At 43.1% G+C, this 65,395-nt stretch overlaps 2 protein-coding genes and 1 long non-coding RNA gene across 3 annotated transcripts; 2 read left to right on the top strand and 1 right to left on the bottom strand.

The window, feature by feature from the left end:
- Positions 1–6,968: 6,968 nt before the first annotated feature.
- fgf6a (fibroblast growth factor 6a) lies at positions 6,969–10,685 on the top strand. Its single transcript, XM_068005347.1, has 3 exons — positions 6,969–7,936; positions 9,237–9,340; positions 10,509–10,685. Exons 1-3 carry the CDS (start codon positions 7,591–7,593, stop codon positions 10,683–10,685), a joined length of 627 nt encoding a protein of 208 aa, XP_067861448.1. The 5' UTR covers positions 6,969–7,590.
- Positions 10,686–28,650: 17,965 nt separating this feature from the next.
- On the bottom strand, positions 28,651–31,537 carry LOC137341842 (uncharacterized). Its single transcript, XR_010967133.1, has 3 exons — positions 31,461–31,537; positions 30,398–30,522; positions 28,651–28,766 (listed from the first exon to the last, which is right to left on the bottom strand). It is a non-coding gene; the product is annotated as an uncharacterized lncRNA (long non-coding RNA).
- Positions 30,035–33,873, top strand: LOC137341841 (fibroblast growth factor 19-like). The gene is made up of 3 exons (XM_068005346.1): positions 30,035–30,604; positions 31,393–31,496; positions 31,706–33,873. Exons 1-3 carry the CDS (start codon positions 30,271–30,273, stop codon positions 31,997–31,999), a joined length of 732 nt encoding a protein of 243 aa, XP_067861447.1. The 5' UTR covers positions 30,035–30,270; the 3' UTR covers positions 32,000–33,873.
- The last annotated feature ends 31,522 nt before the right edge of the window (positions 33,874–65,395 follow it).

Genomic DNA, 65,395 nt, shown 5'->3' with positions numbered 1-65,395 from the left:
TGGCATGGATTGAAAATTGGTTAACAGACATGAAACAGAGTAGGAATAAATGGGTCTTTTTCGGGGTGGCAGGCAGTGACTAGTGGGGTACCGCGGGGATCAGTGCTTGGACCCTGGCTATTCATAGATAGAGATAGAGCTATCCAAGTTTGCTGACGACACAAAACTAGGTGGGATCGTGAGTTGTGAGGAGGATGCAAAGAGGCTTCAAGGCGATTTAGACAAGTTGAGTGAGTGGGCAAATACATGGCAGATGCAGTATAATGTGGATAAATGTGAAGTTATCCAATTCAAAAGGAAAAACAGAAAGGCAGAGTATTATTTAAATGGTGATAGATTGGGGAATGTTGACGTATAAAGGGTCCTGGGTGTCCTTGTACACCAGTCACTGAAAGCAAACATGCAAGTGCAGCAAGCAGTTAGGAAGGCAAATGGTGTGTTGGCCTTCATTGCAAGAGGACTTGAGTACAGGAGCAAGGATGTCTTACTGCAGTTATACAGGGCCTTGGTGAGACCACACCTGGAGTATTGTGTGTAGTTTTGGTCTCTTACCTAAGAAAGGATATACTTACCGTAGAGAGAGTGCAGCGAAGGTTCACCAGACTGATCCCTGGGATGGCAGGACTGTCATATGAGGAGAGACTGGGTCGACTCGGCCTGTATTCACTCGAGTTTAGAAGAATGAAAGGGGATCTCGTTGAAACATATAAAATTCTGACAGGGCTAGACAGACTGGATGTAGGGAGGATGTTTCCCCTGGCTGGGGGGTCCAGAACGAGGGGTCACAGTCTCAGGATACGGGGTAGGACATTTAGGGTTGAGACGAGGAGAAATTTCTTCACTCAGAGGGTGGTGAATCTTTTGAATTCTCTACCACAGAAGGCTGTGGAGGCCAAGTCACTGAATATATTTAAGAAGGAGCTAGATAGATTTTTCTAGACACAAAAGACATCAAGGGGTATGGGGAGAGAGTGGGAATATGGTTCAGATAGAGGATCAGCCATGATCATATTGAATGGCAGAGCAGGCTCGAAGGGCTGAATGGCCTGCTCCTGCTCCTATTTTCTATGTTTCTGTCCCTTGATGTGGTCTAGTTTTCTTTTTCTGTAACTATCCTAGCACTGGGAGTTGGTGTAAAAGGGAGATTTCCTGGGCATTGGGATGGGTTCTGGTGCAAGTGGCAGTTGTACAGATAAAATGGGCTTCATCTAGCCCAAAATGGAACACTGTCCTCATAAAGAGGCTAAATTGAGCAATGGTGAAGGATTTAAACTATTAATGCAAGGTGACGTTCAACAGTTTAATCTAGCTATCTTGACAAGGGGGGAAAAGGTTAGTAACACAAGTAGGAAAAGTAGCAGAATTTGAGCAAAATATGATTTTAACAGAGGGGAGAAGACCAAAAGGCTGGGGAGCTAAGAAGGGGAGCAATATGATAATTGCAGAAGGTGATATGTTCCTATGAAGGCAAAATGTTAAGAGTTCTGGTGAGTAGGGTATTTATATGATTGTACCCAACCTAGTTACAATTGGTGTTGGTACTGTAGTAATTTTAATAAACAATCCTTGTATTTGTATAGCCCCTGATCGTATTGAAAAAGTTCAAAGCATAGTAATCTAGTGTGTATTTTATTTATATTTTGATTCTGGTTGGGTTTCTGCGACAAAAATAACAATTTCTTAAAGTTAACATTTGATATGGGATTAAATATATCAGTTGAGCTTTGTAATCCTGGGAAGAAGATCATAGAGACAGAGGAAAGCTTTTACAGGTCAGCAAATAAGGTGGTGATAACGGAGAAGTGATTACCCTGCCAACAGCTGAAAAGGAAGGGGTAAGTCCTCCCCCATCTTCCAGCTGTTGCCAGAACAATTAGACTGATGAAAATAATTAAGAATTCTAGTTACCTGGGAGTGAGGTGCAAGTCTATAATCTAATTGAATAGTTCAAATATTGAGTTTAATTCTCAGGATGCGAGTCTCTTCACAAAATTAGTTTAGCTTACTGTATGAAATTATTCAACTTACATAAATTGAATTTATTCATTTTTATGATATTTGGAATTAAATCCTTGCAAGTAAGGACTAATTCTGTTTTTGGTGTGGAATGATTTTAACAATGTTGATAACTTCTTAACTCAAATATTAATAATTTAAATCTAATATTGAGTATTATAGAATCATAGAAAGGTTACACCACGGAAGGAGGCCATTCGGCCCATTGAGTCCGCGGCGACTCTATGCAAGAGCAATCCAGCTAGTCCCACACCCTCGCCCTATCTCCATAGCCTTGCAAATGTTTTCCTTTCAGTACTTATCCAGTTCCCTTTTGAAGGCCATGATTGAATTGGCACCACCACCCCCTCAGGCAGTGTATTTAAGATCCTAACCTGATCCTAACCACTCGCTGTTTTTTTTAAAAAAGTTTTTCCTTATGTCAACTTTGGTTCTTTTGCCAATCACCTTAAATCTATGTCCTCTGGTTCTTGACCCTTCCGCCAATGGGAACAGTTTCTCTCTATCTACTCTGTCTAGAACCTTCATGATTTGGAATATCTCTATCAAATCTCCTCGCAACCTTCTCTGTTCCAAGAAGAACAACCCCAGCTTCTCCAGTTTATGCACGTAACTAAAGTCCCTCGTCACTGGAATCATTCCAGTAAATCTCTTCTGCACCCTCTCTAAGGCCTTCACATCTTTCCTAATATGCAGCGCCCAGAACTGGACACAATACTCCAGTTGTGGTCGAACCAGTGTTTTATAAAGGTTCATCATGACTTCCATACTTTTGTACTCTATACCTCTATTTATAAAGCCCAGGATCCTGTATGCTTTTTTAACCACTTTCTCAACCTGCCCTGCCACTTTCAATGATTTGTGCACATATACCCCCAGATCTCTCTGTTCCTATACCCCTTTTAGAGTTGTGCCCTCTAGTTTATATTGCCTTTCCTCATTGTTCCTACCGAAATGTATCACTTCGCATTTTACTGCGTTAAATTTCATCTGCCATGTGTCCGCCCATGCTACCAGCCTGTCTATATCCTCTTGAAGTCTATCACTATCCTCCTCACTACTACCTTTCCAAGTTTTGTGTCATCTGCAAATTTTGAAATTGTGCCCTCTTGCACCCAAGTCATTAATATATATCAAGAAAGGCAGTGGTCCCAGCACCGACCCCTGGGGAACACCACAGTACACCTCTCTCCAGTCCGAAAAACAACCATTCACCACTACTCTCTGTTTCCTGTCACTTAGCCAATTCTGTATCTACGTTGCTACAGCCCCCTTTATTCCATGGGCCTCAATCTTGATGATAAGCCTACCATGTGGCATTTTATCAAACACCTTTTGAAAGTCCATATACACCACATCAACTGTATTGCCCTCATCTACCCTCTCTGTAACCTCGTCAAAAAACTCTATCAGGTTAGTTAAACATGATTTGCCTTTATCAATGCCACTGGCTTTCCCTAATCAATCTACACTCATCCAAGTGACTGTTAATTCTGTCCTGATTATCGTTTCTAAAAGTTTCCCCACCACTGAGGTTAAACTGACTGGCCTATAGTTGCTGGGTTTATCCTTGCACCCTTTTTTGAATAAGGGTGTAACATTTGCAATTCTCCAGTCCTCTGGCACCACCCTTGTATCTACAGATGTTTGGAAGATTATCGCCAGTACCTCCGCAATTTCCACTCTTACTTCCCTCCGCAACCTAGGATGCATCCCATCCGGACCGGGTGACTTATCTACTATGAGTACAGCTAACCTTTCTAGTACATCTTCTTTACCAATTTTTTAGCCCATCCAGTATCTCAACTATATCTTCCTTTACTGAGACTCTGGCAGTATCTTCTTCCTTGGTAAAGACAGATGCAAAGTACTCATTTAGTACCTCGGCCATCCCCACTGCCTCAATGAGTAGATCTCCTTTATGGTCCCTAATCGTCCCCACCCCTCCTCTTACTACCTGTTTACTGTTTACATGTCTGTAGAAAACTTTTCATTCCCTTTTATGTTGGCTGCCAGTCTATTCTCATACTCTCTCTTTGCCCCTCTTATTTCCTTTTTCACTTACCGTTTGAATTTTCTATATTCTGCCTCGTTCTCACTTTTGTTACCAACCTGACATCTGTCATACGCCCCTTTTTTCCATTTCATCTTACTCACTATCTCTTTTGTCATCCAGGGAGCTCTGGTTTTAGATGCCCTACCTTTCTGCCTTGTGGGAATGTGCATAGACTGTACCCGAACCATCTCCTCAATGATTGGCCACAGTTAATATATATCATATCCCAGAGAACAGTAAAGTTCCAGTAGTATAGAACTATCACTGCAGGGTGGCCTTTTTTGGATAATCTATACTATTAGATTTCTGGAATAATTTGCTTTAGTTTGGGGTCAGTTTTTGTGTTGACTGTGACTGCCAGCATACTCCATATTATCAATGTGTGCTGACATTTGCATTGAAGGTTAAAGATTGTGGTTTCATTATTGCCAGTTTATCATAAGGAATTCTACAGCCAGTACTAATTCATTACAAAACAATAATCAACTCAGGAAATTAAAATAATATGGAATCAATATGAATGTTTATGAACTGGATTTTGTTTTAATGTAATATTCATACTTACTGATCCCTCCTTTATTTACTATTCTGGTTAAGAATGGGGTTGAAGGTTATATGAATAAAATAATACTCTATGGTATGTAATGGCTTCTCTACCTTTGTGTGCAAAGAAATGTAATTTGTTCTAAGTAAACAGCCATGGTTAAATAGTGAAGATGGACTAGATATTCTGAAATTAAAAAAAGAAATCTGGAACTATGCATCAGCTCAACCAACATCTGAAGAGGGAAAAGACAGGTGACCTGCGATCAGATCCTCTATCCTAGAATCTTGCTTTATCACCTTGGGGTCAGTTAGGGCTTTTGCAGAAATTTCCCTCAAGAAATTAAGTGTAGGTTCCATGATAGAGTTGGTTATGCGTGGACTATGGAAGGAGATTAAATGGGTGGGTAGAGTCCATGATGAAGTAGATTGTAATTTATTCTGTTGAAAGAGTGAGCTTGAGGTCCTTTTCTACCCTATTTTCCTATGTCCTTTATTCAAGTCCAATCAACAAGTATTAAACATTCCCAGCATTTTTTTTAATGGCATCCAGATCCACCCACCCTTCATTTTGAAGCTTTTATTAGGAAGTACAAGTGGTCACAACCTATTCTACCTCCTCCTATGTCAGGGGCAGTGGAGGTGGGGTGAAATTTCTCTTAAAAGGAACAATGGGAGAATGCTTGTTTTTCTCTGAAAGTAATGACCCACCAACAAAAAAAATAAAAGTGCTTTGAAATGTGGAAGTTCTGAGATTTTGTTAGTAGGTCATTTATTATGGAGAAAAATGTATTCTCTGTTTTATGCTAAAAGACAAATTTCATCAAGTGCTCCAGTTTCAACTGTTCTCATTCATTGAAATGAGGCATTTTCAGCTCAATTGAACCATTTACCAATTACAATTTTTTTTCTCTCGAAGCAAAAATCATGTGGTTTGGAAGCCCCATAATAATCAATAAAGGAGTTCTACGTCAATAAGGATAACCCCTGGTGTTGGTCAGAATTGTTTTGCTGGTCCCCGTTATTTTGTGATAATGACGTTGAATTGCTCTGTTTCATAGGCCAGGCTCTGTCTCCCCAGCCAGATGTTGAGAGTGGGCAACTTATGAAGGAGGGGGCAGGCAAGTAATCACCTGCCTTTCGTTGAGGACTGTTTTATTACATGCCAATTTTCATTGTAAAACCATAACCTGCAGATTGTGAAAGCAGTAAGTAGGATATGGTACAAGTTTACATTCCCACTCTCTATATTCCACTAGAACCTATAGCTAATTAGTCTTGGCCTTGGACAGAGTGATGGTAAAGGTGACAGCCAATATCTCCTGTCCCATGTGAGTTTAGTTGTGAGGTTTCCAATGGTGGTAATTAACACTAGTGACAATAAAAGTGGTAATACACAAATTAATCACTGAACCATGTGACACTCCCTAATTATCAAGCTGTGCCTATGTTGGCCCAGTCCTGTTTCACAAATGAAGATAGTTTCAAGTTAATGTAGGGGGGTGGGGAGGGGGAGTAGGGGATAATTTTGACTTTGGGTGATAGTGTAAAATGGGCGATATGGATTCAGCCGCCTGTTATACATATCTCCCATTAACAGGTGGCTGAATTGATATCGCCCGCTTTACACTATTGCCTAAAGACAAAATTACCCCCAATGTACTTTTAAAATAGAGCATGGTCAGAAATCACGACTGTATTGCAAGAACCTGTGTATCTCTAAAATTTACCAGTGGCCCATGGATAGTTAATGAGTATAAATAAAAGCAGAAAAACATTGTAGATGCTGGAAACACTCAGCAAGTCAGGCACAGCATCACCCTTGGTCAGATCTACATCGAAAATGTTAACTTCCTTGTTCTCTCTGCAGATGCTTACTGTTTCTAGCATTTTCTGTATGTTTTGGACAGTTGAAGGCTGTGGCTACTCTCAATGTATCGATATTGCATGAGGTCTATTGAAGAGATGTGCACTCAAACACTGGGACACTGTGTGTTGTTGGGATACACGACCAAGTGAAGTCTAACACAGAATCCCCAAAGCCTTTCCACCATCTATGAGGCACAAGTCAGGAGTGTGAAGGAATACCTCCACTTGCCTGGATGAGTGCAGCTCCAACAACACTAAAGAAGCTCGACACCATCCAGGACAAAGCAGCCTGCTTGATTAGCATCCCATTCACCATCCTAAACCTTCACTCCCTTCACCACCAGCACACCGTGGCTGCAGTGTGTACCATCTACAGGATGAACTGCAGTGACTCGCCAAGGCTTCTTCGACAGCACCTCCCAAACCCGCGACCTCTACCACCTCGAAGGACAGGACAGCAGGTACATGGGAATAACACCACCTGCACATTCCACCCCCCCCCCCAAGGCATACACCATCCTGACTTGGAAATATATCGCAGTACCTTCATTATCACGGAGTCAAAATCCCTACCTAACAGCACTGTGGGAGAACCTTCACCACACGGACTGCAGCGGTTCAAGAAGGTGACTCATCACCTTCTCAAGGACAATTAGGGATGGGCAATAAATGCTGGCCTTACCAGTGGCCCACGTTCCATGAACGAATAAAAAAAAGTTGCCCCAATTTTGCACTTTCCGTCTAAATTTAGGACACACCCAACTGGGGATCTGCCATGTCATCATCCCCAAACGACCAGTCCCTCACGTTTTACTTTATCCGTCTTTCCATTTTTTTCCTGCTGCTCCCGACACTGTCCGAGTGTAGTGAGAAGTCTGGCCGCTTACAATAAGTGTCAAGAGTTTCAACACTGGTCCAACCATGAGGACCCTGGTATCTTCTGTTCTTTCTCCGCCGCTCTCCCAAATCGCAGGCCTTTATTCCATGTCAGCAATACTAATCTGCCTTCCAAAAATAAGACCCTGCGCCCACACACAAGGCAGAAAAAGTCGAACGGCGGTATTTTTAGGGCCATCAATTGGAACCACGTGCCTATCTGGCGCCGTATGTCCAGAGCGCAAAGGCTATTCTTCACCATGTCTTGCAAGGCAGCTATCCATTTGAGGTTAGCTGCACTGGTTCTCCTGGCTCTTCAGCCTGGAACTGTATCCCTGTATCCGTATCCATTTACAGCCAAGACTAACAGCACCTCGGGAATAAACTGGGACACTTTGCTATCCAGGTCTGTGATTGGAATCTCAGGGTACAAATCAGAACTGATCTGGCACAGTCCTGACTATTTGCTGGGAATCAAAAGACTACGGAGGCTTTACTGCAATGTTGGCATCGGGTTTCACCTTCAGGTTCTGCCTGGCGGGAGGATAAACGGTGTACATACCGAAACTCAATACAGTGAGTTAACTCTGAAAAGTATTGAAGTTCATATAATTACGACAAGAAGTGTAAATGAATGTCCTTAAGAAACTTTAACACTGAATTATAGCACTTCAGTAGATTAATACTTGTGTTGTATTGCCTTAACGTGTTGTAGCTTAATATGTTGTGTTGTATTAGGTTAATGTATATAACACATTAACCTATTATAACACAATAAAACATTAAACACATTAACCTATAACACACTGACCTAATTAGGTAAATATGTGGTGTTAAATTAATGTGTTGTGCCTTGTATTAGGTTAATGTATTTTACACACACAAATTAATCTAGTGTGTGTTGTATTAAATTACTGTGTTGTATTAGGTAGATGTGTTTAATGTGTATTAGGTTAGTGTGTTGTGCGTTCTATTGTACTGGGGTTAATGTGTTGTAATATATGAATGTGTTTGATGTATTGTTTTATTAGGTTAATTAGTTGTATTAGATTAATTATTTAGTGTGTTATGTTCTATTAGGCTAATGTATTATTAGATTAATGGTTGTGTGTTGTAATAAATTAATGTGTTATTACATTAATGTGTTATCTGTTGTATTAGGTTAATATGTTAGGTTTGTTTGTTGTGTGTTGTATGAGGTTAATGCATTGTAATAGGTACTGTGATTATTGTGTTGTATTAAGACATATTTGGCATCTAATAATCGTCATACTGTCAATGTAAAATAAATAATAAATCCCTGTATGGTATCATTAGCTATTTAGGGTCATCACCTAGAAGGCGGTAAGTAATAAATGTTCTAGGGCATGGTGACAAACTGTAGCCTGTGGGTCACCTTGTGGCCTCTAAGCCCTAATAATTTAGACCTATTTCCACTCATTTTTGATTTGCTTGTTTGTCCTGTTTGAATTTTATGGGCCTAAAGATTTGGAAAGGACTCTTTTCAGTACTGTTACTTCATTGGTGAATAAATCCTAAATCAAACCACCAAGGTCTGTTGGTATTAGCAACTTGAGATATATGCAAATTAATGGGAATATGGGTTTAAATTTTGTATGTGGCTGTCGCGGCTCCATGGTAAACACCTATAAAGTCCACAAGACAAAAGTAGGGCACTCCTGCTTCAGGAGATGGGGCGGGGTGGGGGGGGGGAGATTCAGAACAACAATTTAAACTATTTGTCACCAGCAAATCAGATCTGCTGCTATTTGCATTTTGTAAAACCTGCTCAGAGTGTTACATTCCTGTTGGATATATCTGTGTGTGTGTGTGTATGTATGTATTAAGTTATATAATATATTTTTTGTTTCTTTAGGTCTGTTACAAATTTCAATTGTAGAAAGGGGTGTTGTTAGTCTATATGGAGTGACAAGTGGCCTGTTTGTTGCAATGAATAATAAGGGAAAAGCATATGGAACGGTAGGTACAGTTACAGCATTGTAAATATTTAGCAAAATGCACATGCTCCTTTTAATTGCATCCAGTGGAAAAGAATGGAAACAGTTTAACAATTGAAACATGAACTGTTCCTGATACGCTGTATGTATCATAATGTTACACAAGCTTTTTCGATGCAGATTCATTTTTAACGTATGCTGTAATACAAATTTAAGACAAGTCAGGTCTTCATAACATAAGATTTATGATCAATTATGAAACCTTAACCTATTCAGAAATGGTTGGACCATATGTAGAAACATTCCATTGAATTTTGCCCTTAATTTTCCTGATTCATTTTAAACCTGCTATGGCTGCTTACTTCACTACACATATTTGCTAAACTTATATTAAATGCTTTGTACTATAGGCAAGGCTGACCTTTTAAGTAATGGGTTGAACAACACTTTCAAATGTATCTTTCATAGACAAATGAGAGTGATATTGCCCCTTTTTGGTAACTTCAATATATTTCCTTCATGAAATCAAATTATATATCAGCTACTAGGCATTCTGTAAAAGTGGTATGTAATCTATTAAAAATGTAATGATGTATCTGTAATACTGTATGAAGGGCTTAAAGTTGCTTGACTTTGATAAAAACACAACAGGTTCATTTAAAATTAGCTTATAGATAAACTGCCCTTTGATTTCTTATCAAATAGATAATCATAATTAATAATGAATGTATAACTAACCTTTAAGTTATGTCATTATAATTTTGTATCACTTTGAAAGAAAGCTGAATCGAATCAGGTACAGTTTTAATAAGATCTACCGCAAAACAATGAAAAGTAAAACCTTTCAATCTTATACAGTTGTTTAATGACATTAAGTGTCCATTTGTTCAATCTTCACATACGTAGAAGAATAAAATCAAAAAGTGCTAATGAAATGGCCACAAAGACTGTACTATCGTCTAAGCCACTAAACTACTTACGCACAAAAATAGATTTATTGTTTTTCATCGGTAATGAAGAATTGTGGCCTTTCTACATTAGTTATAGTATTGGTGTATTGCTCAGTAAATGATTAAATGTGAGTCATTCAAAGAATCTTCTATTACTTATATCGCACAAGTAGCATATGAGACCATTGGTATGTAGTCAATGAAGATACAGACGTGCAATTGTTTTTTTTCCCTGTGTAGGCTAATTTCCAGGATGAATGCAAATTCAGGGAAACCCTGCTGCCTAACAATTATAATGCCTACGAATCGAAAATTTACAACGGGATATATATAGCATTAAGCAAACATGGAAAAGTAAAAAAAGGAAATCGCGTCACTCCTACCATGTTAATGACGCACTTTTTACCAAGATTATGAAGAGGACAAAAAATGGATATTTTTACTGTGGCTAATTTGCACATTTGTAAATACAGTAGTTAACTCTAATATTATGCAGCAATTTTTGTAAATGTATATATATGTGTGCAATAGGCACACATGTATTATGTATATGTGGTTAGAACTCCTTGTACAAAATCCAAAGCCAAATGCAAAAATATTGGCCCAGAATTTGTCATAGCGGGTCATCGAATGGTGCTAGCTGTTAGTTAGACTTGCCCTTGCCCGTTTTAATTTCCATGAGATTTTGCACTTGAAATTGTCACAAGTGTGAGATGGAAATGGTGCAGTGGGTGCTATACAGGGCATCTGGGATCTGCGTGAACAGGGCAAGCAACTGTGTATCTCCTTAACCAAGCAGATTGAAAGATTGTTAAATGAACAGCGCAGCGTCTGAACAAGGAAGTGTAAGTTAGAATAGTAAATTCAATGTCAAATCAGGTACAGAAAAAGAAGTAAAGAAAGATTGGATTAAGAGAGAGAGAAAAAAGAGACAGTTTAAAAAAAAAAGTAATTTAATTTTTTTTTAAATCTCCAACAATTAAAACCTGAAGGACTTAGATTCTACACGTAATAGTTAATTTTCAGTGCCAGTTTGGTTGTTTGGTAGTAATTAACACTCTTCACGCTGTTAAAAAGGGTACTTAGACTGAAATGGACAAGCTCTAACTTTCTGTGACGCATTTAATCCGTATCCACTGTGCAAGTACAGGAACAGCACGCTGTTCAATGCATTTGAATGATAAGTCGGATAGCGAGTTCGCGTTTCGCAAAGCTAACAGCGGAGCGGCGCATCTCGGGCAGCAACTTCTGGATTTTCATGTTTAACTGCGCATCTGCCCTCGCCTGAAGTTGCTTTGTGATTTGCGCACAATTAACGGTGAGCCTCACCGTTATTTTGACAGCAAATTCTGGACCATTGTGCTTTAGTCAGTATGCTATTTATCTGGAAGAAAACTTTCAAATAATCGGTTTGTATTTGATAGTGTTTATATTAATCTAGTTAGATGTCAAAATCTTACATATATTTATTGTGATTTTGGATTTACTTAGTATTTATTTCTTAAAAGTCATAATTGCCCGAAGAATCGCTTCCAGTTACTCTCCTGTAGAGACTTTGAGAAATGGTGCAAGTCTTTGTGAATCTGAGAGTTGTTTCTGAATGATAAAATGTCGTAGGATAGCATGTGATACCCCTTGTTTATCTAACCTTCACAGAGTGCAATCATATCATGGTATGTACTCCTTTAAAATACTTAAGGACCCTCTCTTTCCAGTGCCATTACTAAATGGCTGCTGCTAGAAGCTCTAAGATTCTAGTATTAATGAAATGTCCTATCATCTAATTCAATTTTAGTACAAGGTCACTGTTAAAAGTTCTGACACAAAAGGAACAGCTCTGTTGGAGAATGTGGACAGTGATTATTCCTGGAATCAAACAGTGCTTTGTGTAGCATTTGACGTTAAATATAGATTAATGGATGCTTTGGGCTGAGTTACATATGGTATAATGGATACTTGGGGCAGTGCTACAAGGCTGCAGCAAATTTCAGCATACAGATGACATCATTAATAATAAAAGCAGCTTGTTTAATTAAGTAATGTCATCAGAATCTTGAGATGTGCTGCAACCTACAAACAACTTGTTTTTATTATTCTATATGAAATATACAAAACTTAATACAGTATATTTAAAAATGGTTCAGGTCACTATGGTCAGGAAACTGGTCAAGGAGCTTAACAGTTAGAAGGAATTAAGTGGAGGGTGTAAGAGCTCGCAACAGCATGTGTCCTAAAGGGTAAGTAAACTGGCTGTAATGTGTTGTTATATTGTCACATCTCATCATTCATGCTAAATGCTTCAGGCGAGATTCTAAGACCAATATATAGAATGGGGTTTCCATAATCCAGATTACGGAATGGAGTTTCTATAATACAAATCATGGAATCAAGTTTTTATACTAAAGATTATAGAATGGGACTTTTATAGTACTGTATAGATTATAGAATATGGCTTTTATAATATGGATTATAGAATAGTGCTTTTATAGTACAGATCATAGATTGGACTTCTATAGTACAGAAGCTCTTTTAAAAACTTCTGCCCTTTTGCTACTGTTTGCAGAATAGGGTATTTTTGGCAGGAGGGAAGGTGAACCAGCTGGCAAATGACTATGTCTACCACCAACTAGCGTGACTGAAGCACTCCAGCTCCCTTATGTCCAGGTAGTGAGCAGTTTCACCATTATTTATATTTCTGAATCTTACCTAGTAATTGGCGACATTGTTGAATAAAAAAGTAGTTTAAAGTCTTTTTCGAAACAACTGCACGTGTGCAAGCAGCACTGGCTTCTGCATGCACAGCTTCAATTTTATTTTTGGCTTCAGCAACTTCACTGGGAAAGCTCTGTACAGACAAGAGTTGGTGAAAATGCTTTGCAATCTCTTCAGGGAGAAGTGTAAGGGCTTTGGCCACTTGTGCTGGGAGTAACTGCGGCCTTTTGCTTTTTCTGCTGCCTTTGCCATTGCTTTTAGCACTGTTTCTGTTCTTAACCTCTGTTTTGTTTCAGAGTTACTTTCAGCTGGTGCCCAGAACCCCCTCCAGAGGTGGGTGTCTGATAAATCAAAGGCAACAAAATCTCCACATTTACAGTGGAAAGTGAGTACTGAATTAATGAGTGAATTCAGCTCCTAATTATTATAAAGGAACTGTTATAGTCTTGAACTCACAAAATGTCCCAATCCTGTGCGTCTCACCGTTTACTCCCAAGTTATACTGTGCATTTGACTGTGGTGCAATGGGGTATTTTCTACCTGGAAAGATGTCCCTGTTCCACTAACTCTGTGACTTTTCTAAAATAACTCATAGCACATTTTGGGCTAGGCTTTCTGCCTTCCCCCTAACAATTTTTTTTGGCAGGTGAAGGCAGAAAGCAACTTGGGGATGCACATTGCCCGGTCCCCATTGCTTTCTGCATGTCGGTCCTAGAAACTGCACTCGCCCATAAGACATGCAAATGAGGGAATCATAGCACCCGCTGTGTTTCCTGCCATTTGCATTACAGCAACACTGGATGACGCAGACCCAGGTGCCTGGTGTTCAGTACTTGGCAGAGGGGGCCCCATTGCAAAACTGGAGGACGGGCCTGTGCAAGAGCTGTGCATGTTTCATCAGGTCTCAATTAGATACCTTCTCGGGTAGTATCATTCACTCACGTAAATGGTCTGAGCATCTTACTTTTTGGGAAGGTGACTCACATTGTCCTATATCTACTTGTGCAATAGCATAACCTGGGCCTGTAACAATAATGCCCCATTGTGACCTGGACCAGATATTCGTGTCTCTCGCAACTTCTTTAATCCCTCCAAAGGTGGACCGAGCAAACACTTAGTGAGGTGAGGCTTGATACAAATCGTAAAACTGCTTTATTTCACAGCAAGTGAACATATAGAGCAACAGTTCTGATCAGCTTCACTTAGTTCAATCAGTACAACTTATCTTTGTGTAATGATACAAAATAAAGGGCATGACATGCATCCCCACATTAGTGGGTCATCTTACTTGACTTAAACAAGATGCCTTCTCACTATCCGTCAGCTTTGCCTCGACAAAGGTCCTCACAGCTTTTCCTTTTTCAAACCTGACTGCCAAGATGTGGTCGTTGTTCATCTCCTTCCTGTCCCCACACAAGGTTGGGACTTGGTTCCTGACCTTTCCTCCTGTCCAGGGGTTGGCTAGAAGAGCTGCTAATCAAACCTGCTATTGAATCCCCTCCCTTTGAAACTAACTTCATTTAAAACTTAACAGGAAGGGAAATTCCATTCCCCCCCCCCCCCCCCCCTGCAGTGTGAATGTTTGTTGAGAGCCCCTGTAATGAGATAACAACTCCTCTATTGTTCCTGATCATCCTGGATAACAGTATCATTGTCTGGCCCCCAATAAACATTCTGCAGATGCCTGCAGCCTGTCGCCTTGCATTTTAAACCTGCGCACATCCATTTTCTTTTAAACCCCAACAATTAAAAGTAACTTTTCCCCAAATTCTTTCTGTGGAAAAATGGCCAAAAAAATCCTGAACGTGACAGGCCACACAAATAAAATTTGAATTTATTTTTGCACAGGCAGCATGCTGACTGTCTTTCCTCCCAGTGTATCAGTCCTGTGTGTGTGTGTGTATATAAAATCTTTTTTTATGTCAGAAATAGGAGTTCCAGTATTCATCATAGGGTATTAATTTTTTTGACTGCAGCAGTACTATGAAGGAATAATTTACAGTAATTGTCAGGGAATCTATTACCAGTACATGCAGCCCAACCATGCATCTTGTTTCTAATAATTGATTCAGAGAGTAGAAACAAACACATGATTGCAAAGTAAACTATGGGTCACATTGTGAATTACAGTTGCCTGGAAATGGTGTCATTATGGGATAATTGATGAATAATATGCACATTCCCTTAGTCTGTTGCCAAGTTTTCACATAATATTCACAATTGTGTATTCTGTTTTATAGCTACACAAATCTATAGATATCACTTTTACCTTTGTACTGATAGCTTCAATATTATATTTAATGATTGAAGATAAATTAACTATTGTGAACAATTTTACATTTCATTTATGTTCTTCCTATTTATCATAGTCATAAAACTTGATGCTACCTCTGTCCTGGGTTTTACACGTAGGGGCACTGAATACAAAAGCAAGGAAGTGATTTGTATAAATTAGATTAGAACAGTTTTGGGTACCCAATTACAGGAAAGGTTCTTTAGAATTCACAAGGAATGCAACAGTTTAAGGAGAAGGCCTACTGCCATCTTCTTAGGGCAGCCTTGCCAACGTTGGCCACATCCTGTAAGCAAATAATTTAAAAAACGGTATCAGGAATGAGAGGTTATAGTTATGAAGAAAGCTCAAACGACTGGGGTATATTTCATTGGAACAGAGAAGTTTGGGGGGAAAGATTCTAATAGGGGTTTTCAGACTGATGCAAGGTTTGAGAGCAAAAGATTGTTCCCAGGGGTTGGCTAATCGGTAGCAAGGGGACATAGATTGAAGATTATCAATAGAGGAATGAAGGGGGAAGTTAGATTTTTTTTTTCCACACAGGTTATTGGAGCATGGAATGCTTTACCAAAACTGACTATTGAGGTAGAGACTATGGAATCACCATTCCCAGGTGCAGGAAGAGGAAATGGAGGCGGAGACCCCTCATGTCAGGTCCTCATCCCATTATAGTGCCCCAGGATTTCCTGAAATTCCCAAATGGAGGGATGACTCACAAAGCTGGCAGTGACCCACTGCAGACCTACGGGGGATTCCTCCCCCACCACCCCCCCCCCCCCCAAAAAAAAAGCAAAATCTTCAGGCCTTTGGGCCTTCTGGCTTTTTCAGTTGCAACTGGCCTCTCAGACCTGCAGCTAAACTGCTGGTTGTGGTCCCCATTCCCAGTGCAAGGCCCCTGGAAGAGGGGGCATGGGGGACACGTGCTGGGAGGGCACCTAAGTCAGGAAATTGAGTAGCGCTGCTCCCTCTGCAGATGCGGCACAGTTTCGATACACTGTGCCTGTGTGGTGGGGGTGCGGGGGGGTCGCTGAGAGGAAAATTGCTCTCTATATCATATAAAAAGCAATTGGATAAGTATTGGTAAAGTAAGAATATGAGGTGAAACAGCAAGGAATTGGAATTAGAGCAGGTGGCTGCAGTTGAAGAGCAAGTATTGGCACAGGTACAATGGGCTGAATGGCCTCCTTTTGACAATTTTATATCTGTTTGGCTGCATTACTGATTTTCTCAGCCAAATGTATTTTCCAGTGTAATAAGAACCGAAAATGCTGGAAATACTCAGCAAGTCAGGCAGCACCGGTGGAGAAAGAAACAGAGTTAACATTTCAGGTCAATGACCTTTTGTCAAGCATGTTCCAGTGTAATGCTTGTCTGAGAAAGAGACATTTCCTCACCAATGCATTTAGAGTAGCTTTTCTGTGCCTCGTGTGGTGCTGAAATTCCAGAGAAATCTACAGTGCACCCCATGTAACAATGACAGTCTTTATTAATATTAGTCTCACAACAATGCATACCTCAATCACACCAGTGCTGGAGTCTACCGTAGAATGTACAGTTTACGAATCACTAAAATTGTTGAAGATAAAATGACTTGTTTTATTTTTATATGTGTGTGCCGTGCACAGCAGAATTTATTGTATCACTGAAATTAAAAATTACACTTTTTAAGGAAACACCTTGTGTGTTTACCTGGAATCCTGGTTCATTTGATCTTGCTATGTGTCTTACTCTAGTAGATTGCAAGTTCATAGCAATAATTAAAATTTCAATATGGCTGATAAAGCAGTACGGAGCATTAAACTGCTGTTTAAACATACATCATGTACATTTGGGAGGCAAGAAGAGGGACAATGAGATTCAAATATTTTACAGATCTAGAAAGTATACAAAAATTAACTGAAAATAAATAATAAAAGTTTCGGAGAGACTCCAGAGCAATATATACCTTGAACGGCAGTGTATTTTCGAGGTGAGAGTGACTGCCCTTGACATCAAGGCAGCATTTGACCGAGTGTGGCACCAAGGAGCCCTAGTAAAATTGAAGTCAATGGGAATCAGGGGGAAAACTCTCCAGTGGCTGGAGTCATACCTAGCACAAAGGAAGATGGTAGTGGTTGTTGGAGGCCAATCATCTCAGCCCCAGGACATTGCTGCAGGAGTTCCTCAGGGCAGTGTCCTAGGCCCAACCATCTTCAGCTGCTTCATCAATGACCTTCCCTCCATCATAAGGTCAGAAATGGGGATGTTCGCTGATGACTGCACAGTGTTCAGTTCCATTCGCAACCCCTCAAATAATGAAGCAGTCCGAGCCCGCATGCAGCAAGACCTGGACAACATCCAGGCTTGGGCTCATAAGTGGCAAGTAACATTCGTGCCAGATAAGTGCCAGGCAATGAACCTCTCCAACAAGAGAGAGTCTAACCACCTCCCCCTGACATTCCACGGCATTACCATCACCGAATCCCCCACCATCAACATCCTGGGGGTCACCATTGACCAGAAACTTAACTGGACCAGCCATATAAATACCGTGGCTACGAGAGCAGGTCAGATGCTGGGTATTCTGCGGCGAGTGACTCACCTCCTGACTCCCCAAAGCCTTTCCACCATCTACAAGGCACAAGTCAGGAGTGTGATGGAATACTCTCCACTTGCTTGGATGAGTGCAGCTCCAACAACACTCAAGAAGCTCGACACCATCCAAGATAAAGCAGCCCGCTTGATTGGCACCCCATCCACCACCCTAAACATTCACTCCCTTCACCACCGGCGCACTGTGGCTGCAGTGTGTACCATCCACAGGATGCACTGCAGCAACTCGCCAAGGCTTCTTCGACAGCACCTCCCAAACCCGCGACCTCTACCACCTAGAAGGACAAGAGCAGCAGGCACATGGGAACAACACCACCTGCACGTTCCCCTCCAAGTCATACACCATCCCGACTTGGAAATATATCGCCGTTCCTTCATTGTCGCTGGGTCAAAATCCTGGAACTCCCTTCCTAACAGCACTGTGGGAGAACCGTCACCACACGGACTGCAGCGGTTCAAGAAGGCGGCTCACCACCACCTTCTCGAGGGCAATTAGGGATGGACAATAAATGCTGGCCTCGCCAGCGACGCCCACATCCCGTGAACGAATAAAAAAAAAAGGTGACTCCAGGTAAATGCTTACATTGTCCAGCAGTGCAGTGACACAGTTTGTTGCCTCTAACGTGGAGGAAAATGAGAAGGGGAGGCACATGAAGCTTGGAAACCAATTTCAAACTAGCACTGGTGAAGACCATCAAAGTAAAAATTGTAAAGGTGCAACTGATCCAACCACACAATCACAGTATACAAAAGTTACCTCCCATTCACTCCAATTGTACAGTTCATTATCTGTAGTTCTCATCCAGTCAAAATGTGGCCAATTACTTCAGTTTTCATTGTTCAACACTGAGTATTGTCAGGCCAAGTATCTCATCTTCACCACATTATCAACTGCAATGAACTAGATTATGTGCCATGTGGGAACTCCAGGGTGATTCAGGTGTCCTGGATAACCACATGTGCAGGAAGTGCGTCCGGTTGCTTGAGCTCGGTTTCTGATCTTGAGGGGCAGCTGAAATCACTACAGGGCATACAGGAGGCTGAAAATTTCCTGGATTGTACGTTCCAGGAGGTGGTCACCCCACAGCCACAGAGAGTTCAGAATAGTAAGTGGGTGGCCATGCGGCAGGGTAGGAAGAGGCAGGCAGTGCAGGAATTCTCCGGGAGTGTGGCACTCACAAACCGGTTTTCGGTATTGAATACCGGTGATGGTGACGACACCTCAAAGGAGTGCAGTCAGGAGCATGGCACCGTGGAGCAAAGGACTGCACAGAGGGGCACAGCAAAGTGTAGGAATGCAGTGGTTACAAGGGATTCAATAGGGGGACAGACAGATGTTTCTGCAACTGCCGATGTGAGTCTGGCATGGTGCGTTGCCTCCCTGGTGGTGGGGTAAAGGATATCATCGAGAGGGTGCAGAACATCTTGAGGGGAGAAGGGGACCAGCCTAACATCATGGTCCATGTGGGAACCAATGACATAGGAAGGAAAAGGGTCGAGGTCCTGCAGTCAGAGTTTCAGGAGCTAGGGAGAAAGTTAAAAAGCAGGACCTCAAAGGTAGTAATCTCTGGATTACTTCCAGTGCCATGCGCTAGTGAATATAGGAATAGTAACATAAGACCAGTCAATGTGTGTGCAGGAGGAGGGCTTCAGATTTCTGTGCCATTGGGACCAGTTCTGGGGCAGGAGGGACCTGTACAAGATGGACGGGTTGCACCTCAACAGGGCTGGGATTAATATCCTGGTGGGGAGATTAACTAGTGCTGTGGGGGAGGGTTTAAACTAATTTGGCAAGGGGATGGGCACCAGGATGAAGCATTAGAGAGGAAAAATAAGGTGCACAGAGGACTGGGAGAGACAGACTGCATTAGAGTAAAAAAAGTTCAGAAATAGGAAAGATCAGATGGGGTAAATGCGAGGCAGTCTAAGGTAGGTTTGGAGTGCATGTGCGTAAATGCACGGAGCGTGGTAAATAAGGTTGCAAGCAGACGGAGCCACATGGACTATGATATAGTGGCAATAACAGAGACCTGGCTCAAAGAAGAGAAGGATTGGGAACTTAATATTCTTGGTTACAAGGTATTCAGGAAAGATAGGGAAGGAAAAAAAGGAGAGGGTGGCATTATTGATCAAAGAAACTATTACAGCACTGGAAAGGTATGAGGTAGTTGAGGGATCAAAGACAGAATCTATTTAGTTAGAATTAAGGAACAATAGAGGAGCTATTACGCTACTGGGTGCATACATAGGAACATAGGAACAGGAGTAGGCCATTCAGCCCCTCGTGCCTGCTCCGCCATTTGATAAGATCATGGCTGATCTGTGATCTAACTCCATATACCCGCCTTTGGCCCATATCCCTTAATACCTTTGGTTGCCAAAAAGCTATCTATCTCAGATTTAAATTTAGCAATTGAGCTAGTATCAATTGCCGTTTGCGGAAGAGAGTTCCAAACTTCTACCACCCTTTGTGTGTAGAAGTGTTTTCTAATCTCACTCCTGAAATGTCTGGCTCTAATTTTTAGACTGTGCCCCCTACTCCTAGAATCCCCAACCAGCGGAAATAGTTGCTGTCTATCCACCCTATCCGTTCCCTTTAATATCTTATAAACTTCGATCAGATCACCCCTTAACCTTCAAAACTCCAGAGAATACAACCCCAATTTGTGTAATCTCTCCTCGTAACTTAACCCTTGAAGTCCGGGTATCATTCTAGTAAATCTATGCTGCACTCCCTCCAAGGCCAATATGTCCTTCTGAAGGTGCGGTGCCCAGAACTGCTCACAGTACTCCAGGTGCGGTCTAACCAGGGTTTTGTATAGCTGCAGCATAACTTCTGCCCCCTTGTACTCTAGTCCTCTAGATATAAAGGTCAGCATTCCATTAGCCTTATTGATTATTTTCTGCACCTGTTCATGACACTTCAATGATCTATGTACCTGAACCCCTTTGGACATCCACTGTTTTTAACTTTTTACCATTTAGAAAGTACCTTGTTCTATCCTTTTTTGATCTAAAGTGGATGACCTCACATTTGTCTACATTGAATTCCATTTGCTACAGTTTTGCCCATTCACCTAATCTATCAATATCGCTTTGTAATTTTATATTTTCATCTACACTGCTTACAATGCCACCAATCTTTGTGTCATCGGCAAACTTAGATATGAGACTTTCTATGCCTTCATCTAAGTCGTTAATAAATATTGTGAATAATTGAGGCCCCAAGACAGATCCCTGTGGGACTCCACTAGTCACAACCTGCCAATGTGAGTACCTATCCATTATCCCTACTCTCTGTCGCCTTACCATAGAACACCAAATAATGAGAAGGAGATAGAGGAGTAAATTTGCAGGCAAATCACAGAAAGATGCAAGAATTATTGAGTAGTGATAATGGGGACTTCAATTATCATAATATAGACTGGGATAGTAACAGTGTAAAGGGCAAAGAGGGGGAGGAATTCCTGAAATGTGTGTAAGAGAACTTTCTTCATCAGTATGTTTCCAGCCTAACAAGGAAGGAAGCAGTGCTGGAAGTAGTTTTGGGGAATGAAGTGGGGGCAAGTGGAGCATGTTTCTGTGGGGGAGCATTTGGGGAACAGTGATCATAATATTATTAGGTTTAGAGTAATTATGGAAAAGGACAAAGAACATTCAGGCATGAAAATACTTAACTGGGGGAGGGCTAATTTCAGTGAGTTGAAAAGGGATCTGGTCCAGGTGGATTGGAATCAAAGATTGGCAGGCTAAACAGTAATTGAGCAATGGGAGGCCATCAAAGAGGAGGTAGTTTGGATACAGACTAGACATATTCCCACGAGGGGGAAAGGAAGGGCATCCAAATCTTTAGCTCCCTGGATGAATAAAGATATAGAAATTAAAATGAAACAGAGAAAGGAGGCTTATGACAAATGTCAGGTTTATAATACAGTAGAGAACCAGGCTGAAGACAGAAAGTACAGAGGAGAAACTGAAAAAGGAACTAAGAGGGGCAAAGAGAATATGAGAATAGTTTGGTGGCTAACATAAAAGGGAACCCAAAAGTCTTTTATAAACATATAAATAGTAAAAGGGTCAGTCAGCTCAAATAGGGACTAAAAAGGAGATCTTCTTGTGGAGACGGAGGGCACGGCTGAGGTACTAAATGAATACTTTGCAGCTGTCGTCATGAAAGAAGAGGATGCTGCCAATGTCACAGTAAAGGAGGGGGTAGTAGCAATATTGGATAGGATAAAAATAGATTTTAAAAGTACTTAAAAGGTTGGCAGTACTCAAAGCAGAAAAGTCACCCAGTTCGGATGGGATCCATCCTAGCTTGCTGAGGAAAGTAAGGGTGGAAATTGCTGAGGCTCTGGCCACAATCTTCCAATCCTCACTAGATATGAGCGTGGTGCCAGAGGACTGGAGGTTTTCAAATGTTACACCCCTGTTCAAAACGGGGAGAGGAATAAACCCGGCAATTACAGGCCAGTCAGTCTAACCTCGGTGGTGGGGAAACTTTTAGAGACAATAATCTGGGACAAAATTAATTGGACTTTGAAAAGTATGGGTTAATAAATGAAAGCAGCATGGATTTGTTAAAGGAAAATTGTGTTTGACTAACTTAATTAAGTTCTTTGATGAAGTAATAGAAAGGGTTGATGAGTGTAGTGCATTTGATGTGTATATGGGCTTTCAAAAAGCATTTGATAAAGTACCCCATAATAGACTTGTTAGCAAAATTGAAGCCCATGGGATTAAAGGGACAGTGGTGGTGTGGATATGAAATTGGCTTGGGGACAAAAAGCAGAGAAGTGGTGAACGGTTGTTCAGAGTGGAGAGAGGTACACGGTGGTGTTCCCCAAAGGTCGGTATTAGGACCACTGCTCTTTTTGATATATATTAATGACCTGGACTTGGGTATACAGGGCATAATTTCAAAGTTTGCAAATGACACGAAACTCGGAAATGTAGTAAATAATGAGGAGGATAGTAATAGACTTCAGGAGAACATATACAGATTGGTGAAATGGCAGACACCTGGCAGATGAAATTTAAAGCAGAGAAGTGTGTAGTGATACATTTTGGTAGGAAGAATGAGGAGAGGCAATATAAGCTAAAAGGTACAATTTTAAAGTGGGTGCAGGAACAGAGAGACCTGGGGGTGTATGTACACACATCTTTGAAGGTGGCAGGACAAGTTGAGAAGGCTGTTAAAAAGGCATACAGTATCCTGGGCTTTATAAATAGAAGCATAAAGTACAAAAGCAAAGAAGTTATGCTAAACCTTTATAAAACACTGGTTAAGCCCCAGCTGAAGTATTGCATCAAATTCTGACCACCACACTTTAGGAAGGATGTCAAGGCCTTAGTGAGGGTGCAGAAGAGATTTACGAGAATGGTACCAGGGATGAGGGACTTCAGTTACGTGGAGATTGGAGAAGCTGGGGTTGTTCTCTTTAGAGCAGAGAGGTTAAGAGGAGATTTGATAGAAGTGTTCAAAATCATGAAGGGTTTTGATAGAGAAACTGTTTCCAGTGGCAGAAAGGTCGGTAACCAGAGGACACAGATTTAAGGTAATTGGCGAAAGAACCAGAGACGACATGAGGAAAAAAATTTACGCAGCGAGTTGTTATAATCTGGAATGCACTGCCCGAAAGGGTGGTGGAAGCAAATTCAATAACAACTTTCTAAAGGGAATTGGATAAATACTTGCGGGGAAAAAATTGAAGGGCAATGGGGAAAGAACAGGGGTGTGGGACCAATTGGATAGCTCTTGCAAAGAGCCAGCATAGGCATGATGTGCCAAATGGCCTCCTTCTGTGCTGTATTAGTTCTGGGAGGGTTTAAACTAATGTGGCAGGGGGATGGGAACCGATGCAGGAAGTCAGTGGGAAGTAAAGTGGTGACAGAAACAAAAGGCAGTAAGGGAGAGTGTACAAAACATGACCGGACAGATGGTCTGAGAAAGCAGGGCAAAGACCAAGGGAAGTCTAGATTAAACTGCATTTATTTCAATGCAAGAAGTCTGATGGGCAAGGCAGATGAACTCAGGGCATGGATGGGTACATGGGACTGGGATGTTATAGCTATTACTGAAATGTGGCTAATGGAGGGGCAGGACTGGCAGCTCAATGTTCCAGGGTACAGATGCTATAGGAAAGATAGAGCAGGAGGTAAGAGAGGAGGGGGAGTTGCTTTCTTGATTAGGGAGAACATCACGGCAGTAGTGAGAGGGGATATATCCGAGGGTTCGCCCACTGAGTCTATATGGGTAGAACTGAAAAATAAGAAGGGAGAGGTCACTTTGATAGGATTGTACTACAGACCCCCAAATAGTCAACGGGAAATTGAGGAGCAAATATGTAAGGAGATTACAGACAGCTGCAAGTAAAATAGGGTGGTAATAGTAGGGGACTTTAACTTTCCCAACATTGACTGGGACAGCCATAGCATTAGGGGCTTGGACGGAGAGAAATTTGTTGAGTGTATTCAGGAGGAATTTCTCATTCAGTATGTGGATGGCCCGACTAGAGAGGGGGCAAAACTTGACCTCCTCTTGGGAAATAAGGAAGGGCAGGTGACAGAAGTGTTAGTGAGGGATCACTTTGGGACCAGTGATCATAATTCCATTAGTTTTAAGATAGCTATGGAGAATGATAGGTCTGGCCCAAAAGTTAAAATTCTAAATTGGGGAAAGGCCAATTTTGATGGTATTAGACAGGAACTTTCAGAAGTTGATTGGGAGAGTCTGTTGGCAGGCAAAGGGACGTCTGGTAAGTGGGAGGCTTTCAAAAGTGTGTTAACCAGGGTTCAGGGTAAGCACATTCCTTATAAAGTGAAGGGCAAGGCTGGTAGAAGTAGGGAACCTTGGATGACTCGGGAGATTGTGGCCCTAGTCAAAAAGAAGAAGGAGGCATATGACATGCATAGACAGCTGGGATCAAGTGGATCCCTTGAAGAGTATAGAGATTGCCGGAGTAGAGTTAAGAGAGAAATCAGGAGGGCAAAAAGGGGACATGAGATTGCTTTGGCAGATAAGGCAAAGGAGAATCCAAAGAGCTTCTACAAATACATAAAGGGCAAAAGAGTAACTAGGGAGAGAGTAGGGCCTCTTAAGGATCAACAAGGTCATCTGTGTGCGGAACCACAAGAGATGGGTGAGATCCTAAATGAATATTTCACATCGGTATTTACGGTTGAGAAAGGCATGGATGTTAGGGAACTTGGGGAAATAAATAGTGATGTCTTGAGGAGTGTACATATTACAGAGAGGGAGGTGCTGGAAGTCTTAACGCGCATCAAGGTAGATAAATCTCCGGGACCTGATGAAATGTATCCCAGGACGTTATGGGAGGTTAGGGAGGAAATTGCGGGTCCCCTAGCAGAGATATTTGAATCATCGACAGCTACAGGTGAGGTGCCTGAAGATTGAAGGGTAGCAAATGTTGTGCCTTTGTTTAAGAAGGGCGGCAGGGAAAAGCCTGGGAACTACAGACCGGTGAGCCTGCCATCTGTAGTGGGTAAGTTGTTAGAGGGTATTCTGAGAGACAGGATCTACAGGCATTTGGAGAGGCAGGGACTGATTAGGAACAGTCAGCATGGTTTTGTGAGAGGAAAATCATGTCTCACGAATTTGATTGAGTTTTTTGAAGGGGTAACCAAGAAGATAGATGAGGGCTGTGCAGTAGACGTGGTCTACATGGACCTTAGCAAAGCCTTTGACAAGGTACCGCATGGTAGGTTGTTACATAAGGTTAAATCTCACGGGATCCAAGGTGAGGTAGCCAATTGGATACAAAATTGGATTGACGACAGAAGACAGAGGGTGGTTGTAGAGGGTTGTTTTTCAAACTGGAGGCCTGTGACCAGCGGTGTGCCTCAGGGATCGGTGCTGGGTCCGCTGTTATTTGTTATTTATATTAATGATTTGGATGAGAATTTAGAAGGCATGGTTAGTAAGTTTGCAGATGACACCAAGATTGGTGGCATTGTGGACAGTGAAGAAGGTTATCTAGGATTGCAACGGGATCTTGATAAATTGCGCCAGTGGGCCGATGAATGGCAGATGGAGTTTAATTTAGATAAATGTGAGGTGATGCATTTTGGTAGGTCGAATCAGGCCAGGACCTACTCTGTTAATGGTAGGGCGTTGGGGAGAGTTATAGAACAAAGAGATCTAGGAGTACAGGTTCATAGCTCCTTGAAAGTGGAGTCACAGGTGGATAGGGTGGTGAAGAAGGCATTCAGCATGCTTGGTTTCATTGGTCAGAACATTGAATACAGGAGTTGGGATGTCTTGTTGAAGTTGTACAAGACATTAGTAAGGCCACACTTGGAATACTGTGTACAGTTCTGGTCACCCTATTATAGAAAGGATATTATTAAACTAGAAAGAGTGCAGAAAAGATTTACTAGGGTGCTACCGGGACTTGATGGTTTGACTTATAGGGAGAGGTTGGATAGACTGAGACTTTTTTCCCTGGAGAGTAGGAGGTTTAGGGGTGATCTTATAGAAGTCTATAAAATAATGAGGGGCATAAATAAGGTAGATAGTCAAAATCTTTTCCCAAAGGTAGGGGAGTCTATAACAAGGGGGCATAGATTTAAGGTGAGAGGGGATAGATACAAAAGGGTCCAGAGGGGCAATTTTTTCACTCAAAGGGTGGTGAGTGTCTGGAACGAGCTGCCAGAGGCAGTAGCAGAGGCGGGTACAATTTTGTCTTTTAAAAAGCATTTGGACAGTTACATGGGCCAAGTGCAGGCAATTGGGACTAGCTTAGTGGTATAAACTGGGCGACATGGACATGTTGGGCCGAAGGGCCTGTTTCCATGTTGTAAACTTCTATGATTCTATGATTCTATTATTCTATGATTCTATGTGTAGCTTGAACCCATGATCTTCTGACTCAGTGAAAGTGCTACCACTGAACGGTGCTGACACTTAATAATAAGGCCTACATTTCTCTAATGCTCCTATATCTCACAATAGTATTACCAGTAATAATAATACTTACATTAATACAGAGCCATAAAATCATACTGGTTTAAAGCTTAAAAGGAGGCCATTCAGTCCATAGTGCCTGTGGTGGCTTCTTGCTAGAGCAATCAAAACTAATGCCACTGCCCTTCTCTTTCCCCATAGCCTTGTATCTCCCTCTTTTTCAAATATTATTCCAATTTTCCCTTAAAATATGCAATGGTGTCTGCCTCAATCACTCCCTGTGGTAAAACACCCATGCTCCAATAACTCTCTGTGCAAAGAAATTCATTTTAACCTCTTCTTTCTCTCTCTTAGTTTTAATTTGATGACCTCTCATCACTGACTCCTCATCCAGAGGATTTAGTCTTTCTCTACTCACCCTATCAAAACTCTTGATAATTTTGGAAACCTTCATTAATTCTCTTCTTAACCTTCTGTGTGCTAATAGTCCCAGTATCTCAAGTCTCTCCTTTTAACTGTAGCTTCCCACTCTGACATCACCCTGGTGAATCTACATTGTACACGCTCTATGGCTTTAATATCTTCTATGATGGGGTGCCCAAAACTGAACACATGTTCTGACTGTGGCTTAAACACTGCTCTATACAAATTTATCATTACTTCTTTACTCTTGTATCCTACGCTCCTTTTTATAAAACACAAAATGCTTTTGGCCTGTTTACAGCTTTCTCTATCTGCACTCATTCAATTAGGAAATTCTGTATTTGAATCCCTGGGTCTCTTCCTTCCTACACAATTGTCATTGGCTTTCGATTGACTGTATAATCCCATTCCTTGTTTTTCCTCCCAAAATGTATTACTTCACACTGCTCCACGTTTTAATTGCATCTGCTGTTAGCATTGTGCTAACAACCTCTCTGTGCCCTTCTGAAACCTTTTACAGTCCTCGTCACTGTTTGCCAAACCCCTCACTTTTGTGTCATATCATGCTCCTGTATTTCACAATGATGTTAGTAATAATAATACTTACATTTATATATCGCTCCTATATCTCACATAGATCTTAGCAGTAATAATAAAAATTGCACATATATAGGGGATGATTTTAAGCCTACCCCCCCGCCCAGCCAAATCCAGGCAGATAGGCAATTAAAACCGACCAGGTGACTTATCCATCAATGTCCCATCAGGATCCTGCCATCTACCATTTTAGTCTGCTCTTCTGAGCAGTCGGCAAAGGCGCCCGTCTGAAGCCAGTGGGGTCTGTCTTTAAATATACAGATTGGGCCCTGACTGCAATTTTAACTCTGGCCTGAGCGGAGAAACCATTACAGCTTTCCTGCCAAGTGAAGACAGGGAGAAAAGAAAGTGGAACCAGAAGAGGCCATTTAAGGTACTACTTTTTACTTTCATTGTGGGACCAGTAGGAGCAAAGCAAGGAAAGTTTAGGCCCACCCGGGCTTCCTCCCTTCCCTCCCGCGGGATAATCCCGAAAATTCCCCCAAGGGATGAAATTCGATAGTCATCCTAACTTTTAACATGTTAGCTTACAACGTGGAAAGGAAAATTTTACCAAATAGGGTCTCTGCAAGAACATTACTTTTCTTTTTAAATTTTCACAGGAATGTCAGAGATTGCCTGATTTTTGGGGGGATATAGAGATCCCAAAGAGACACTTAACAAAAGATTAGGGGGAGTGTGGGCATTTGGGGGTCTGGAATCAGTGGAAATGTGTAATACTAAGGTATTGCACGCCCCCTTGTGGAGGTTTCAAAGTTGTGTGTTACTGGAATGTAAATCTTGCTTGTGCTGATTTGTTTTCGGATTAATTCTCGGAACAACTGCGAGACTTTCCCAGTTTTCGAAATACCTGGCTCTTTAATATAAAAGATGCTACAACTATTGTTCTGCCGCAGGTGAGTAGAGCGAGGAGTATCCATTACAGTTCTTGATTCATGGCATTCTTTCGATGAAACTGAAATTGAAAATAAATTCGTTGCAGAATTACTGCTTGGTATTTGAAATACTTTGCTTTACTTGTTTCCATTTATTTCAATGTGACGAGCCACCTAAGGATGCCCAGCAAAACTATTTAATAATCAGAATCAACTGATAGAGGTTATTTAATGCTAAAATTATAAATGGTGTGAATCTACTAATAAGAACAATTTCGAACTTTATCCAACGTACGTGCGAGGCATGCGTTTGGGTCAATGTACAGCTCACGGCCACAGACCTCAAAAATGTTGGGACAGTTTTCCTTCCCGGATCACTGCCACCCATTTCAGATTTCTGGAAATGATACATTATATTAATTGGCTGTTTCCCCAGGATTTCAGAGATTCACACGTAGGATGTCAAAGTGGAGAAGGGGCTGGGAATAAACTGCTAGGGATACGTGTCGCGCGTTACAGAAAATACAGCGTGAGCCCTCAGTGTGGGAATTGAAGTCAGTCGCTCAGTTTCGATTACTGCCGAGTGTAAATGTAACACGGAAACTGGGAAATTATGATTTGTGTAACCACCAGTTTGCCCAATAGGCAACGAGGCACTTTTCTGACGCCGACAACCTGATAAAACAGTTGCTTAATAGGACCTTGTGGTGAACATAAGCAGAGAGCAGCCTGCCCGTGCTGGTAATAGAAACTCTCCCCAGTTCATGTCATCACCGAGTGATTGATAAACTTTGGGAAAAGGACCTAAATTCAGCTTTTCATATAAAATAAAAGCAGAAAATACAGGTTCATGCCCCGTTTGTCAGAAGTGCAGACTTTAGCAATTTTAAAAATATATGTGATGCCACTTTTATATACAAATAAAGTTCTTGGTGCCGGGAGTTGAAAGTTATTGCAGTCAAATACTAAATGGTGACATTTGCTGTTACCCAGTGAGCGCTGTTACTGCGGCTCCACAAACTGGGAGGGTCTGTTCGGGTGGGCGCCAGGTGGGGGGAAAAGAGAGAATTGCTTAAATTTCCAATTTATATTTGTAAGAAGTACATTTTAGTACTTCTTGAGATCAATAAAGTAGATTAAAAATGATGGTTAAAGGAGTGTGTACACAAATTTAAAAAAAACACAAATACAGCTAAACAAATAAATGGAAAACGGACTAGAAGAAAAAGGGGGGAAATGGTGAATAATGGACATGGTCTCAGGTTAAGCGGTTGTAGGGAGAGGAAGGGATACCGCTGAGTAATTGAAGTGAGGTAACGAAGGAATCATTCTGCAGGCAACTGATGACATGGGGCGGGAGTTACTAATGGTTGGTTATGAACTCGAGTAAAGTTCGCATTTCAAACTCTGTCTGAGTTCGTCCTGTTAACAGTGTGGTATCGAAGGGCCAGCACTCCATGTGCCTCCATCATTGATTCTAACTGAGGCAATGACAGTTTTACTAAGGATGTAGTGCAGAAGCCCATAACCAAATGAAAAGCTGTCACATCACTGGCTTTTTGCCGGGGGTTTAAGGTGATTCTGATGTCATTTGCTGCATTGACTTTAAAAGCAGCTTGTTCGAAGGCGGAAGAACGATTCCGGTTGTTTCCAGGAGAACCTCCCAGCTCCCAGCTCGTGTTAGGGATGGGCACCAGTATTATCAACTTACTTTTCTTGCAGCTGCACTTCGCCGTGTTTCTCGGTATTTCACTTGTCAGGTCAACTCCTCTGGTTAGGACGGATTCGGGAGCTCAACTGGAGCGGGACTGGGGTCAGCAGATCCGATTCAAACACCTGTACATGGAAGGGAACAGCAGGCACTTGCAAATCAACCCTGACGGGCACATTGACGGCTCAAACTCCCAGAACTTTTACAGTAAGTTTTTTTTTTTGCAAAGACAGGTATGCACTCTGAATGTGACATGTAATGACAACTTTTTAATTTTGATTTCCATTTTTAAACTTTAATTTCTTATCTTTATATCGTGTAAAGATAAAACATTAGACTATTATTACCGTTAAAAGTTTTTAAATCTATCATTACATGATGGTATTTTTAACCAACACATCGAAATAATCTGTAACCATCACATTATGAGATAGGTTCCTCTATAATTTGACTGCACACATCCTCGGAGCTTTTCCCCCTTTTCTCTGACAAAGGGACCTATGTGATTCCCAAAAGTTTTTGGGGGATCATCCAATTTGAGCTCATAAAGTAGGTCACTTAGTACAAAATATGATAACGGTAGACCTACCTTCTCTCAATTCTATTTTATATCGAACAATTCTGTCAACTCCAATGAGTTCGTTACTGTTTAAAGATAATTTGAACAGACATTGAATGTTTCCCTTTAGTACATTCATACTTAAAACCACTAAGTATTCATAGAATCATAGAAGGATACAGCACAGAAGGAAGCCATTCGGCCCATCGTGCCTGTGCCGGCTCTTTGAAAGAGCTATCCAATTAGTCTCACTCCCTGCTGTTTCCCCATAGCCCTTCAAATCTCCCCCTTCAAGTATTTAGCTCTTTCGACTCCTTACTATCTTTACAAAACCATTAAATCATATGACATCTGGAGACCCTTGACTCTTTCCCTCGGTTACATTGGAGCGGTGCCGCTACTGGTGTCTAACAGGTGCCTTTTTTCTGGGTTGCAGCTCTGCTGGAGATCAAAGCGGTGGAACCGGGACACGTGGTGATCAGAGGGGTGAGGACACAACGGTACCTGTGCATGGACACTGAGGGCAGTCTTTTCGGATCAGTAAGTATCGACCACCTGGTTGCTCGGATATAGCAAGGCTGTCTGCAAAACAAGATTATCAATGAGAAAACCCCACTTCATCCCAAACCTGTCGATTCTGAATTTAAAACGAGGTCTAGATTAATATGTGACGAGAATCTATCGAGTTAAACTTATTCATGCCACAACTTTAAAATGTTTAATTCTAATCTATTTCCCTTTTTGAATAGACGACCTACCGTGAGGATGACTGCAATTTCAAAGAGGAGCAGTTACAAACATTTTATAACGTGTACCACTCCCCAAGACACAAGAAGGTGTTAAGTCTGAGCCTGGAGAAGCGCCCGTTCATCCCCAACCGAGAATTGCCTCCTCTTTCTATGTTTTTGCCTCGAGAAAACGAGCTGCCCACCACGATGCACAGCAGAAGGAACCTCGAGAGAGAGGCCAACGACACAGACCCCTTCGGGATAAGATCCGGACAGCAGGCGAGTCCTAAACTCTCCAGAACTAGCAGAGGATAACGGGACACACCAATCTTTTTCAGACTTTAAAAATCCGATGGTTGTGATCATCAACATAGACCAAAAGCGCCATTACCCGGGTTCGATTCTACTTATTTATTTATTGTGTTGTACAGCCATATAGCCTAGCAAACGGAATTAGAGTAGATAACTCCAGTTGAAGAGCCACCAGCAAGGTTAGGTCACAAGATAATCACGGAGGAGGAAGGCCATTCTTAGTTAATCCATCCATAAGGACCTTAAAGTCCTCCTATTGCAGCATTCAATTGTTCCTTAAAAGGTTCCAGGATTTTCACTTCCACTACTCTTCCATACATTGTTCACTCTTTGTGTAAAGAAAACTTTCCTGCATCAGTTCTAAGTTTACCTTTTACTAGTTTGAACCTGAACTCCATTGCAATTTAATTTAAAGTAGCATTCCAGATTTATCTTCTCCATTTCATTAACTATCTTGTATGTGTCTATAGGATCACCTCTCAGATGCCTCCTTTCCAGGATGAAGAGCCCAAGTTTCTCCAGTCTTTCCTCATACCTCTGACCTTTTATACTAAGAATCACCCCTGTGAATTTTCTCTGCAATGCCTCCAGAGCTTGAATATCTTCCTAGTGTCTCGATGATTAGAACTGGATGCAATACTCAAGGCTCGGTCTGACCAGAGCACTGTACAGTTGATCAAAACTTTCTCTGACTTGTACTACTGTTTGGGCTAGGTAGTTCAACATTCTATTGTCTTTTGTCAGCATTGGGTAGACATGTTTAGTGTCCATTCCAGTCTAATAAGACTCCTGGCTCTCTTTTAGCTTCATTCTTAGCTACTTCAACACCATTTGTGGATTATGTGTTTCACCTATTTTTTTCTTCCTTTGTGCACTATTTTACATTTGTCTGTATTAAGTTTCATCTGCCTTTACTTTGCCCACTTATGTATTTAATTCAACTCAATCCAATGATTCCACTGGCCCTCCTATTTTGGTATTATCTGCAAATTTGGCCACTGTGTACTGTGGCACTGAATCCAGGTCATTAGACATAATACCATTCCCAATACTGAGCCCTGGGCACCCCACTTACTACTTCCCCCATCCTGACATAACTCTTCAACCAGTACTGGTTGTTTTCTACCCTTCAGCCAGTTTCTTATCCATTCCCACAATTCACCCTAAATCCCTACATCTTTGAGTTTAACTAGTAGCCTTTTATGTGGGGCTTTCTCAAATGCCTTTTTGGAGTCTTGGCGCACCACGTTTTAAGGCCTGTCACTGTCCACTTGAGTTTCTACTTCATCAAAGAAGTTAAAGAGGTTGATCAAGCAGGAGTATTCCATTCTGAATCCAGATGGGCTGAAGGGCCTTCTTCTGTGTTGTAGATTCCATGATTCCATGAATGATACTTCTCAATGCTAGCTTTACCTGGAAAGAAAATTACAAACACCTACACATACACATAAACATTTTATATATAAAGAGCAGAAGGGCAGTGTAAATGCTTTTTATTTCACTTATGCAAAAGACTTGAATCACTCCCTCTCCATATATAGTAGGTTAATCTCATCTGTGAAATTGTACTGCCTACTCTGAATTATCTATTTATTTAAATTATTGCTGTCAATATTTATATTTATATATATATATATGCCAATAGTTTTTATAAAAAATGTTTTTTTTTACTCAAATGGTGATTTGTACAACTTAGATAATATAACAGAAGTAGAAAATAAATGGCACTTTGTTCCCTAATGCAGCTTTGCATTTGTTTGAATAATGATTCAAGGATTGTTGACGGTGTCTTATTATTACAGGGCAGATTATTAAGTGGACACCATTTTACTTGCCGTGCTTGAGCAAACAGCAATTAAACATATCCTGGTCAAGCTCCATTAGCTTTCATATTGTCATTGATTTCCTCGGGGCAAAAATCCTGACTGCTCCTCCATACTCACAGCACCAGTGTGTAATTGGACCATTTCATTCCCACACTACTGCAGTTATGAGGCTAAGAGCATCAGGTGGGAGGGTTGGCAGCTTGCAGTATAATTTACCGAATTTTATATAATTAATGGGTGTGTAATTTTATGGGGCCATTCATTACATCTTGCACAATGTCACCCAGTTTCAATCTCTTGATGTTAAGAATGTTGTTAACATTACCGGAAAGGGTTTGAGAGGATATAGCTTATTTCATGTATTTTTCAGGCTGGAACTGTCGAGCATCACTGACAAATTAAATTAGTTAGCAAGATTTGAGGTATGTAAACTAAATACACATTTTACCAATAAAACTAGATATTCCTTTAAATTGTATACAATATTTAGTCATTGTGTCTAAGGCATTTCAATATGCCAACGACTGGATTTTTACTGGTATGTTTCTCAAAGGGCTGTTTCCTGATCAACTTGCCAAAGCAAACAGGGATGGTGTCACAATCTTTTTACCATAAGTAATATGACTGAGATAAGCAGTGGGGCTGGACTGCTTTGGAGGATTACTGAATTATATTAAAAATTTGTTTTCACTTTCATTCAGTTACTCATTTCTCAATAGGTTCCGATCAAAGGCATAATTTTAGCTCTGAAGCTGGTGCAACAGTTTGTAATATGACATCAGTAATTTTTTTTAAAAATGGAAGTGGGCATTGTTTTATTATATTCAGGCTTATCAGAATTAGTAGCCTCATTCCTGAACACTTTTGGGCTAACCACTGGAACCAGTTGTGCTGCCTTTACTTCCAATATGAAAAGGGGCATTGTTATTAAGGAAAGTAAGCCTTTCCCACCCCACATAGGGTGACAAGAGGCCATTTGCATTGTGAAAATATTGCTCTCAAGCTGTCATCAAGACATGCCAACAATAGAAGCAATCAAAAGCTCTATTATGTCTCAAAACTAAAACAGGTTGTGTTCCAATTCTCTTGTACTAACATTGAATACATATCTACTACTTTGTTGCCCATGATATTTGGAGTGCCACTGCACATACCGGGTAGAAAATTGTTAAAGAGATCAATCTTGAATGCCCAGTCACCAGAACCTATCAATAATAAACATGAACCAGTCAAATGACTCAATACTTTATGGAAAAAAATATTTTGTCATTTTTTCTCAGTCATTGAAATTTGTAATGTCCAAAATAACATAGGAACATAGGAACAGGAGTAGGCCATTCAGCCCCTCGTGCCTGCTCTGCCATTTAATAAGATCATGGCTGATCTGTGATCTAACTCCATATACCTGCCTTTGGCCCATATCCCTTAATACCTTTGGTTGCCAAAAAGCTATCTATCTCAGATTTAAATTTAGCAATTGAGCTAGTATCAATTGCCGTTTGCGGAAGAGAGTTCCAAACTTCTACCACCCTTTGTGTGTAGAAGTGTTTTCTAATCTCACTCCTGAAAGGTCTGGCTCTAATTTTTAGACTGTGCCCCCTACTCCTAAAATCCCCAACCAGCGGAAATAGTTTCTCTCTATCCACCCTATCTGTTCCCCTTAATATCTTATAAACTTCGATCAGATCACCCCTTAACCTTTGAAACTCCAGAGAATACAACCCCAATTTGTGTAATCTCTCCTCGTAACTTAACCCCTGAAGTCCGGATATCATTCTAGTAAACCTACGCTGCACTCCCTTCAAGGCCAATATGTCCTTCCGAAGGTGCGGTGCCCAGAACTGCTCACAGTACTCCAGGTGCGGTCTAACCAGGGTTTTGTATAGCTGCAGCATAACTTCTGCCCCCTTGTACTCTAGTCCTCTAGATATAAAGGCCAACATTCCATTTGCCTTCTTGATTATTTTCTGCACCTGTTCATGACACTTCAATGATCTATGTACCTGAACCCCTAAGTCCCTTTGGACATCCACTGTTTTTAACTTTTTACCATTTAGAAAGTACCCTGTTCTATCCTTTTTTAATCCAAAGTGGATGACCTCACATTTGTCTACATTGAATTCCATTTGCCACAGTTTTGCCCATTCACCTAATCTATCAATATCGCTTTGTAATTTTATGTTTTCATCTACAGTGCTTACAATGCCACCAATCTTTGTGTCATCGGCAAACTTAGATATGAGACTTTCTATGCCTTCATCTAAGTCGTTAATAAATATTGTGAATAATTGAGGCCCCAAGACAGATCCCTGCGGGACTCCACTAGTCACATCCTGCCAATGTGAGTACCTTCCCATTATCCCTACTCTCTGTCGCCTTTCGCTCAGCCAACTTCCTAACCAAGTCCGTACTTTTCCCTGGATTCCATGGGCTTCTATCTTAGCTAACAGTCTCTTATGTGGGACCTTATCAAATACCTTCTGGAAGTCCATATAAATAACATCCATTGACATTCCCCTCCACTACTTTAGTCACCTCTTCAAAAAATTCAATCAGGTTTGTCAGGCACGACCTACCTTTCACAAATCCATGCTGGCTCTCTCTGATTAACTGAAAATTCTCGAGGTGTTCAGTCACCCTATCCTTAATTATAGACTCCAGCATTTTCCCCACAACAGATGTTAGGCTAACTGGTCTATAATTCCCCGGTTTCCCTCTCTCTCCTTTCTTAAAAAGTGGAGTGTCTTAAAAAGCGGAGTGAACAAAACATCTTAAACAAAATAAAAATATCAAACTATTACATATTTCACAATAACTTGACTAAATGTATCAATTAATTTGTCTTTTGTGTGTTAATACCTTCATTAATTTTTTTATTTGAAGGCCTCAGCTCAGACTTGGACTTTGACTTGATATTTTTGCCATTGCTGTGACTTTACGAGCTGAAGGTGGATCCTGTATCTGAGTATCTGCAGTGTGCACAATTTCCTAGGATGCACCCGTAACAATTATTCAGCTCAACTGTTGGACTGTTTCTCCGCAACTTCCAGTAACTACTTGGCTGATTTTCAAAATTATTTGAAGAAACCCTACAGGACAAATTTCAAAAGCTTTATTCACGTAAAGTTTATATCATATTGGATCATAAGTTTGAGTAGGTTTTCAATAAACTTAAATAAAAGCTATTTATTCTTTATTTCAGAAAGCATATCAAGCTGAGAGAGAGATAGTCTTTCCTCATTCTAATTAATTTTAAACAAATAATCGATTTCTGAGTTCCTCAAATATAGTTGTGTCAAGTCCCAAGTTTCCCCTACACAGTGATGCCAGGCCAAAGGACCCTTTATGTGGCCAAATCCCAGTACCTCCATCCCAGTGCTGCAAAGCTCCATGATCCCAATTGCAGCTTTGCAAAACTCCCACAGTAACCCCCACCACTAGTGTTACTAAAGCTCAGGATCACCTCCAGTGCAGCTAAATCCCATCCCCTTCTCCAGTACTGCTAAATACCAGATGGGTATCGCTAACTCAAATATCTTGCATATCATCTTCCTGTGGATCCTCAGCTTTAGAAATGGTAAAGGATAAAAATTAATTACACAGATAAAAGAATATATATAAAATAAAATTTATGGTTTATGGTTTGTACACAATAGTAGACAGTCATGGAATTCAATCCCCAAAACATCAGTAAAAATCCCAGAATACCCCCATGTAGTAAAAACAGAATTTGACTTGTTAGCCTAGAAATTCAATTGTGCCAGAAAATGGGCTCGCACTGCACACACTTGTTAGTGCTGTCCCAGGCAGCACGTAATGTTCGCTCTGTGAGCTCATGATAATGAGTCAAGCTCACAGCCAGCACTGCCCATGCTTTTCATTGGCTCCATGCCTCTTTGGGGGACTGGAAATTGGGTGTCTGATGCCAGTTAAAGACGGCTAGCTCCTCTTGAAGGAGAGGTGCACTCTGGCTGCAGATAACAGGGAAACACTTCTGAGCACAGCAATGTACTGAGAGGGCACCAAGGTTTTCCAATCCTTGGAGGCCCTGGTGCAGGTAGTGGATGGGAGGAGGGAGAACTTGATCCCCCCAAGGGGTAGGAAGCCCTCCGGCAACAGCTCCGCCGCCCATGGCACGAGATGGCTAAGGAAGTGAAAGCAAGGAGTCTAGCTCCCAGGACATGGCTGCAATTCCGTAAAAGGTTGAACAACCTCACCAGAGTTGTCAAGGTAAGAATCCTGCTCTCTTACTCTCTGCTCACATCTCCAGCCTCGTTACTCACAATGCTCCCCTCCTCCGCTTCCCTTCCCTTCCTACAATCACTGCACCACACTTCACTCCATCTCCTTCCCCTCAGACTCACACACTCACCACTATTCCAACCCTCACTTCCCCATACCTTACATCTTACACTGCATATCAACTAATCGACCATGACAGGCACATCTTCTAAACACCTCACAGGATTGTCACTAACACACGGCCTTCTTTCTTGCAGGGGAAAGACGCCCACAACCTAAGACAGGAGGTTGGCACCAGGGAGGGCTAGGTCCGCATGTACAGCCTTCCCCCCATCGAAGAGAACATGCTGGCCATCACGGGCAGGAGGAAGAGTCATGGCCATGGTGACTGGCAACGCTGGAGGAGATGTCACCCAGGGTTTCTTCACACCCTTATCCTCTTTTTGCTTCTTCTAACTCACCCTACACACCCTGCATGACAAACTGCAGCTACGTTCACTAGCCACTTCTCTCTTTCTGCTCTCCCTTCACACCACAAGCTAACCCTTGTCCCTCTCTTTCATTTCAGCTGCTGAAGATGTGGACGCTCCTCTGCCAGTGGAGGAAGAGGAGGGCCAGACTTCAGGAAGATGCACCGTTACTTGATCTGACCATAGTAAGCACCAGCTCAGAGACTGACATCACGCATACTTTAGAGGCTAGGCTTAAGAAGGGGTCTTCACGTGGTGAATCACCGCGCACATGTACAGGAGTTAGGGCAGGGGATAGGATGCCATAGGTGCCAGTTCACCAGAGGGCGAGATCACAGACTTGCTCTGCTGCAGAGGACTCAGATGCTGACTTCAAGGGTCCAGGTTTATGAAGAAGGCTGATAGGCAAATACCAGGAAATGTTAGTGCATGGGGCAGCCTGCCAGAGAGTTTGTGCACAATGTCTACGAGCATGGAAGAGTTCAACTCCAATTTATGGCAAGGCTTTGTGCAGAGCATGGAGCCCATTTGGTTCAACATGGACCGAGTGGTTAGCTCCATAAACAAGATAGTGACACCACCATGACGGAGTCTCTGGTGATAGCTCTGACAGTTTCCATGGCAGCTCACACTGCTGCCAAGGAAGCTCAGGTGGCTGCCATCATGGCTCAGGGCCAGTGTTGACCGGGGCCTCCAAAGTGTCACATCAGCCCTGCACTCTGTTCTCGCGCAAAGCCGTAGGAATACTGAGGTGCAATCCCAACAGAGTGGTCGTGGCTCCATCTGTGGGAGAGGATCCTGCTGTTCTCTCTCAGGATGCCTGCTCCTCCAGCACCCTCTCTGCCAGTGTCCTTGTCAAAGCCACACAGCCAGCTGGACCAGACTGCCCCGGCCCACCCCCAGACCCAGAAGTCTGTAGCCAGGCCCTCAAGGCCCAGAGCTGCTTGAGGTCGCCCACCATGGCCATCTGAAGTGTCCTCAATGGAAACTCAGCAGCATTCCACCTCCCAATTGCTAGCCATTGGGATATACTTTGTAGGAACACTAAGATGGGAAAACGAGCATACAAGACAGGCATTAAGGACTTGCACAAGGGTGAATCATAATTCTTTTTGTTAATTATTACATACTGTGACAATATTTGTTTATTTGTTTGATAAATTTGTTTTTTGTTCTGGATTTGGTGTTGGTGTTTATATTTGTAGAGAAGTAAGGGCAAGACGGATGGTGGTAATAAGGGCGGTGGTGATTAGGATTGCGGGACTGTTGGTGTGTTGAGATGGGACGGATGGTTCACGTGAAGAGTTCTTTAATGAGCTGCTGTCTAAGAGCTCTGGCAGCTAGTGGCACTGGTGATTGAGCTCATTCCTGCTGTTATTCCTCCTCCTTCCCCTTCTCCTTATCCTGCTGCACTTCTTGCTGCCCAGCTGGTGGTAAGGGCTGGCCCCACATGATGGCAAAGCTGTGGAGCATGCAGCAGATGACCACAAAACTGGATACCTGCTCCGAGCTGTACTGCAAAGCTCCCCTGGAACAGTCCAGGTAACAGAAACGTTGCTTGAGCATGGCAATTGTCTGCTCGATGATGTTTCTGGAGACAGCATGACTCTTGTTGTAGGCCAGCTCTGCGTCTGTGCCCCGGTTCCTGACAGGAGTCATGAGCTAAGTCTGGAGGGGATAGCCATTGTCACCCAGTAACCAGACGATAACCTGACAGCCTGGTGGAACTAAAGTGGAACAGAGGAATGGTACAGGATAAATGCATCATGACTGCTGCCAGGAAACTGGGCACAGGCCTGCATGGTGCGCTGTTTGTGGTCGCAAACCAGCTGGACAGTGAGGGAGTGGAATCCCTTTCACTGAGAAAGATGCCAGGATGGCGATGGGGAGCACACAAGGCAACGTGGGTGCAGTCTTTTTTTTATTCATTCATGAGATGTGGGTGTCGCTGGCAAGGCCGGCATTTATTGCCGATCCCTAATTGCTCTTCAGAAGGTGGTGGTGAGCCGCCTTCTTGAACCGCTGCAGAACATGTGGTGAAGGTTCTCCCACAGTGCTGTTAGGTAGGGAGTTCCAGTACTTTGACCCAGCGACGATGAAGGAACGGCGATATATTTCCAAGTCAGGATGGTGTGTGACATGGAGGGGAACACGCAGGTGATGGTGTTCCCATGCGCCTGCTGCCATTGTCCTTCTAGGTGGTAGAGGTCGGGGGTTTGGGAGGTTCTGTCGAAGAAGCCTTGGCGAGTTGCTGCAGTGCATCTTGTAGATGATACAAACTACAGCCACGGTACGCCGGTGGTGAAGGGAGTGAAAGTTTAGGATGGTGGATGGGGTACCAATCAAGCGGGCTGCTTTGTCCTGGATGGTGTTGAGCTTCTTGAGTGTTGTTCAGGCAAATGGATAGTTTTCCATCACACTCTTGACTTGTGCCTAGTAGATGGTGGAAAGGCTTTGGGGAGTCAGGAGATGAGTCACTCGCCACAGAATGTGGCATTACAGTGGTATACAGTCAGGATGGAGTGGCTCTGGGAGTCCTCAACATTGACTCTGGGCCCCATGAAATCTCATGGCATCAGGTCAAACATGGGCAAGGAAACCTCCGACTGATTACCACCTACCGCCCTCCCTCAGCTGAAGAATCAGTCCTCTTCAATGTTGAGCACACTTAGAGGAAGCACTGAGGGTAGCAAGGGCACAAAATGTACTCTGGGTGGGGGATTTCAATGTCCATCACCAAGAGTGGCTCGGTAGCACCACTACTGACTGAGCTCGCCGAGTCCTGAAGGACATAACTGCCAGATTGGGCCTGCGGCAGGTGATGAGCGAACCAACACGAGGGATAAACCTACTTGACCTCGTCCTCACCAATCTACCTGTCGCAGATGCATCTGTCCGTGAAAGTATTGATAGGAGTGACCACCATACAGTCCTTGTGGAGACGTAGTCCCATCTTCACACTGAGGACACCATCCAATGTGTTGTGTGGCACTACCACCATGCTAAATGGGATAGATTCAGAACAGATCCAGCAGCTCAAAAATGGGCATCCATTAGGCGCTGTGGGCCATCAGCAGCAGCAGAATTGTATTCCAGCACAATCCGTAACCTCATGGCCCGGCATATTCCTCACTCTACCATTACCAACAAGCCGGGGATCAACCCTGGTTCAATGAGGAATGTAGAAGAGCATGCCAGGAGCAACACCAGGCATACCTAAAAATGCCAACCTGGTGAAGCTACAACACATGACTACATGCATACTAAACAGCGGAAGCAACATGCTATAGACAGAGCTAAGCGATTCCAAAGCCAGCGGATCAGATCAAAGCTCTGTGGTCCTGCCACATCCAGCCGTGAATGGTGGTGGACAATTAAACAACTAACGGGAGGAAGAGGCTCCATGAACATCCCGATCCTCAATGACAAGGCTGAAGCGTTTGCAACCTTCTTCAATCAGAAGTGCCGAGTGGATGATCCATCTCAGCCTCCTCCCAATATCCCTACCATCACAGAAGCCAGTCTTCAGCCAATTCGATTCCCTCCACGTGATATCAAGAAATGACTGAGTGCACTGGATACAGCAAAGGCTATGGGCCCTGACAATATCCCAACTGCAGTGCTGAAGCCTTGTGCTCCAGAACTAGCCGTGCCTCGAGCCAAGCTGTTCCAGTACATCTACAACACTGGCATCTACCTGACAATGTGGAAAATTGCCCAGGTATGTCCTGTCCACAAAAAGCAGGACAAATCCAATCCGGCCAATTACCGCCCCATCAGTCTACTCTCAATCATCAGCATAGTGATGGAAGGTTTGTTGACAGTGCTATCAAGCGGCACTTACTCACTGATAACCTGCTCACCGATGTTCAGTTTGAATTCTGCCAGGACCACTCGGCTCCAGACCTCATTACAGCCTTGGTCCAAACATGGACAAAAGAGCTGAATTCCAGAGATGAGGTGAGAGTGACTGCCCTTGACATCAAGGCAGCATTTGACCGAGTGTGGCACCAAGGAGCCCTAGTGAAATTAAGGTCAATGGGAATCAGGGGGAAAACTCTCCAGTGCCTGGAGTTATATCTGGCACAAAAGAAGATGGTAGTGGTTGTTGGAGGCCAATCATCTCAGTCCCAGGACATTGCTGCAGGAGTTCCTCAGGGCAGTGTCCTAGGCCCAACCATCTTCAGCTGCTTCATTAATGACCTTCCCTCCATTATAAGGTCAGAAATGGGGATGTTCGCTGATGATTGCAAAGTGTTCAGTTCCATTCGCAACCCCTCAGATAATGAAGCAGTCCATGCCCACAAGCAGCAAGACCTGGACAACACCCAGGCTTGGGCTGATAAGTGACAAGTAACATTCGTGCCGGACAAGTGCCAGGCAATGACCATCTCCAACAAGAGAGAGTCTAACCACCTCCCCTTGACATTCAATGGCATTACCATCACCGAATCCCCCACCATCAACACCTTGGGGGTCACCATTGACCAGAAACTTAACTGGACCAGCCACATAAATACTGTGGCTACAAGAGCAGGTCAGAGGCTGGGTATTCTGTGGCGAGTGACTCACCTCCTGACTCCCCAAAGCCTTTCCACCATCTACAAGACACAAGTCAGGAGTATGATGGAATTCTCTCCACTTGCCTGGATGAATGCAGCTCCAACATCACTGAAGAAGCACGACACCATCCAGGACAAAGCAGCCCGCTTGATTAGCACCCCATCCACCACCCTAAACATTCACTCCCTTCACCACCGGCGTACCGTGGCTGCAGTGTGTACCATCTACAGGATACACTGCAGCAGTTTGCCAAGGCTTCTTCGACAGCATCTCCCAATCCCGCGACCTCTACCACCTAGAAGGACAAGGGCAGCAGGCGCATGGGAACAACATCACCTGCATGTTCCCCTCCAAGTCACACACCATCCCGACTTGGAAATATATCGCCGTTCCTTCATCGTCGCTGGGTCAAAATCCTGGAACTCCCTACCTAACAGCACTGTGGGAGAACCTTCACCACATGAACTGCAGCGGTTCAAGAAGGCGGCTCACCACCACCTTCTCAAGGGCAATTAGAGATGGGCAATAAATGCTGGCTTTGCCAGCGATGCCCACATTCCATGAACGAATAAAAACAAATACCCAGCCTCTGACCTGTGCTGGGAGCCACCGTATTTATGTGGCTGGTCCAGTTAAGTTTCTGGTCAATGGTGACCTCCAGGAAGTTGATGGTGGGGAATTCGGCAATGGTAATGCCTTTGAATGTCAAGGGCAGGGGTTAGACTTTCTCTTGTTGGAGATGGTCATTGCCTGGCACTTGTCTGACACCAATGTTACTTGCCACTTATCAGCCCAAGCCTGGATGTTGTTCAGGTCTTGCTGCATGCGGGCACGGACTGCTTCATTATAAGAGTCTATGGCTCCTTGGACCCTGGGGAAGCCTGCAACGCAGGCAAAGCCTAGTTCTCTCTCGTGCTGCTTCGCTCTGACAATATACGGGTACGGTAACATAGTGGTTATGTTACTGGGCTAGTAATCCAGAGGCCTGGACTAAAATCCAGAGTCATGAGTTCAAATCCCGCCACGGCAGCTGGCGAATTTAAATTCAATTAATTAATTTAATTTAATTCAATTAATTAAATAAAAATCTGGAATTAAAATACGAGTATCAGTAATGATAGCCATGAAACTACCTGATTGTCGTAAAAACCCATCTGGTTCACTAATGTCCTTTAGGGAAGGAAGCCTGCCGCCCTTACCCGGTCTGGCCGAAATGTGACTCCAGAACCACAGCAATGTGGTTGATTCTTAATTGCCCTCTGAAATGGCCGAGCAAGCCACTCAGTTGTAAAATCTCGCTACGAAAAGTCATAATAAGAATAAAACCGGACGGACCACCCGGCATCGGACCACTAGGCACCGGACACAACAACGGCAAAACACCAAGCCCAGTCGACCCTGCAAGGTCCTCCTTACTAACATCTGGGGACTTGTGCCAAAATTGGGAGAGCTGTCCCACAGACTAGTCAAGCAACAGCCTGACATAGCCATACTTACAGAATCATACCTTTCAGCCAACGTCCCAGACTCTTCCATCACCATCCCTGGGTATGTCCTGTCCCACCGGCAGGACAGACCCACCAGAGGTGGCGGTACAGTGATATACAATCAGGAGGGAGTGGCCCTGGGAGTCCTCAACATTGACTCTGGACCCCATGAAATCTCATGGCATCAGGTCAAACATGGGCAAGGAAACCTCCTGCTGATTACCACCTACCGTCCTCCCTCAGCTGATGAATCAGTCCTCCTCCATGTTGAGCACCACTTGGAGGAAGCACTGAGGGTAGCAAGGGCACAGAATGTACTCTGGGTGGGGGACTTCAATGTCCATCACCAAGAGTGGCTCGGTAGCACCACTACTGACCGAGCTGGCCGAGTCCTGAAGGACATAGCTGCTAGACTGGGCCTGCGGCAGGTGGTGAGCGAACCAACACGAGGGAAAAACTTACTTGACCTCGTCCTCACCAATCTACCTGTCGCAAATGCATCTGTCCATGACAGTATTGGTAGGAGTGACCACCGCACAGTCCTCGTGGAGATGAAGTCCCGTCTTCGCACTGAGGACACCATCCAACATGTTGTGTGGCACTACCACCGTGCTAAATGGGATAGATTCAGAACAGATCTAGCAGCTCAAAACTGGGCATCCATGAGGCGCTGTGGGCCATCAGCAGCAGCAGAATTGTATTCCAGCACAATCTGTAACCTCATGGCCCGGCATATTCCTCACTCTACCATTACCAACAAGCCAGGGGATCAACCCTGGTTCAATGAGGAGTGCAGAAGAGCATGCCAGGAGCAGCACCAGGCGTACCTAAAAATGAGGTGCCAACCTGGTGAAGCTACAACTCAGGACTACATGCATGCTAAACAGCGGAAGCTACATGCTATAGATAGAGCTAAGCGATTCCACAACCAACGGATCAGATCAAAGCTCTGCAGTCCTGCCACATCCAGTCGTGAATGGTGGTGGACAATTAAACAACTAACGGGAGGAGGAGGCTCTGCAAACATCCCCATTCTCAATGATGGCGGAGTCCAGCACGTGAGTGCAAAAGACAAGGCTGAAGCGTTTGCAACCATCTTCAGCCAGAAGTGCCGAGTGGATGATCCATCTCAGCCTCCTCCCGATATCCCCACCATCACGGAAGCCAGTCTTCGGCCAATTCGATTCACTCCACGTGATATCAAGAAACGGCTGAGTGCACTGGATACAGCAAAGGCTATGGGCCCCGACAACATCCCAGCTGTAGTGCTGAAGACTTGTGCTCCAGAACTAGCTGCGCCTCTAGCCAAGCTGTTCCAGTACAGCTACAACACTGGCATCTACCCGACAATGTGGAAAATTGCCCAGGTATGTCCTGTCCACAAAAAGCAGGACAAATCCAATCCGGCCAATTACCGCCCCATCAGTCTACTCTCAATCATCAGCAAAGTGATGGAAGGTGTTGTCGACAGTGCTATCAAGTGGCACTTACTCACCAATAACCTGCTCACCGATGCTCAGTTTGGGTTCCGCCAGGACCACTCGGCTCCAGACCTCATTACAGCCTTGGTCCAAACATGGACAAAAGAGCTGAATTCCAGAGGTGAGGTGAGAGTGACTGCCCTTGACATCAAGGCAGCATTTGACCGAGTATGGCACCAAGGAGCCCTAGTAAAATTGAAGTCCATGGGAATCAGGGGGAAAACTCTCCAGTGGCTGGAGTCATACCTAGCACAAAGGAAGATGGTAGTGGTTGTTGGAGGCCAATCATCTCAGCCCCAGGACATTGCTGCAGGAGTTCCTCAGGGCAGTGTCCTGGGCCCGACCATCTTCAGCTGCTTCATCAATGACCTTCCCTCCATCATAAGGTCAGAAATGGGGATGTTCGCTGATGACTGCACAGTGTTCAGTTCCATTCGCAACCCCTCAGATAATGAAGCAGTCCGAGCCTGCATGCAGCAAGACCTGGACAACATCCAGGCTTGGGCTCATAAGTGGCAAGTAACATTCGCGCCAGATAAGTGCCAGGCAATGACCATCTCCAACAAGAGAGAGTCTAACCACCTCCCCTTAACATTCAACGGCATTACCATCGCCGAATCCCCCACCATCAACATCCTGGGGGTCACCATTGACCAGAAACTTAACTGGACCAGCCATATAAATACTGTGGCTACGAGAGCAGGTCAGAGGCTGGGTATTCTGCGGCGAGTGACTCACCTCCTGACTCCCCAAAGCCTTTCCACCATCTACAAGGCACAAGTCAGGAGTGTGATGGAATACTGTCCACTTGCCTGGATGAGTACAGCTCCAACAACACTCAAGAAGCTCGACACCATCCAAGATAAAGCAGCCCGCTTGATTGGCACCCCATCCACCACCCTAAACATTCACTCCCTTCACCACCGGCGCACTGTGGCTGCAGTGTGCACCATCCACAGGATGCACTGCAGCAACTCGCCAAGGCTTCTTCGACAGCACCTCCCAAACCCGTGACCTCTACCACCTAGAAGGACAAGAGCAGAAGGCACATGAGAACAACATCACCTGCACGTTCCCCTCCAAGTCACACACCATCCTGACTTGGAAATATATCGCCATTCCTTCATTGTCGCTGGGTCAAAATCCTGGAACTCCCTTCCTAACAGCACTGTGGGAGAACCGTCACCACACGGACTGCAGCGGTTCAAGAAGGCGGCTCACCACCACCTTCTCGAGGGCAATTAGGGATGGGCAATAAATGCCGGCCTTGCCAGCGCCGCCCACATCCCGTGAACGAATAAAAAACATTTTTTTAAAAATAGGGAAGGAGATGTAGGTGTTTCCACCGGTGTAGAGAGCCTCAGTGACCTCCCTGATACAGCAGTGGACAGCAAACTGTGAGATGTCATTGACATCATCAATGGGGTTTAGCACCTTTGAAAGTAGATACATTGCCAGGCCCAGATGAAATATATCCCAGGCTGCTAAGAGAATTAAGGGAGGAAATAGCGGAGGCTCTGACCATCATTTTCCAATCCCCCCTGGCTACAGGCGTGGTGCTGGAGGATTTGAGGATTGCTAACATTGTACCGTTGTTTAAAAAGGGAGAAAGAGATAGACCGAGAAATTATAGACCAGTCACTCTAACCTCGGTGGTGGGCAAATTATTGGAATCGATTCTGAGGGACAGCATAAATCGTCATTTAGAAAGGGACGGGTTAATCAAGGACATTCAGCATGGACTTGTTAAGTGAAGGTCTGACAAACTTGATTGAATTTTTTGAGCAGGTAAAAAGGAGGGTCGATGAGGGTAACGCATTTGATGTAGAGTACATGGATTTTAGCAAGGCTTTTGACAAGGTCCCACAAGGCAGACTGGTCAAAAAAGTAAAAGCCCATGGGATCCAAGGGAAAGTGGCTAGTTGGATCCAAAACTGGCTCACTGGCAGGAAGCAAAAGGAAATGGTTGACGGGTGTTTTTGTGATGGGAAGGCTGTTTCCAGTGGGGTCCCGCAAGACTCAATACTAGGTCCCTTGCTTTTTTGTGGTATAAATGATTTGGATTTGAATACGTGGGGCTTGATCAAGAAGTTTGCAGATGATACAAAAATTGGGCGTATGGTTGATAGTGAGGAGGAAAGCTGTAGACTGCGGGAAGATATCAATGGACTGGTCAGGTAGGCAGAAAAGTGGCAAAACAGAATTCAATCCAGAGAAATGTGAGGTAATGCATTTGGGGAGGGCAAACAAGGCAAGGGAGTACACAATAAATGGGAAGATACTGAGAGGTATAGAGGAAAAAAAGGGACCTTGGAGTGCATGTCCACAGATGCCTGAAGGTAGGAGGACAGGTAGATAAGGTGGTTAAAAAGGCAGACGGGATACTTTCCTTTATTAGCTAAGGCATAGAATATAAGAGCAGGGAGGTTATTCTAGAACTGTATAAAACATTGGTTAGGCCACAGCTTGAGTCACCACATTACAGGAAAGATGTGATTGCACTAGAGAGGGTACAAAGGAGATTTATGAGGATGTTGCCAGGACAGGAGAATTTTAGTTATGAGAAAAGGTTGCTTTCTTTGGAACAAAGAAAGCTGAGGGGAGATTTAATTGAAGTATATAAAATTATGACGGGACTAGATAGAGTGGATAGGGAGGGGTCAGTGACCAGGGGTGCATAGATTTAAAGTAATTGGTAGAAGGATTTGACAGGAGCTGAGGATAATTTTTTTCACCCAAAGGGTGGTGGGGGTCTGGAACTCACTTGCTGAAGGGGTGATAGAGGCAGAAACCCTCAACTCATTTAAAAAGTACCTAGATATGCACTTGAAGTGCCGTAACCTACAAGGCTATGGACCAAGTGCTGGAAAGTGGGATTATGCTGGATAGCTCTTTTTCGGTCGGCATGGACACGATGGGCTGAATGGCCTCCTTCTGTGCCGTAACTGATTCTATGTCACCCACTGCAGCCTGGAATGACCCCGTGGCATAAAAGTTAAGGGCCATGGTGAGTTAACAGTCATAGGCAGTGCTGTCCATGCCCTGGTTCGAGACTCAAGCTGTGGCTGCAGCAGGTGTAATGATCTGTATTATGTAATTATACACCATGCATTACATATTACAACATCCCTATATTATATATAATAGTACATTGTGTGATATATGGTTTAACAGTCATGCATTATAAAATAATATCTACTCTTGTCACACAGTATAACACTAGTATTCTATAATAATAAATTGGGTATTACAATGTATGTTACACAATATAAGATCTTTGTGTTATATAATAATAGTGTGTGTTATATAATAATAGTGTGTTACATGGAATAACACCCCTGCATTAAATAATAGTACACTGTGTTGTATCTAGTGTTACAAATTTGGGTCTGCCTTGTTTCCAGTGGGGTCCCGCAAGACTCAATACTAGGAACCTTGTCATGTTCAGCAGCATCAGTCACCCCTATATGTAGATCTCATGCCCCTTACATGCCAGGGTAGACTCATGCCGCCCAATATTTATTTATATGATAGCCCAGGAGATGTAACAACGCGAACTGGATATTGTGTTTTTCGCATGTACCCTCATGCATGTTTCTTCCTTCTTTTCTAGGGAAGATTGAGAAAACACTTGGTAAGATGAGGCCAGATATGAATCATTAAGCTGCTTGATTTCATAGACAGTAAATGAACAGTTACGATCAGTCACATACTTCAGTTAATAACTTAAAGCAATGATCATGCTATGTTCCCCACATCAGTAGATCATGTTGTTTGATTTAAACAAAATGACTTCTAACTACCTTCCTGCATCCTAACCTTCTTGCAGCCTTTGCTGGACTTTGCTACCTTTGAACATGAATTTTCTCTCCTTTTTGCTAACTCCGCCCCTAGGAAGTGGAATCTCACCTGGTTACCCCTGGCAACCACTCCTGCTGAACTCTAATGAAATATGTCACCTTGACCAGAATAGGTGGGAATGATCACTGAAATGTCCAAACTACCTTTCATTTTCTGATGCACAGCAGTTCAGACACTCCATCTGAATTTTAATCTGCATCTCCCAATCCTGTTCGTCAAACTTAACCCCTTGAGAGATAAATTTAACTCAACACCAGTATTTTTAACACGTATGGGTAGAAATTAGTCTGGGCCCGTTTCTGGTGCGCTTCTGAACAGAGGCCCGAGGCTGTCCTGAAATTGGGCTTTGGGCCTCACGGGGAGAGCTGAAGGCACCTGTCGTGCCTCCACAGGCAACTTGCCCCACGAGAAGAATGAATTTTGGGCCACTGGCAGTGGCGGCCCTTAGGTAAGTTCCGGGAAGGGGATTGGATCGGGCAATGGGGGTGGACAATCGGTAGGACTGTGGAGTTGGGGGAGCACTCCTGCCCCTCCCGGCTCTACAAAAAATGTAACTTTAAAAAAAAAATACACCTAACACTTACCTTTGGTTGTCGGCCGCAGGGGGCACTGAAGAATCCGGAGTGGGGCGGGCCCACTTCTGCCCTACTGATTGATAACTAATTTTATAAAGGGGTCCGTAAACAAGGGTTCAGCCCCTCTTTAACATATTTAAGAGCCAATGCCCAGGACATCTTAAAAATGGGTCCCATGAATTTAGCAGTAGGGCCAATGCCTACAAAGGTTGAGCGCAGGCCATCCCACTATTAAATCGACATGCTATGCGCCCATTTTACCCCCTAAAAACAGGTGCAACTCGTTACAATTTCCAACCCATATACCAGGGACTCCCACAAAGGCCTAATCAAAAAATCCCGAAATGTGACTATTGGGCCTCAATTTTAATCTCCGCTCGACGGGCAGGAAATGGTCAGGCTAGTTGTTAAAATCCTAAAAATCCAAATCCCGCCTCCAACCTGCTGCGTTCCCGGCCACCATAATATTTACAGCGGCGATTCAGGCCCTGGACGAGGCTCCTGCTAAAAGATTTCCAGCAACCGCAGTATTTGGCTTTCGTCCCGTTAAAAGCAGGCAGGGTCCTACTTAAGATTCAAAAGTCACGGCCCAATGATGTCATGATCCACACGGGGGGAGTCCTGCAATGTCTGCAGCCTGGCAGCAGCAAAATGGCGGGAGGGGTCAACTGGCCAGAAGAGGCCACAGTAAGTATAAAACTTTACCTCTCTTTGAACTCCTTGTGATCCAGGAGGAGCAGGAGTGCTCCTCCCATCAGGCCCCTCAAGGAGTCCTTGGGCCTCCCCAACCCCTGCTTCCCCCTGATCTTCTGGGAATCCTCAGCCCCCTCCGCGCATTGTGAATAAGGAATCCCCAGCCCTCCTATGTTAAGGAGATCCCCAGCCCTGCGGCCTCCTGCGGCCAAATTCCCACTCCGGCCTGCTGGCCAGGTAGTGAATCTGGCCGGGTGTCGGGTGGGAGTACGGAAAGATTTATTTAAATGAGGCCGTGCCGTTAAGATCGGCAGGGCCTCCTCATCCCCGACTTGGCCGGGCGTGCCACCCACTACCGGGCTCACGTGCACCCTTTCCGCACCCCCCCCCCACCCCATTAAAATCGAGACCATGGTATCTCTGTATTACGTAAAACTGCATTAGTCCTGAATTTCCTTGGAGTGTATGGGGAGGGCAGAACGATGGTGGGATGGGACTTCCAACCACTGGTGATATTCGTGACTGATCCTGCCACAATTTCCAGGGTGAGCTCATTATCATAGTCATTGGCAACCCAAGGGTACAACTCCCACGTAATATAGAAGAAATATGTAAAGGGGAGGGGGTGGGGAGAGGAAACTATAGAGTTTGAAAGCCTGCAGCATCTCAAAGCGGCAGCAGCCGCCCAGAGGGAAAGTGGGCAAATGAATTTACTTGCAGTATTTGCCAGTTAAATTCCACTGGATACTCACCTAACATTTATGTGCTTCATTGGAGTTTGTCATTTCCAGGTGTCCGGTGATTAAAGGCACCCTCATCACAGTTGTCACCAGTGCAGCCTATTCTCTGGCACCTAAAAGGCCAAAGCACAGAGCTCACAATTTCTCACACACTGACCTAGAAATGTTGATGTCGCAGGAAGAGGGCATGCAGGGAAAGATTGCTGGGGTACATGGGAGGAAAACAGTCAAAAAAGTAGCCAGGGCCTGTGGCAGTGGTACTGAGTGCCACCTTTCTCACTTCCAGGACTGCAGATCAGTACCAACAAAAAGTTTAATGACCTGACACGAGCAGGCAAGGTAAGAAAAATGTTGCCTCCCCCTATTCACTTTGGCACCATGCGATCGCCTGCAATACTCCCCCCCACTTCTTAAATGGAATGAAAAATATCATGCACTGCACACTATGGTTCAAATATTCTCTAACTATTCCACCTGGAACCTATGTTTGGAACTCCTCTTAAAGGCACTTCTTGCATGCTGTCCAAATCCAACCTCTCATTTTACAGGATCTTTCTAGCACTGGTAGCATCCAGATTAAGAACTTTTGGTGCCCCTTCACACCCCCCGCACAACACCCCCCCTCCCCCCACTGATCCATTAAAACACAAACACGTAGTAAAGTGCATGAAGAAACAGGCCTGTGGAATGTTTACACAATGTATTGATAATAAAGTAAATAATATCTCAATGTACTTAAATGAAACTGCTTAATTTTGTCACACACACACACACATATACAAACACGCACATACACACACAAAATAACAGCTGACTGTAAATTCTGTAGGTTTAATATCCAGGCTCTATTATATGGCAGCAATTATCTACTATCAGCATCTAATTATAATTAAGGATACAAAACACCAAACCAGGTGTTTTTTATTTTTCAATTGCTGTATTTTCACAGTAAGAACAATCCAAGATACATCTGCTATATGCACCACTGAAAATAATTGCATTTGCCTACTATCAGATACATATTGCAACTCTTTAATTTAACAGGGAAACACATCAAGCTGATGGAACCTCTTCAGGGGCACAGACTGGGAACCACTAGATCTGCCATCCAGGTGATCAATGGCCGCACTGAACCTGTGCCCAGTACCAGTGGCACAGCAGGAGTCATCCGACATGATGCAGTTCTCTCTCAAGATGATAGCTCATAGCAGGGCTCCAACCAAGCTCCTTAGAGGCCTCCTAACTGCAGGTAGGAGGCAGGGCCAGCGACCCAGGCAACTGCATAAGAGATTCAGTTCAAACTAAGGCCTTCCCAGGACTCAGCTATCATGACACAAAGGCCATCTCAGTTCCCAGAGGCTCTTGGTCCACACAAGCAGCCAACTACCTCTCAAAACACTGGCTCTCAGAGTGCACCTAGAAGAAGCATTAGGAAAGATCATAGTGACGCATGTCTAGACACCGTTTTCCAACAACGTTCACCTGAGGAAGGAGGAAGCCTCCGAAAGCTTGTGAATTTAAAATAAAATTGCTGGACTATAACTTGGTGTTGTAAAATTGTTTACAATTGTCAACCCCAGTCCATCACCGGCATCTCCACATCATAGACACCCAGAGGGAGAAGAGATTGTGTCATGAAGAATAATTATTAAACAGATATTGATGTTTGCATTGGGTCTGTTCTACAATGATCTCATTAGGTCATGACTTCTGGTGTGGTGACTTAGCATGATTGGTTTATGAGACCAGAGACAGATGTTTTCACAGAAAGTATTAGAGTAATCATGAATACCGGGGAGCTGCTGCGATGGTAGTGTAGTCAGAGGAGTGATATTAATCCTATGTCTGTCTAATAATTTGCCTACATATCTCCCTGGTAACTAGAACAACACACTCCCCTGAATCAAGATTCTCCTGATGTTGGGTGCCAGATGCCTCCACATCCACAGCTGCTAGGCCTTCCTCTTTCAGGGATTCCAGTTCCATGATACAGGACACTTGCACAGGAGTAAACTGCAGTCCCCCATATCACCTATCAAGGTATCAGGACCTGCACTTCAGAAACCCCAATAATCCTCCCAATTACCACTTTGATGAGTGAGTGTGTGTATTGTACCAATGTTCAGCTGCTGAGCAGGGCCACTGAAGTAAGCCCTGAAGCCCATCTTCCCCAAATAGATTTGGGAGGCAGGGCTACCTCATGATAAAAGTGTTGTGATAACTCCCAGAAAATATGATAATCACATGGAGAATTCATTGCTGCTGGTCATAAACTATTTGAATTTTCAGGCCATGGAATCCCTTTCATAGTAAGGGCCCACAATGTGATGCAGGTCCCCTGAATTTTTGGAATCCAGAAACATTGTAGAACTGAAGGGTCCTTTCATGCTGCTGCCTTGGTGTCATTCCAAATTAGATGAATTCAGCAGCTTTCCTAAAGAGGGCATCTGTGACCTGGCTCATGCAGGACCCGAAGGCATCCTAGGTGATGTTACAGAAATTCCCCTGTAGCAGCCTTGATGAAGCTAGTAGCAGAAAAGTTGAGAGAGGTACTCATTTTGACTCCATTCGCCGTTCTCAATGACTTTCCAAACAGTCAAAGCCGTCCATCACTTATCCGTGTTGGCCCATGACTACCACTCGTAAAAAGGAAACCCCGATGGAATTTCAGGAAAGCTAATTGGACTTTGTTTACAGATACTGTTGAACGAATCCTTGTTACTATCTCACAACATAACATCTCAATCGAGGAAGCTTACACTTTTGTGGCAGCCTCAACAAAGCTGCAAAATCCACAATCCCACGTGGCTTTCTCCCCTTGTATATGCCATGCCAGAACAAAGAGGGAGCTGCACTATTGAACCTGTACAAGGAATCTGGCAACCCAGACATTGCAGACCACCTGCTTGAATCACTTGATGCTGCTCGTCGAGCCCATTGGCAAGAGTCAACCTCAGGGATAGATATTACTCGGTCAAGTCAGAAAACCTGGAGCCTCATCCGTCGGCTGTGTGCTGCTCAATGTCCACCAGCCCAGACCCGATCATCTGTGCCAGTCATCTACCAAAAGTGATAAGAGCCCCATAACAAAGTCTTCAAACAGAATGTACATGATGAATGGCACCATTTTCATCGAAATGCCCTGAACTAGGATCCCTGACCAGCCTCAAACCATCAGAGCTCGGTCCTGAGCTGCTTAATATGAAACCGAGTACTTCAGCCGGCTACAACAACATATACCCTGAACTTTTGAAGAACTTTGGTCCATAAGCTTATGTACTGGAAGGAAAAGTGCAGAGGTTGATAACTTCTGATCTCCACCAAAAAAAATCACAGAATTCATCGCAGCATCAAAAAAATTCACAAGAAGTGAGCATTTTTCTTCAATTTTTAAGATTTTTTAAAATGTTGTAAGATGTAATTTTTAAGATTGTATATTGCATTCAATCTTGTCGTAAGATGTTGTATGAAATTTAGGCAATTAAAGGTTGTTATGCAGCAAACCAGCCTTGATTTTTGTTGCTTCCCGTTTTACAGAAATTCCCGTTTTATTGCAATTTGTAAAGTTGTCCCGAGAGGTTGCAAGTAAGCAGGTTCCTCTATACCAGATAATCGATAGAAGTGGTATTGGTTGAGGGATGTATATCCATGTGAACAGGTAGACAGGGCCTCAGTTTAAGGTTTCATCTGACCAATAGCAGCACTCCAACATTATTGCACTAGATTCTGTGTTTAAAGCCTGGAGAGAGACTTGAACTTACAACCTTCCATCATAGAGGTGCGAGTGCTACCAGTGAGTACTGAAAGAGTACTGCTTTGTTGGAGCTGCTGTCTTTCAGATTAGACATTAAAGTGGAGCCTCATCTGCATGCATAGGTGGACATAAAAGACCTCATGGCACAATTTGAAAAACGATTGGATAGTCTCAATCTCAGTGAAGAAGTCCATAAGTTCCTTGCACTTAGCGTGAGAGGTAAGACTGGAGGGAGCAGGGGAGAGTGGTTTAAGGAGGTGAGGAACTATGCAGGAAAGAAACCTGGGGTTGTCCTTGCCTTCCAGGATAATGCTGGAATGGTGGGTGGTTTTGGTAGTGAGGCCAATGGAGCAAGATGTGGTTAAGCCATAACTGGTGGTTAAAAAGCCAGGTTAGTGCCAGGTTAACATTTCTTTTAAAAATTGCATTTATATAGCACTTTTCACAACCTCAGGACAACCCAAAGTATTTTACAGTCGACTAAGTACTTTTTAAGTCTAGTCATTGTTGCAATGTAGGAAATGCGGCAGCCAATTTGTACACAGCAAGGTCCCACGAACAGCAATGAAATAAATTAGCACATCATCTGTTTTAGGTGCTGGTTGAGGGATAAATGTTGGCCAGGACACTGTGAATTTCCCTGATCTTCGAAATAGTGTTGAGGGATCTTTTACGCCCACCAGAAGGGGCAGACGTAGCCTCAGTTTAATGTCTCATCCAAAAATCTCTCAAGTTTGCATCCCTGTGATTTGAGGAAGCATAAATAAAGGGCATACCAGGGGAACAGCATGCATGGAAGACACTGAAGGCTTTGTAGGGGATGAAAGCATCAAAAGCAGAAGGAAGAAAAAAATTAGTAAATTAACAATAGCAGGGTTGTCTAGGTAGGTAGAGTGCCAAAGGTTAGGCTGTTGAGTGTTGGAACGTGCAGTTGTAACCAAACATTGTTAAAACTCAGGAAGACAAGTACGCAGACATCATCTTTTTACAGTGATTCCCAATATTTCATTGACTAAAGCATATAATGAACATAATGATTCAAAGAAAGAAAGAAAGATTTGCATTTATATAGCATCTTTCACAACCTCATGACATCCCAAAGCACTTTACAGCCAATGAAGTACTTTAGAAATGCAGTCACTATTATAATGCAGAAAACGTGGCAGCCAATTTGCACACAGCAAGATCCCACAAACAGCAATGTGATAATGATCAGATAATCTGTATTTTTAGTGATGTTGGTTGAGGGATAAATATTAGTCTGAACACAGGGGAGAACTTCTCTGTTCTTCTTCAAAATAGTGCCATGGGATCTTTTATGTCTTGAGGGTTTAACATGTCATCCAAAAGGCAGCACCCCCTCAGTACACACTGAAACATCAGCCTGGATTATGTGTTCAACTCGCTGGAATGGGACTCAAACCCACAACCTTTTGACTCAGAGGCAAGATTGTTGCCTACTGAGCCACAGCTGACACCTATCTAGGGGACTTGTATTAACCTGAAGAATCTCTAAAAGGAAATGACTGCTGTACAATAAATACATTTTATGTCTTTCCATTATTCATACAGTGTTGTTTCCTCATAAATAGATTTTGTTCTAAGGCTTGTCGAAAATGCACTCTCTATATATTTCATACATAATGATAAATGCCACCCACATTTTGCTAACTTCAAGCAAGATAAATAATGTAACTCCACTGCACTGCAGTATACCTTGGATACGATGCTGACCTCAAATTTGACACTATTGCCCAGCCCAGACACAACACTAACCTGCTGCTGTTTCTGAAAATGCCAAACTCAGCTTATGATTTTTTGGCATCTGAGTTGTGTTCAGTAAAATGTTATGTCATCACTAAGTTACAGAGTGTACTTTCCGACTGGACTGAACTGTTTTAGCAGAAGCTCTGAAATCTTCAGATAAAGTAAATGCCAAACACTTTGACTAAAACAGCAATCAGATTGGGTCTTGTTAGAGATAGATATCCCAAGCTGGGAACTGTATAACTGTTAAAACAAGTGGTCTTTCTCTGTGTTTTTTACCTTAACTAATTTATTCATTTTTATTGAAAGGAACTGAGCTCCTGCATACTGCATAAACACTGAGTTAAAATGCTGTATATATTGAAGGGAGCCGCTGTAGTATCATGAACTGCACTCCACATAAATACCTAGTTAACTCACTCCAGGCTTTAAGTACATGATCTAGGCTGATACTTCAGTGCAATACTGTGTGAGTGTCGAACTAATGGAGGTGTTGTTGCTCAGATGAAACCTTCAACTGAGGCCTTGTCTACCTGTTTAGATGGATATAGAAGATCCCATTTATCCATCAACCAACACCACTTAAACCAATTAACTGGTAGTCATGATGTGGAGATGCCGGTGATGGACTGGGGTTGACAATTGTAAACAATTTTACAACACCAAGTTATAGTCCAGCAATTTTATTTTAAATTCACAAGCTTTCGGAGACTTCCTCCTTTACCTGAGGAAGGAGGAAGTCTCCGAAAGCTTGTGAATTTAAAATAAAATTGCTGGACTATAACTTGGTGTTGTAAAATTGTTTACAATTAACTGGTACAGAGGAATCTACTTATTGAAATCGCTCGGGACAATTTTGCAAAATGCGATATCCTCTGCACTTTCCCTTCCAGTACATAATGTTGATCAACTGTTTCACTATCTACCTAAGCAGTGCTTCATCAACACTGGCCATCTTACTTCCATGCTTCTGTTTCTTATCACAGTTCTCATTTCTTTCCCAGTCCTTCAAGATATCCGCCTTTCTTTTCAGAATTCTAGAAACCTGAGATTCAGGAATGCCATGTATCTGTGCGACTTGCTTTTGAATCCTCAATTCTTTCAAACTGTTCATACCATCCACTTGCTCGCTCGGTGACAAGTCATGGCGATTATTTTGTGGAGTCATTTGGAAATTTGACTTCCATTCCTCCCTCACCCACACAAATCTAACAAGCGGGTGGTGAACAGGTCTGACCCGTTCTTAGCTACATTGACCACCGAACCCAAATCAGATTGAGAGGTGAAAGCCTCTGGTTCAAAGGTGACAAGTCTCGTTAAAGCAGGATTTCTGCCAGGATCGTGAGAGGAGCTCAGCTGCTCATGTTGTACAGAAGGCTCTTGGAACTGAGGTGGCCCTCGTCTCACATCAGCTTGCTCCTTGGCAGTTTAGAGTCGCCTCCCACATTCCACTGGTGTAATGCTATGAGGGGGAAGGCTGGAGGCTTCGCATGTGTTGCTGTCCCAAGAGACGGCAGTATCATGCAGCTGCTACTCCCGGGCTAGCTTGGTCCTCATCATCCGCTTCACCATCACCAACATCATTTTCCTCCTCCTGCACCACCCGTTGCTGTGGTGGAATGGGTGCTGCAGAAAAGGAGGTTGGAAGCTAAAATGGGTGAGCATGACCCCCTAGCACTGAGGAGGCAGAGAGAGGGGTGGAAGGTTGTATCTGTGTGGTGCTTCACAGGGATGGCATAGGTGCTCAGTCAGGGGGTTTAAAAATGGGGATGCCCCTCTTGTGGCCTGCCTTTGGCAGGCATAGTGAGCTAAATTGTCCTACAATAAATAGAGTAAATGTGGGTAAGGTTGGCAGTTGATGAGTGTCATGGGAGAGATGAAGTAATAGATGTGGGGTATGAAGCTGATAAAGTTGAGGAAGGGTTTTAGGGTTGTGCATGCTCCTGTGTGGGGAGCTGCATAGCCATAATGCAAGATTCTGATTTGGAACCCCCCTTAACTGGAGAGCACTGTGAATGGTTAGTTGTGCAAGTGTTGCTTTAAGAGGATGAAGAACGTGCTGGTGACCAGGATGGGCAAGGACAAAAGAGAGGTGTGCAATGTGTTACCTCGCCTGGCCTGCCGAGGATGTGGAACTTCTTGTAGCAGGGTGAGGCAGATGGCACTCAGTGCCATTGCCACCTCCCTCCAGGAGGCACATGATAATTCTGGGTAACTTGGTGGCATCCACACTCAGATGTCTGATCATCCTATCTTCAGTGCCTTCCAAGACAGCTTGGAAGTCTTAATGCGTTAAATTGTGTGCTCTTCTCCTAAGGGGCTTCATTGTTATGACTCCTGAGTTATGCTTTGGTATCACTAGATATTGGGGGGGGAGGGGGGAGGGGGGAGGTAAACTCCTGATCATAGAGGATGCAGCATCCACTTATCGAAGAGCCGAGTGACGCTAAACCTGAGAGAATATGTAATGCAGACTTGAAGTTTGTAGCAATACATGTGTTAGCATTTGTTTAAGTTGGCTTAGTGCTAGCCTCTGCTGTTCTTAGAGAGTGAAGTGAAAGAGCAGAGCACTGTTGCTTTCTTACCTATTTATTCCCTATTCTGTTGCTGAAGAGTGCAGGTTGAACTGTTTTTTTTAAAAGACTACACAGTAATTTCCAGTAGTTCAGCTGCTTGCACCCATTTTGCACCAATGCCTGAACCAATTGGTATGCAAATAAACAAGCACAGGAAACTTGTGCGTATCCCCCTCTAGAGGCCACTGGTGGACACTTTTTTAAAAATTCCAGGCCACAATATCCTGGGGTGGCTCCATTCATGTGAGCCCAGTTGGTGATTAGCTGCCAGGGGCCCACACTTATGAGGATGGTATCAGGTTTAATTAGCAGCTCCAGTGACCAGTCACCGGGCATGAACAGCTGGGATGTACAAACATCTGTACATGTGCAGTTGTTCAGTAGTCATAGCGTACACGTTTTGGGCTGAGAGCTTCCCATATATTGGGGGCTGGTTTGCACAACCTAACAATTGTGAAAATGCATTCCTGAACTTTACAGGCAGGCTGAGAGATTAGCCAGACCTAAGATGGCGGACCCAATGCAATGCCACAGGTGCAGACATTTACCTTTGTTACCTGCTAGCATCTGCCCATTGGAGGCACCAAGTGATATGCTCTCCCTTGGTTCCAATGACAGCCTGATGCCAGGATTTTTACTTTGTAAGGTTGCCTCGCATGGCTTCTTCTTACTCCTCTATGGACCATGGACACCAGAGCCTTTGTTTAATCAACTGTGGCCAACAAAGTCTGGAGCATTTGTTTACCCAATTGGGATCGATGAATGACAGAACACTTGTTTACTTGGCCTGTGAGTCATTGATTACCTCCCCATAGAATCAACAATTTAAAAATATTGCCCATAGAAAATTAGGAATACAGGAGTTGTACAATGAAGACATTGTTAAATGATGAGCAAGTACAAACTGGGAGAAAATGCAAATAAAATGAAAAAAATCAGAGAGATACCAACAAGGTATGTGTCCTAAATAGAATATGCTGATCACAACTATGTAAGTGCCAAAAGTCAGAAGCAGGTGAAAGTCACAGCCTTGAACAAAATGCAGAGCTGAACGAAAGTGAAGAGATATGAAGCACAGTGTGCGATAAAGTGAGCCAAAAGTGACAAAACATTGCAGCATTACCGAAAACCTCAGATAAAATAGAGGAGATGTTGGGTGAGAGAAAGCACAGAATGACCAAGTTTGACATGAATCTGGGATTCTGCAATACTGAGGACCAACGGCCACAAATATATTTTTAAAAGGTCAAGTTCAAGAAAATGAGGGAAGACCCTAAACAAATTGATTTTGTTCAACACTTCAGTAGGGGGTCAAATTTAAAGGCATACGGCTTGGCATGCAGAATAAATACTTAGCAAGGGCAATCTAAATAAGCATGGGTCAACCTTAAGTGAAATAAGGAAGAAAAACAAACTTTACAAATCATTAGAGAGAAAGGTAAGTTGGGGGAACCAAGGGGGAGGACATGACAAAACACAGAAACATTTTAAAAGGGCAGTCAGAGGTGCAAAAGGAATCTGGATAATCTCAAACACAAAACATAACAGTAAGAAATTCTCTCCATACTATAACAGTAATAGGGTAATCAGAGAAGAGGTGAGAAGCACAAAGGATACTAATGGGGACAAAATTGAGGATGAGCATAAAATTGTTCATTTGATTATTTTGACATCAGCTGTGGCTCAGTTGGTAGCATGGATCTGTTGGGCTGAATGATCTGTTTATGTGCTGTATATTCTATGTAATTCTGTGTAATAATCCAGACTGACACTCCAGGGCAGTATTGAGGGAGTGCTACACTGTTGGAAGGGCCGTCTTTCACTTGAGACATTAAACCAAGGTTCCGTCTGCCCTCTCGGGTGGACGTAAAAGATCTCTGAAGAAGAGCAGAGGAGTTCTCCCCAGTATCCTGGCCAATATTTATCCCTCAACCAACATCACAAGGTGGGATCTTGCTGTGCACAAATTGGCTGCCACGTTTCCTACATTATAACAGTGACTACACTTCAAAAGTACTTAATTAGCTGTAAAGCACTTTGGGATGTCCTGAGCTCATGAAAAGCATTATCCAAATGCACGTCTTTCTTTCTTTATTTCCTCCAAGTATTCATTAGGAAAAGCATGGGTAACATGTCCTCCATAATTGGTGACAATCAAAGTGGGATTAACAAGTTCAATGAGGAGGTCCTTGGCAGGCTAGGAGAGATCAAATCTAAAAGGATGGATGATATTTGATCCAAGGTATGAAGAGAAACAAGGGATAACATTTGTGAGGTGCTGATGGACATTAGTTAATAAATGCTAGGGAAGTTCTGCTACACTGGAAACAAGTTGATGTGATGCCCATTTTCAGAAAAGACCCAGGCAACTAGTCGCCCATTAGTCTTACATCAATACCAGATGAAAGAATGGAATCAATTATTAGGACCAAATTTGAGGATTACCTATAATTTAATCTAGCATGTAGCAGCCAACGTGAATTGAGAATGTGTTCATATCATGTTGCGTGATAACAGTAACAAACACATTAATGCTTTTGTGTCGTGCTGTATGGAACTAGTAATGAGCACATTAATGTATCTTTATCACATTGTATGACATTATTAACAAGTATGTTAATACATCTGTATCATGCTGTATGACACTAATAATCAGCACATTAATATGTTTGTGTCACACTGTGTGAAACTAATAAAACCCTTTGTCTAACCTCTGTTTTGGTCTATCAGTTTGACCTATAGATACCAGCATCAAACTGTTAACTGCAGTAATTGATGGACTAACATGTATAATTTAGGAGGGCTTATCACCAGCATAAATAGATTGAAGGTTTGTAGAGCAGCCAACAGGCTTTTCAGAAAAGTCAAAAACAAGAAAGCTAAAAATAGGAAAATAGGAAAAGTTGTGTAAAGTAAAAAGCAAATAAAGATAGTTTGTTAGAGACATGTCTCCAGCAATGGGCAGAATGAGTAACATTTCAGATATTACACAATTATAGATGGCACTATTGGTCTTTCAGACTCATAATTCTTGTATTTAATTTTACTTAAACTTCTAATTACCGCTTGTATATAAATTAACCCAACAAAGGAGTAACCTGACAGGTAATTCTCCTCCAATTTGTGCCAGTTTGGTATTCCTGAGTATCATGCTGTACACTTGCTGTGTTGTCCCCATCAATGAGACTGGTAAGCCTGAGGATCGGGAGGGTTTTAGAAATCAGCCAAGGATGACGAAGAAATTGACAAAGAGGGAGAAAATTGAATATAAGAATAAACTAACAAGAAATATAAAAACAGATTGTAAGAGCTTCTACAAGTATTTAAAAAGGAAGAGGTTAGCAAAAGTAAATGTGGGTCCCTTAGAGGCAGCAATAGGACAAATTATAATGGGGAATAAGGAAATGGCAGAGATGTTAAACAAATATTTTGTATCTGTCTTCACAGTAGAAGACACAAAAGCATACCAGAAATAGTGGGGAACCAAGGGTCTAATGAGAGTGAGGAACCTAAAGCAACTAAGATTAGTAAAGAAAAAGTACTGGAGAAATTAATGGGACTAAAAGCCAACAAATCCCCTGGACCTGAAGGCCTACAAATTAGGGTTTTAAAAGAGGTGGCTGCAGAGATAGTGGATGCATTGGTTTTGATCTTCCAGAATTCCCTAAATTCTAGAACGGTCCCCGTGGATTGGAAGGTAGCAAATGTAACGCCGCTACTCAAGAAAGGAGGGAGAGAGAATACAGGGAACTATAAGCCAGTTAGCCTGACATTAGTAGTAGGGAAAATGCTAGTATCTATTATTAAGGATGTAGTAACAGGACACTTAGAAAATCATAATATGATTAGGCAGTCAACACAATTTTATGAAAGGGAAATTGTGTTGGGAAATCTATTAGAATTTCTTGAGGGTGTAACTAGCAGGGTAGATAAGAGGAAACCAGCGGATGTAGTATATTTGGATTTTCAAAAGGCATTCGATAAGATGCCACACAAGATGTTGTTAGCATGGGATTAGGGGTAATATATTAGCATGGATTGAGGATTGGTTAACGGACAGAAAACAAAGAGTAGGAATAAACGGATCATTTTTGGGTTGGCAGGTTGTAACTAGTGGGGTGCCACAAGGATCAGTGCTTGGGCCTCAGCTGTTTACAATTTATATCAATGATTTAGGTGAGGCGACCGAGCGCAATGTATCCAAGTTTGCTGACGATACAAAGCTAAGTGGGAACGTAAGCTGTGAGGAGGACACAAAGAGACTGCAAAGGGATATAGACAGGTTAAGTGAGTGGGCGAGATGGTGGCAGACGGAGTATAATGTAGGGAAATGTCAAATTATCCACTTTGGTAGGAAGAATAGAAAAGCAGAATATTTTTTAAAAGGTTGAGAGACTAAGAAATGTTGGCAGTCAGAAGGATTTGGGTGTCCTTGTACATGAATCACGGAAGGTTAACATGCAGGTACAGCAAGCAATTAGGAAGGCAAATGGTATATTAGCCTTTGTTGCAAGGGGTTTGGAGTATAAGAGTAAGGGGGTCTTGCTGCAATTATATAGAGCTGTGGTGAGACAGCGTACAGTTTTGGTCTCCTTACCTAAGGAAGGATATACTTGCCTTAGAGGGAGTGCAACGAAGGTCACTAGATTGATACCTGGGATGACAGGGTTGTTTTATGAGGAGAGATTGAGTAGAACGGGCCTATATTCTCTGGAGTTTAGAAGAATGAGAGGTGATCTCATTGAAACATATAAAATGTTTAAAGGGCTTTACAGGGTGGATGCTGAGAGGCTGATTCCCCTGGCTGGAGAGTCTAGAACTAGGGATCATAGTCACAAGATAAGGGGTCGGCCATTTAGGACCGAGATGAGGAAAAATTTCTTCACTCAGAGCGTTGTGAATCTTTGGAATTCTCTACCCCAGGGGGCTGTGGATGCTGATTCGTTGAGTATATTTAAGACTGAGATTGATAGATTTTTGGACACTAAGGGAATCAAGGGATATAGGAATAGGGTGGGAAAACGGAGTTGAGATAGGAGATCAGCCATGATCTGATTGAATGGTGGAGCAGGCTCGAGGGACCATATGACCTACTCCTGCTCCTATTTCTTATGTTCTTATGTATTCTCAGGCTATGCCAAGTTCCTCCCTCTTAACTAACATTGCCTCATTTAAACACAGTTCATTTGCCATTTTTACAGAATTGCCACCACTTACACAATTTATCCTTATGATCACCTATTCATAGTTACTGGCATTTCCTGGACAGTCAGTATATGCAACCATTACTTGGCACTATTTCTGGCATGTCACTGGCAGTAACATCTGTAACCACACGATGGCAGACATTTCCAACCAGGTTTT

Source organism: Heptranchias perlo, chromosome 24, assembly GCF_035084215.1.
Source record: "Heptranchias perlo isolate sHepPer1 chromosome 24, sHepPer1.hap1, whole genome shotgun sequence".
NCBI lineage: Eukaryota > Metazoa > Chordata > Chondrichthyes > Hexanchiformes > Hexanchidae > Heptranchias > Heptranchias perlo.
This window is presented reverse-complemented; position numbering and strand designations above follow the sequence as displayed.

Coding starts and splice junctions, on each gene's coding strand:
- fgf6a (XM_068005347.1), top strand. CDS start 7,591: ATGTCCAGAGCGCAAAGGCTATTCTTCACCATGTCTTGCAAGGCAGCT. Junction 7,937..9,236: donor ACATACCGAAACTCAATACA/GTGAGTTAACTC, acceptor TTGTTTCTTTAG/GTCTGTTACAAATTTCAATT. Junction 9,341..10,508: donor AGGGAAAAGCATATGGAACG/GTAGGTACAGTT, acceptor TTCCCTGTGTAG/GCTAATTTCCAGGATGAATG.
- LOC137341841 (XM_068005346.1), top strand. CDS start 30,271: ATGTCATTTGCTGCATTGACTTTAAAAGCAGCTTGTTCGAAGGCGGAA. Junction 30,605..31,392: donor AAACTCCCAGAACTTTTACA/GTAAGTTTTTTT, acceptor TCTGGGTTGCAG/CTCTGCTGGAGATCAAAGCG. Junction 31,497..31,705: donor AGGGCAGTCTTTTCGGATCA/GTAAGTATCGAC, acceptor CTTTTTGAATAG/ACGACCTACCGTGAGGATGA.